This window comes from Mirounga angustirostris, unplaced genomic scaffold, assembly GCF_029215605.1.
Source record: "Mirounga angustirostris isolate CCGP_5_RB_7025 unplaced genomic scaffold, mMirAng1.0.hap1 SCAF_11, whole genome shotgun sequence".
Taxonomy (NCBI): domain Eukaryota; kingdom Metazoa; phylum Chordata; class Mammalia; order Carnivora; family Phocidae; genus Mirounga; species Mirounga angustirostris.
Genome location: NW_026991719.1, coordinates 64,565,205 through 64,637,293, shown reverse-complemented (window position 1 = coordinate 64,637,293; position 72,089 = coordinate 64,565,205).

Below are 72,089 nucleotides of genomic sequence, written 5' to 3'. Positions count from 1 at the left end.
ACACATCCCCCTCCCCCCTCCCCTCTAGAACCCTCAGTTTGTTTCTCAGAGTCCATAGTCTCTCATGGTTCGTCTCCCCCTCCAACCCCCCCCTTCATTTTTCCCTTCCTGCTATCTTCTTCTTCTTCTTCTTCTTTTTTTAACATATAATGTATTATTTGTCTCAGAGGTACAGGTCTGAGATTCAACAGTCTTACACAATTCACAGCGCTCACCATAGCACATACCCTCCCCAATGTCTATCACCCAGCCACCCCAACCCTCTCACCCCCCACCACTCCAGCAACCCTCAATTTCTTTCCTGAGATTAAGAATTCCTCATATCAGTGAGATCATATGATACATGTCCTTCTCTGATTGACTTATTTTGCTCAGCATAATACCCTCCAGTTCCATCCACGTCATTGCAAATGGTAAGATTTCATTTCTTTTGATGGCTGCATAATATTCCATTGTATATATATATACTACATCTTCTTTATCCATTCATCTGTCGTTGGACATCTTGGCTCTTTCCAAAGTTTCGCTATTGTGGACATTGCTGCCATAAACATTGGGGTGCACGCACCCCTTCAGATCCCTATATTTGTATCTTTGCATTTTTAAAAGATTTTTTTAGAGAGAGAGAGAAAGAAGCAGACACCCTGCTCAGCATGAAGCCTGATGCAGGGCTTGATCTTACGACCCATGAGATCATGACCTGCACCGAAAACAAGAGTTGGAGGCTCAACTGACTAAGCCACCTAGGTGCCCCAACTTTTTATTCTTTAATAATTATAGACTCACAGAAAACTTCTAAAATAGTTCCTAAAGAGAAGTGTGACTGTCCAAATGGCAGAATGATAATCTACAAAAATCCACTTCATTAAAGCAACAAGAATATAGGAAAAATATGTCAAAATCAAATCTAGAAAGTAGCCAGTCTTGCAGCAATCCTAAGTATTTATTTATTTTAAAAAATTGTTAAATCTTACTCAAACCATCGAGGTTTGTGTTTTATTTATTTATTTATTTATTTATTTGTTTGTTTGTTTGTTTTGTTTTAATTTGCCCTCTTTCCAACTTCTTCTCTCAATCTTTGTACTATCCATTAAAACCAGTAGCCTCACAATTATTCCTTGAAGACCAACAGCCTAGCACTCATGTGAGGAACAGAATTGGTTTAAATCTCCCTGAAAACCCTAATCATAAATAATCATTATTATTTGTCTTATCTTTAAGTTTCTTTGAAACTCCCACTTAAGATATTGTTTTTATTTGATCTGACTCAGGCCTTACTTACTGAAAATGGTATTTTCTCCAAAGTGTCAGAAACAACCAATAGCAATTTTTTAGTAACACAGCAGCCTATGGTGATGATAAGAATTGAAGATGCAGGGGGTGTGTGGGGGGGTGGTGGGAAGCTGACCAAAAAACTTGAAAATGAAAATCAAGAACAATATATCTATATGGGGCTTTAAAATCTCTCAGTCCTGGAAATCCATAAGGTCATGAATATATGCAGAATTGTGTACATGCCAGGAGGGACTGGGAGGCCCCTATCTTTTACCTACATTGACCCTAAAGCTCTGTGCAAGCAGTAAGTAAAAGCCAAGGCAGAAAAAGTAAACTACCTGCCAGAACATTGAACACACCCAACAGACACACAGAAATTCTCAGCATAAGGTGAGATACTTAAAGGACAAGAACACTCAAGAATATCATTGTGATTAATTGACAACTAAACTATCCATGTACATAATTCATTGGCCAAAAAAGACAAATAATACAGACATTACAGAATTCAGAAAAGTCATTAAACACATAAAACAATAGTAGCAACAACAAAAACAACACCAAAAGACAGCAACAAAAACAAAAACTTCAGGTTAGGGATCTGATTTTCAAAACTGCCACACTATACTATTTGAAATGCTAGTTTTCAACAACAGAAAAAATATGAAACATCCAAAAAACAAGAAAGTTTGTCCTGTATACAGGAAAAAAAAGAAGTCAATAAAACTTGTATTTGGGGGAGCCTAGAAGTTGGGCTTACTAAACAAGGATTTACATCAGATAAGAATGCATCCAAAGGTCTAAAATAAACCATGTTTAGAGAATAAAAAGAAAGTCAGCTTTTAGGGTTGAAGATGGCTGTGTAGGAAGATCCTGAACTCACCTTCTCCCATGAACACACTAAACCTGCAGCTAGTTATGGAAAAACTCCCTCTGAAAAAGACCTGAAAATTATCTGAATAGCTCCTCTACAACAAATGGTAAGAGAGCCCCATCAAGATGGGTAAGAGAGTCAGGGATGCAGTCTTGCCAAAAACTCAACTCTGAGCACAGTGACACACAATTGATAGGGAACTCACACAACCAAATGTAGCTTCTCCCTTAGGAGTGAGGGGGTTTGTTCCACATTAAGCAACCTCTGACACCTGCAATAGAGAGATAAGCCCCTAAAATACATGGCTTTGAAAGTCAAGGGGACTCACAGCCAGGATACACAAATGGCTGTAGGGAATTGAGATACTTCTTTTTTTTAATTTTTACTAACATATAATGTAGTATTTGTTTCAGGGGTACAGGTCTGTGATTCATCAGTCTTACACAATAGAAATCACACACAGACTCACTCACCCTAGAGGTCAATACAAAAGCAACAATTTGAAAAGAACCTAGAGTACATGTGAAGGAGACTCATTAGTTAAAGTGTCTGCTGGAAGGGCAGGGTTCTGTTGGTACTCTGGGTACAGAGGCACTGGTGGATGCCATTTTTGCAGTCTCCTACCTTGATAGCTTTGGCAGTCATATTCAATCCTTGTGCCCTCCCATGGCTCTGTGAAAGCCAGCAATCATGCCCTGGACCTGAGCTATCCTGCTGCCATTATTAAGCCAGTCAGTGTGTGCAGCCTGCACAGGGGACACTCTGTATTCACATGGTTCTGGTATCCAGAAAGGCTTGAATTCCTGGGTCCCATGGGACTGTAACAATTGGAGAGATAGTTCTTGGAGAATTACCACACCCAGGCACTACACAAACAACAGACTGAAACACACTGCACTCTTTCTTTGAAAAAGGACAATTTACGTGCTCTCAGACTGCAGCCTGAGGGTCAGACTCCAGTTTTGCCACATGTTGAGACTACAGAGGTGCTCCCAGGGAATGTAGGCCAGGGGACTCCATCTTTGCACTCTCCCTCACCTCACTACTGTTTGCTAGTACCTCCTCATAAGGAGGTTATATATTTATCCCCAATTTTTGCAACAATCACATAGGGATCACCTGGTCCGAGGACCAGCATCGATTACAATTGTGACCCCACAGGACTGTATATATTTGAATACTTTAAAAGCTTATGACTGCAAAAAAAAAAAAAAACAAAAAACAAAAAAACAAAAACAAAAACAAAAACAATAAAAGCTAATGACTGAGAGCCTGTCTTCCAATCAGCCTGAAACTAGGTGCTAGTAGATTACTTCTGTAGGAACATTAACAGATGTTGGCACACTTTCAGAATGGGAACATATCAAAAATAAATCAGACTTATTAGACCAACCCAAAACTTTGAGAGACATCTAAGAACTAAAACAAAGTTAAAAGATAAGTTTCATCCTCTCACAGGGCAACTCATTCATGACAAGGAGAAGGAGTTGTTTTACATAACACATAGAAACAAACACAGACAGCCAAGCAAAATGGAGAAGCAGAAACACAAATATGTTTCAAATAAAAGAACAAGACAAATGATCAGAAAAAATCCTTAGTGAAACAATAAGTAATTTACTTGATAAAGAGTTCAATGTAAGGGTCATAAAGATGCACACAAAACTTGAGAGATAACTGGATGGACAGAAGGAGAACTCCAACAAAAATAAAGAGAATATTAAAAACTACCAAACAGAAGTCACAGTGCTGAAAAATACAATAACTGAACTAAAAAAAAGATGCTTTAGAGGAGTTCAATAGCAAACTAAATGAAAAAGAAAGGATCAGTAACCCGGAAGACAAAACAGTGGAACTCACCCCCCCCGCAAAAATCAATAATAATAATAATAATAATAATAATAATAATAATAATAATAATGATAAAATAAAATAAAATAAAATAAAATTTTAGTTAAAAATAGTGAAGATAGCTAAAGGGATCTATGAGAAAATGTAAACTGGAATACATTTAATTAATGGAAATCCCAGAAGGAGAAAAAAGAGAGAAAGGGACAGAAAAATTACTTCAAGAAATAATGGCTGAAGACTTCCCTAACATAGGGAAAGCAATAGTCGATACAGAAAGACCAGGGAGTTAACAAGAAAGTGAAACCAAAAAGACACATTATAATTAAAATATCAAAAGTTAAGGTTAAAGAGAGAATCTTAAAATAAGTAGAATGGGGAAGGAGTTAAGATAGCAGAGAAGTAGGGGGACCCTGGGCTTTCCTTCTCCTGGAACACAGCTGTATTGAGATCAGATCACTTAGAACACCCAGGAAATCAATGAGGATTAGGAGGATCTCCACCATGGGAGGGAGACAGCGAGGCAGGCATGAGATGCATGGAAGTGAATTGGGAGACAGAAAACCTGCGGTGCAGTGGATGGGAAGGTGCCCTTTCCACAGGGAGAGAAAGAGAGAGGGGTTGAGAGTGTGTGGTGTTGAGTTCACACAAGAAGAAAACCTCTTGGCCCATAGACTGGGAAAACAAGGGAACCGAGTGTTGCAGGTTTTTTGCAGTGAGTGGAGCTCAAACTTAGGTTTTGGAAGCATGGGATATTCTCTGGAGTAGAGTTAGAGCATGTGCTCCTGAAGAAGGAGGGCTCTGGACTGGTAGTGCGCACAAGGTGATGTAGGGATCTCCTGGGTTGCGCTGGGAGAGGTCATTCCACTTCCTGGAGTACATTTGGAAGAGAGCATATTGCCTTTCCAAAGACAAAAGACCCCTGCAGGTGATAGCAAAAAATGTGAACCATGCCGGTATGGGACTGTTTTGTGGAAACAATGGGCACTAGTCAGAGCACAGAGAGGCTCTAGACTGGAGGAGGAAGCAGATCCAAGGAGTGCCAGCTCCTTTAAGATTTGGAGTTTTGAATGCCAGCCACAAACCAAAGATAAAATGCAGGAAAGCTGTTGCAACTGGTGTGCTATAGGCCCTTGCCTTTCTGTGAGGACTTCCTGAATAATGGGGGGGTACAAGATTCCTTGTCAGTGGATGAGAGTGGGGACTCCATTTTACCCTTGCTACCAAAATGGTCAGATTTCAGAGTCCAACACAGCAGCCCCCAGTAGAAGTGGGATCTACTTACATCAACCACCCCCCACCCCACCTCCTCCCATGCTTGGCAAATGGTTTTATTACTGGGGCAGGATGGACTCTGAGCCAGTGCAGCAGGAGTTTTCCTCAGAGGAGCAACACGGGTAGCATGCTGGATGCACCAAGTATACTGAGCATACAGTGCCTCACAGCATCCCCTTCAGTTTTGGTGGAAAAAAGACCAAGTTGTATTTTTTTCTCTCATTCTTTTTTTTTTTTTCTCTTTCTCTTCTTCCCTTTGGAATTAGGTTTACTGTTTTTGTTTGTTTGTTTGTTAGAATATCTTTTTTTATTTCTTTTTCTCTATTTTTTGAATCAGCTTTCTTTTTTATTTTATTTTTATTTATTTTTCTTTCCTTCTTTGGAATCAGGTGTATAGTTTTTTTGATTGTCTACTTGGTTTTTTTTTTTTTTTTAAATTGTTGTTGTTGTTCCTTTTCTTCTTCTCTCTCTTTTCTTTTTTATATCAGGCTTTTTCCCCCCTTTTTATTTCCTCTCTTTTTTTTTTCTTACTCTCTTTTCTTTTTTAGATTTTTCAACAAACAAATCAAAGAACACCTAGACAAAAGTCCAAACACTCCCCAACTGAAAGCAAGGAGGAAAGGTGCAGAGGATGGACCAGTGGGAAAGAGCAACCAAAACACAACAGCAAAGTGCATGGAGCATACACCAGAAACACTTCCTGAAGTGCCAGGTCCTGGACAGTGTATTACTTCTTTTTAATATAACATTACTCTGAGGTACAAGAAATATAACAATATTTCATAACACAAAAAAGATAGAAACTTAGCTAAAATGACAAGGTGGAGGAATTGTCATCAAAAGAGAAGTCAGGAAGATATCAGAGCCAGGGACTTGCTCAAAGCAGATATGACCAATATATCTGAATGAGAATTTAGATCAAGTCATAAGACTACTAGCTGGACTTGAAAAAAGCATAGAAGACACCAGAGAAACACTCGCTGCAGAGATAAAAGACCTAAACACTAGTCAGGCTGAAATAAAAAGTACTCTAACTGAGATGCGAAACAGACTGGATATAATCATAATAAGTATTGAAGAAGAGGGGAGGATAGGTGAAATAGGAGACAAATTAAGGAAAATAATGAAGCTGAAAAGAAGAGGCAAGGAAAACTATTAGATGACAAAGATAGACTTAGGGAAATCAATGATTCCATAAAGTGCAATAATATCCATATCATAGGAGACCCAGAAGAATAAGAGCAAGAAAAAGGTGCAGAAGGTTTATTTGAATAAATAATAGCTGAGAACTTCCCTAATCTGGGGAAGGAAACAGGTATTCAAATCCAGGAGGCACAGAGAATTCCCCTCAAAATCAACAAAAAAACAGGTCAACAACATGAAACATCATACTGAAACTTGCAAAAAGAAATATACAGAGAGAATTATGAAAGCAGCTAGGGAGAAAATGTCCTTAAACTACAAGGGTAGACAAATAAGACTGACAGCAGACCTGTCCACAGAGACCTGGCAGGCCAGAAAGGACTGGCATGATATATTCAAAGTACTAAATTGGAAAAATCTGCAGCCAAGAATACTTTATCCATCAAGCCCGTCCTTCAGAATAAGAGAGAAAGTTTCCAAGACAAACAAAAACTAAAGGAGTTTGTGAACACTAAATGAGCTCTGCAAGAAATATTAAAGGGGACTCTCTGAGTATGAATGAGAGTCCAAAAGTAACAAAGACTAGAAAGGAACAGAGACAATCTACAGGAACATCAAATTTATAGGTAATACAATGTCTTTAAATTCATATCTTTCAATAATTACTCTGAATGAAAATGGACTAAATGCTCCAATCAAAAGACATAGGATATGAAAATGGATAAAAAAAAAAACAAACAAGATGCATCAATATGCTGCTTAGAGAGACTCACTTTAGACCCAAAGACCTCCAGCATGAAAGTGAGGGGGTGGAGAACAATTTATCATCCTAATGAAAATCCAAAGAAAGCTGGAGTAGCCATACTTATATCAGACAAACTATATTTTAAATCAAAGACTGGAGTAACAGATGAATAAGGGCACCATATTATAATCAAGGCATCTATCAAAAAGAAGATCTAACAACTTAAATATTTATGCCTCTAATTTGGGAACAGAGAAATATATAAATTAATTAATAACATACTTAAAGTAACTTACTGATAATAACAGAACAATAGGAGGAGAATTTAACACCCCCTCACAGCAAAGGACAGATCATCTAAGTAGAAGATCAACAAGGAAACAAGGGCTTTGAATGACACACTGGACCAGATGAATGTAACAGATATATCAGAGCATTTCATCCTAAAGCAGCAGAATACACATTCTTTTCAAGGTCACATGGAGTATTGTCCAGAATAGATCACATAGTGGGTCACAAATCAGGCCTCAGCTGGTACAAAAAGATTGAGGTCATACAATGCATATTTTCAGACCACAGTGCTATAAAACTTGAAGTCAACCACAACAAAAAATTTGGAAAGGCCACAAATACATGAAAGTTGAAGAACATCCTACTAAAAAATGAATGGGTAACCCAGGAAATTAAAGAAGTATTAAAAACTACATAGAAGAAAATTAAAATAAAAAAATAACATTCCAAAACATTTGGGATGCATCAAAGGCAGTCCTAAGAGGGAAGTATATAGCAAGACAGACCTTCCTCAAGAAGCAAAAAAAAAGGTCTCAAATATACAACCTAAACTTACACCCAAAGGAACAGGAAAAGAAGAACAAACAAAACCTAAATCCAGCAGCAGAAAGAAAATAATAAAGATTAGAGCAGAAATCAATTATATATATGTGATAGCTCTCTGGGCGGGGACCCTCTGCCTTCCCCCAGGAGGGTCATCAAGGGGACGTGTACAACCAGGAGACCGCTTGCCATGCAGGGGCCCTGCAAAGGACAGAAATGCAGTGACACTCCTATTTCCCCTGGGAGGATCTATGTGGGCATGCACTTCAGGAAACTGCAGAGTTTGGCACACACAAAAGTGAAGACAACTTATCCCTGAAGGATTACTGAGGAGAGGGGACCACAATCTTTCAGCTCCAGGAATGGAGATTGGGGTGCAGCCTTTTTTATTTTCATCCTCTAAAGAGGCACGGAAAGCCTTAAGGGAAAAAAGTCACATAGAACAACCAGAAGCAGTTTACACTGAGTCTGGCCCCCTGGCAAAGGGTGGTGAAACTCTGCTCAGGCAAAGACACCCGAGAATAAGCACAGCAGGCCCATCCCCTGGAAGGCCAGATGGAAGAACAGGTGAACATCAAGTTTACAGAGCACACAGGACTGCAAAACTCCAGTGGTAGGGGGAAAGAGTATAAAAATTCCAGGGTTTTTTTTGTTTTGTTTTTTGTTTTTTTCTCATGATTCTTTTATCATTCAGTTTAAAATTTTCCTTTCCACTTTTTTCTTTTTCAAATACTTTCTCATTTTATCAAGTCTTCATTTTTAAGTCTTTTTTTTTAATTGTCTACATTTACAATTTATAAATATATTCTTCATTTTTGGCTTCCTTTCATTATATTCAATTTTATTTTTGCATATATATAACTTTTGTGTTTTTTAAATTTGGGGATTTAGTGTCTACTAACAAAAAGACCAAAATACACCCAGGACCAAGTGGATCACCCTGTTTTGAGCACATGGGAGATTATATTCTACACCCCCCTCTTTTTGTTGTTGTTGTTGTTTTTCTTTCTTCTTTGGTTTCTGACTTCTTTGGATTTGTCTAGTGTGTATTTTGTTTTGGTCATGGTTGATATTTTTGATTTTCTCTCTCTCTCATCCATTCTTCTTTGGGCAAAAAACTATAAGGAAGAATTCACAACAAAAGGAATAACCAGGGGCACCTGGTTGGCTCATTCGGTTAAGTGTCTGCCTTCGGTTCAGGTCATGATCCCAGGGTCCTGAGATCGAGCCCTGCATCAGGCTCCCTGCTCAGCAGGAGGCCTGCTTCTCCCTCTCCCTCTGCCCCTGCTTGTGTCCCTTCTCTTGCTGTCTCTCTCTCTCTGTCAAATAAATAAATAAATAAAAATCTTAAAAAAAAAAGAAATAACCAGAGGCAATACTCTCTGCCACAGATTTAATCGATATGGATATAAGTAAAATGTCAGAGATGGAATTCAGGATAACAATTATAAAGTTACTAGTTGGGCTTGAAGAAAGAAAAAAGACACTAAAGAATCTCTTAGTGCAGAAATAAAACCTAATCAGACTGAAATTAAAAATGCTTTAACTGAGATGAGTCTAATTTGCATGCTCTAACAGCTAGGGTAAATGAGGCAGAAGAGAGTAAGTGACAAGGAAGACAAGTTGATGGAAAGGAAAGAAGCTGAGGAAAAGAAAGAAAATCAACTAATGGACCATGAGGGGAGGCTTCACGAAATCAGTGATACCATAAAGCAAAACAGTATTAGAATTGTTTAGGTGCCAGAGGAAGAAGGAAGAGAGAGAGAGGAATAGAAGGTATATTTGAGCAGATCATACCTGAGAACTTCCCTAATCTGGGGAAGAAACAGGCATACAAGTCCAAGAAGTAGAGAGGACCTGTCTCAAAAATAAATAAAAATAAATCAACACCCCAACATATATTAATTAGTGAAGCTTGACAATTTCAGAGATAAAGAGAAAATCCTGAAATCAGCTCCAGACAAGAGGTCCATAACCTAAAAGGGTAGAAACATTAGACTGGCAGAAGACCATCCACAGATACCTGGCAGGCCAGAAGGGACTGACATGATACATTCAGGGTACTAAATGAGAAAAACATGCAACCAAGAATACTTTATCCAGCAAAGCTATCATTAAGAATGGAAGGAGAGATAAAAAGCTTCCAAGACAAACAGAAACTAAAAGACTTTGTGATTACTAAACCAGACTTGCAAAGACTATTAAAGGGAATCCTGTAAGCTAAGAGAGAGCCAAAAGTAACATAGACCAGGAAGGAACAAAGACAATATACAGAAACAGTGACATTACAGGTAATACAATGGCACTAAATTCATATCTTTCAATAGTTACTCTAAATGTAAATGGACTAAATGCTCAAATCAAAAGATACAGGGTATCTGGATAAAAAAGCAAGACCCATCCATATGTTTTGAGCACATGGGAGTCTACTCATGGGTCTACTCATTTTAGACCCAAAGACACCTCCAAATTGAAAGTGAGGGGGAGAAGAACTATTTATCATGTGGGACCTCAAAAGAAAGCTAGAGCAGCAATCCTCATATCAGACAAATTAGATTTTAAACCAAAGACTGTAGTAAGAGATGTAGACAGACACTGTGTCATATGTAAAGGGTCTATTCAACAAGAAGATCAAACAATTATAAATATTTAAGCTCCTAACTTGGGAACAGCCCATTATATAAACCAATTAATAACAAAATTAAAGAACACATTGGTATGTAAAGGACTTTAACACCCCACTCACAGCGATGGAACAGTTGTCTAAGCAGAAAAATCAATAGGAAATGAAGGCTTTGAATGACACAGTGGGCCAGATGGACTTCACACATATATACAGAGCATTCTGTCCTAAAGCAACAGAATACACATTCTTCTCTTGTGCACATGGAAAATTCTCTAGAATAGGCCACATACTGGGTCACAAATCAGGTCTGAACTGATACCAAAAGATTGAGATTATTCCCTGCACATTTTCAGACTGTAATTCTTTGAACCTTGAATTCAATCACAAGAGGAAATTTGGAAGGAATTCAAAAACTTGGAGGCTAAAGAGCATCCTACAAAAGAATGAATGGGCCAAAAAGGAAATTAAAGAAGAATTTTAAAAAATCATGGAAACAAAAGAAAATGAAAACACAACTAACTGTCCAAAATCTTTGGGATGCAACAAAGGCAGTCATAACAGGGAGTTACATAGCAATACAAGCCTTTCTCAAAAAATTTAAAAAAGTCTCAAATACAAAAGCTAAATTAACACATAAAGAAGCTGGAGAAAGAACAGTGAATAAAGTCTAAACCAAGCAGGAGAAGAGAAATTATTAAGATAGAGAAGAAATCAATGAAATAGAAACCAGAAGAACATTAGAACAGTTCAATGAAACTAGAAGCTGGTTCTTTGAAACAATTAATAAGATCAATAAACATCTGGCCAGACTTATCCTAAAGAAAAGAAAAAGACTCAAATTAATAAAACCATGAATGAAAGGGGAGAGATCACAATCAATACCAAGGAAATAAAGACAATTGTTAGAACATATTATGAACAACTATATGCCAACAAATTAGGCAATCTGGAAGAAGTGGATTCATTCCTGGAAACTTATAAACTACCAAGCCTGAAACAGAAAGAAATAAAAAACCTAAACAAAGCCATAACCAGCAAGCAAATTGAAGCAGTAATCAAAAATCTCCCAACAAACCAGAGTCCACAGCCAGATGGTTTCCCTGGGGAATTCTACCAAACCTTTAAAGAAGAAATCGTACCTATTCTTCTGAAGCCGTTTCAAGAAATAGAAATGGAAGGAAAACTCCAAAACTCTTCTATGAGCCCAGCATTACCCTGATCCCGAAACAAAAAGACCCCATCAAAAAGGAGAATTACAGACCAATATCCCTGATGAATATGGATGCCTAAGTACTCACCAATATATTAGCCAATAGGATCCAACAGCCCAACAGTACATTAAAAGGATTATTTACCATGACCAAGTGTAATCTATTCCTGGGTTGCAAGGGTGGTTCAACATTTGCAAATAAATCAACATGATACATCACATTACTAAAAGAAAGGACAAGAACCATACAGTCCTCTCAATAGATGGAGAAAAAGCATTTGACAAAATACAGCATCCTTTCTTGATTAAACTTCTCCACTGTGTAAGGATAGAGGGAACATACCTCAGTATCATAAAAGTCATCTAGAAAAAGCCTACAGTGAATATCATTATCAATGGGAAAAAACTGAAAGCTTTTCCCTTAAGGTCACGAACATGACAGGGATGTCCACTCTCACCACTTTTGTTCAAAATAGTACTAGAAGTCCTAGCCTCAGCAATCAGACAACGAAAAGAAATAAAAGGCATTCAACTTAGCAAAGAAGTCAAACTCTCTCTTCACAGATGACATGATACTTTATATAGAAAACCCAAAAGACTCCACCCCAAAAGTGCTATAGCTCATACAGCAATTCAGCAATATGACAGAATATAAAATCAATGCACAGAAATCAGTTGCAGTTCTATACACTAACAATGAGAAAGAAGAAAGAGAAATTAAGGCAACTATTCCAATTACCATTGCATCAAAAGCCATAAGGTACCGGGGCACCTGGGTGGCTCAGCGGTTAAGTGTCTACCTTCAGCTCAGGTCACGATCCCAGGGTCCTGGGATCAAGCCCCGCATTGGGCCCCCTGCTCAGCCAGGACCCTGCTTCTCCCTCTCCTGCTCCCCCTGCTTGTATTCCCTCTCTAGCTGTCTCTCTCTGTGTGTCAAATAAATAAAATCTTTAAAAACAAACAAACAAACAAACAAACATAAGGTACCTAGGAATCACCCTAACCAAAGACAGAAAAGATCTGTACTCCAGACACTACAGAACACTTATGAAAGAAACTGAGGAAGACAAAGAAATGGAAAAACATTCCATGCTCATGGATTGGAAGAATAAATATTGTTAAAATATTTATGTTACCTAGAGCAATCTATGCATTCAGTGAAATCCCTGTTAAAATACCATCCACATTTTTTACAGAGCTGGAACAAATAATCCTAAAACTTTTATGGAAAAGAATGGCCAGAGAAGTGTTGAAAAAGAAAACAAATCTGGGGCATCATGTTGCCTGATTTCAAGCTATATTACAAAGCTGTAATCATCAAGACAATATGGTACTGGCACAAAAACATACACCTAGATCAATGGAACAGAATAGGGAACCCAGATATGGACTCTCAACTCAATGGTCAGCCAATCTTCAACAAAGCAGGAAAGAATATCTATTGGAAAAAGGAGAGTCTCTTCAAAAAAAATGTCCTCAGAAAATTGGACAGCCATATGTAGAAGAATGAAACTGGGCAATTCTCTTACACCATACCCAAAGATAAACTCAAAATGGATAAAGAGATCAATGTAAGACAGGAATCCATCAAAATCCTAGAGGAGAACATAGGCAACCTCTTTAACCTTGGCCACCACAAATTCTTGCTAGACCCACCTGCAAAGGCAAGGGAAACAAAAGCAAAAGTGAACTATTGGGACTTCATTAAGATAAAAAGGTTCTGCACAGCACAGGAAATAGTCAACAAAACTAAAAGGCAACCAAGGAATGGGAGAAGATATTTGCAAATGACATATCAGATAAAGGGCTAGTATCCACTATCTATAAGGGACTTATCAAACTCAACACCCAAAACAGGAGTAAACCAGTCAAGAAATGGGGAGAAGTCATGAACAGACATTTCTCCAAAGAAGACATGCAAATAACCAACAGACACATTAAAAAATGTTCCACATCACTTGACATCAAGGAAATAGAAATCAAAACCACAACAAGATACTCACACCAGTCAGAATGGCTAAAATTAACAAGTCAGGAAACAATAAATGTTGGTGAGGATGCAGAGAAAATGAAACACTTTTACAGTTGGTGGGAATGCAAGCTGGTACAGCCACTATGGAAAATGGTATGAAGGTTCCTCAAGAAGTTAAAAATAGAGTTACCCTATGACCCAGAAATTGCACTACTAGGTATTTACACCAAAGATACAAATGTATTGATCTGAATGGGCACCCTCACCCCAATATTTATATCATCAATGTCTACAATAGCCAAATTGGAAAGAGCCGAGATGTCCATGGACAATTAATGGATAAAGAAGATGTGGCATTTATATACAATGAAATATTACTGAGCCCATCAGAAAGGATGAATACTTACCATTTACATTGACATGGATGGAACTGGAGGGCATTACGCTGAGCGAAAGAAGTCAATCAATGAAAGACAATTATCATATGGTTTCCCTCATATGTGGTATATAAGACACAGAGTTGAGAACCATAAGGGACGGGAGGGAAAATAGAATGGGAAGTCATCAGAGAGGGAGAAAAACCATGAAAGACTCTTAAATATAGGAAGCATACTGAGGGTTGGTAGAGGGGAAGTGGGTAGGGGGATGGGGTAATTGGGTGATGGGTTTTAAGGAGGACATATGACATAATGAACACTGGGTGTTATTCACAACTGATAAATTATTGAGCACTATATATGAAAATCCCCCAATAAACAAGGGTCCAGGGCAGGATAGCTCCCCAAGGGGAATTGATATAATTGGTATAATCCCAAACACTTAAAGAACTTCCAAACTCATTCTATTAGATCAGCATTACATTGATTCAAAAACCAGACAGAGACCCCACTAAAAAGGAGAATTACAAAGCAATTTCTCTGATGAATATGGCTGCAAAAATTCTCAACCAGATACTAGCTAACCAGATCCAACAGTACATTAAAAGGATTATTCACTGTGACAAAGTGGGATTTATTTCTGGTCTACAAGGGTGGCTCAACATCCACAAATCAATAAACTTGATACACCACATTAATAAAAGAAAGGATAAGAACAGAAAAAAAATTTTGAGAAAATACAGCATCCTTTCTTGATAGAAAGCCTCAGGAGAGTAGAGATAGAAGGAACGTTCCTCAACATCATAAAGGTCACATACAAGAGACTCCCAGCAAATATCACCCTCAATGGTGAAAAACTGAGAGCTTTTCCCATAAGGTCAGGAACACAACAAGCATGTCCACTCTCACCACTGTTGTTCAACATAGTACTGGAAGTCCTAGCCTCAGCAATCAGACAACAAAAGGAATGAAAGGCATCCAGATTGGCAAAGAAGAAATCAAACTTTCACTCTTTGCAGATGACATGATCCCTATGTAGGAAACCTGAAAGAATTCACAAAAGAAAAAAAAAAACTGCTAGAGCTGATACAGGAATTCAGCAAAGTTGCAGGATATAAATCAACACACAGAAGTCTGCTGCATTTCTACACAGCAATAATGCAACAGAGAAAGAAATCAAGGAATTGATCCCACTTACAATTGCACCAAAACCTACAACATACCTAGGAAAAAACCTAACCAAAGAGGTAAAATATCTCTACTCTCAAAAATGTAGAACAATTACAAGAGATTGAGGAAGACACAAAGAAATGAAAAAAAAAATGTTCATGGATTGGAACAAGAAATACAGTTAAATTTTCTATACTACCCAAAGCAATCTGCACATTCAATGAAATCCCTATCAAGATAACATCAGCATTTTCACACAGCTGGAACAAATAAATCTGAATTTTTTATGGAACCAGAAAAGACCCTGAATAGCCAAGGTCATGTTGAAAAAAAAATCTGGTGGCTTGACATACCAGACCTCAAGCTGTATTACAAACCTATAATCATCAGGACAGCATGGTACTGGCACAAAAACAGACACATAGATCAATGGAACGGAATAGAAAACCCAGAAATGAACCCACAACTATATGGGCAATTACTATTTGACAAAGCCTGAAAGAATATCCAATGGGAAAAAGACAGTCTCTTCAACAAATGGTGTTGGGAAAACAGGAGAGCAACATGCAGAAGAATGAAACTGGACCAATTTCTTACACAATACACAAAAATAAATTCAAAAGGCATGAAAGACCTAAATGTGAAACTGGAATCCATCAACATCCTAGGGGAGGTCAAAGGCAGCAACCTATTTGACCTCAGCCACTTCTTGCTAGACACGTCTCCAGAAGCAAGGGAAACAAAAGCAAAAATGAACTATTGGGACTTCATCAAGATAAAAAGCTTCTGCACAGCTAAGGAAACAATCAATAAAACTAAAAGCGAACCTACTGAATTGGAGAAGATATTTGCAAATGACATATCAGATAAATTGCTAATATCCAATATATAGAGAAAACTTATCAAAATCAACACCTAAAAAACAAAAAAACTAAAAAATTCAGTCAAGAAATGGGCAGAAGACATGAACAGATATTTGTCCATAGAAGATATGGAAATGGCTAAAAGATGCATGAAAAATTGCTGAACTTCATTCATTATCAGGGAAATACAAATCAAAGGCACAATGAAATACCACCTCACACTGGTCAGAATGGTTAAAATTAACAACACAGGAAACAACAGATGTTGGCAAAGATACTGTTGGTGAGAATGCAAACTGGTGCAGTCACTGTGGAAAACGGTATGGAGGTTCCTCAAAAATTTAAAAATAGGGCGCCTGGGTGGCTCAGTCGTTAAGCATCTGCCTTCGGCTCAGGTCATGATCTCAGGATCCTGGGATCAAGTCCCGCATCAGGCTCCCTGCTCAGCGGGGAATCTGCTTCTCCCTCTCCCACTCCCCCTGCTTGTGTTCCCTCTCTTGCTGTGTCTCTCTCTGTCAAATAAATAAATAAAATCTTAAAAAAATTAAAAATAGAATGACTTAATGACCCAGTAATTGCACTATTAGGTATTTATCCAAAGGATGCACAAAATAGTGCTTCAATGGGGCACATGCACCCCATTGTTTATAGCAGCAATGTCCACAATATCAAAAATATGGGCTGAACCCAGAAGTCCATCAACAGATGAATGGATAAAGAAGATATGGTATACATAGATAATGGAATATTACTCAGACATCAAAAGGAATGAAATCTTGACATTTGCATTGAGGTCGATGGAACTAGAGGGTTTTATGCTAAGGGAAAATGTAAGTCAGAAAAAGACAAATACCATGATTTCACTCATTTTCTCTCATGAAAAATAAAATAAGATTAAAACAAAGAGGGAGGGGCGGAGCAAGATGGCGGAGGAGTAGGAGACCTGGATTTCGTCTCCTCTCAGGAATTCAGCTGGATAGGGATCAAACCATTCTGAACACCTACAAACCCAACAGGAGATCAAAGAAAAGAAGAGCAACAACTTTCTGAACAGAAAAGCGACCACTTTCTGGAAGGTAGGACGTGCGGAGAAGTGAATCCGAGGCGATATTCGGGAGGATAGACGGCGGGGGAGGGGCCTCCGTCGGCCGCTTCTGGCAAGTGATAGAGCCGCGGAGCACAAAATCGGAACTTTTAAAAGTCTGCTCCGCCGAGGGACGTCACTCTGGTGGCTAACCGGGGGGTGGGACCCTCCGGGACAGTGTGGTCTCAGGACCCTCGGGGTCACAGAAGGACCGGGGGTGCCTGAGGGTGGCAGAGCTCCCAGGTAAGGAGCAGGGAAGCCGGCTGCAGAGGCGGAGCCCAGGCGCGGGCTCTCAGCTCGGGGTGGCCATAAACCGTGATCTGCGGCACAGCCGGGCCCCTGCTCCTCCAGCAGGGACCCAACAAGCGGCAGATCCGGGGAGACTCACCTTCCTCCCCCGGGAGGAGCCGCGCGGGAGGGCACCGCAGGGATCTGCTGGGTTTGGAGACTCCAGACCGGGTCGGGTGCCAGAGATAGAAACGCGCGGTCACAGGCCGGTTGAGCATGGAGTGCAGCCGGAGACCGGGGAGACGGGAGTGACTGACGGCTTTTCTCTGGGGGCTCACTGAGGAGCAGGCCCGAGTTCTCGGCTCCTCCGGGGCGGAGATTGGGAGGCCGCCATTTTCACGCTCCGCCTCCAAAGCTGTACGGAAAGCTCGCAGGGAACAAAAGCCCCGGAGAGCAAACCTGAGCAGATGACTTAGCCGGGAGGGGGCAAGGGCGGGGCACTTCCGCCTCCGGCAGAGACATTTGGAAACCACGGCAACAGGCCCCTCCCCAGAAGATCAGCGAGAACAGCCAGCCAAGACCAAGTTTACCGATCAATGAGAACGGCAGAGCTCCAGCGCTAGGGGACTACTGCACATAGAATTCATGGCTTTTTTACCATGATTCCTTAGTCTTTTAAAGTTAATTTTTTTTTAACTGTCTTTTTGTCTTTTTATTTCTTTTTGAATTTTTCTTTTTCCCTTTTTTTCAAACAACATCTTATCAATCCCTTTTTTTAAAAAAAAACATTTTTATTTTTCATTTTTAGAGTCATATTCTATCCCTTCATAGTAGTTACCCATATTTTTGGCTTATATATATAAGTTGTTCTCTCTTTAAAATTTTGAGATAGTTTCTTCTAACAGATTAAAATATACCCTAAATCTCTAGTATATGGTGTTTTCTATTCCCCTGCCTGATCACATCCTCTCCCTTTTTTTTTCTTTTTCTTTTTTCTTTTTTTAAATCTTCTTCTTTCTTTTTCAAACAACTTCTTATCAATTCCTTTTATAAAATTTTTTATAATTTCCATTTTTACAGTCATTTTCTATCCCTTCATCATATCAACCCTTATTTTTGTACATATATCTTTTTCTTTCTTTAAAATTTTGGGAGACACTTTCTTCTAAAAGACCAAAACACAACCCAAATCTAGTGTGTGGCACTGATCTATATACCATATAGATCATATTTGATCACATTCTGGTTTTTCTTTTGTTGTTGTTGTTTTGTTTTGTTTGTTTTTGTTTTTATCTTTATCTTTTTCTTTTTTTTTCTTTTTCTTTTTTCTCTCTTTCCCCTTCTTATCCCACTGCTTCAGGTCTTTTCTGATTTGTTTAGAGTATATTTTCTGGGGACGTGGTTACTCTGCTAGCATTTTGTTCTCTCATTAATCTATTCTCCTCTGCACAAAATGACGAGACGGAAAAAATCACCTCAACAAAAAGAACAAGAGGCAGTACCGACTGCCAGGGACCTACTCAATACGGACATTAGTACGATGTCAGATCTAGAGTTCAGAATCATCACTTTAAAGATACTAGCTGGGCTTGAAAAAAATATGGAAGTTATTAGAGAAACTCTTTCTGGAGAAGTAAAAGAGCTAAAATCCAACCAAGTAGAAATCAAAAAGGCTATTAATGAGGTGCAATCAAAATTGGGGGCGCTAACTGCTAGAATAAATGAGGCAGAAGAGAGAATCAGTAATATAGAAGATGAAATGCTGGAAAATAAAGAAGCTGAGAAAAAGAGAGATAAACAACTACTGGATCATGAGGGCAGAATTCGAGAGATAAGCGATACCATAAGACGAAACAACATTAGAATAATTGGGATCCCAGAAGAAGAAGAAAGAGAGAGAGGGGCAGAAGGTATAATGGAGCCAATTATAGCAGAGAACTTCCCTAATTTGGGGAAAGAAACAGGCATGAAAATCCAGGAAGCACAGAGAACCCCTCTCAAAATCAATAAAAATAGGTCAACTCCCCGACATCTAATAGTAAAACTTACGAGTCTCAGAGACAAAGAGAAAATCCTGAAAGCAGCTCGGGAGAAGAGATATGTAACCTACAATGGTAGAAACATTAGATTGGCAACAGACCTATCCACAGAGACCTGGCAGGCCAGAAAGGACTGGCAGGATATATTCAGAGCACTAAATGAGAAAAATATGCAGCCAAGAATACTCTATCCAGCTAGGCTGTCATTGAAAATTGAAGGAGAGATAAAAAGCTTCCAGGACAAACAAAAACTAAAGGAATTTGCAAACACAAAACCAGCCCTACAGGAAATCTTGAAAGGGGTCCTCTAAGCAAAGAGAGAGCCTAAAAGCAACATAGACCAGAAAGGAACACAGACAATATACGGTAACAGTCACCTTACAGGCAATACAATGGCACTAAATTCCTATCTTTCAATAGTTACCTTGAATGTAAATGGGCTAAATGCCCCAATCAAAAGACACAGGCTAACAGACTGGATTAAAAAACAAGATCCATCGATATGCTGTCTGCAAGAGACTCATTTTAGAGCCAAAGACACCCCCAGATTGAAAGTGAGGGGGTGGAAAACCATTTACCATGCTAATGGACACCAAAAGAAAGCTGGGGTGGCAATCCTTATATCAGACAAATTAGATTTTAAACCAAAAACTGTAATAAGAGATGAGGAAGGACACTATATCATACTTAAAGGATCTATCCAACAAGAAGATCTAACAATTGTAAATATCTATGCCCCTAACATGGGAGCAGCCAATTATATAAGGCAATTAATAACAAAAGCAAAGAAACACATCGACAACAATACAATAATAGTGGGGGACTTTAACATCCCCCTCACTGAAATGGACAGATCATCTAAGCAAAAGATCAACAAGGAAATAAAGACTTTAAATGACACACTGGACCAAATGGACTTCACAGACATATTCAGAACATTCCACCCCAAAGCAACGGAATACACATTCTTCTCTAGTGCCCATGGAACATTCTCCAGAATCGATCACATCCTAGGTCATAAATCAGGTCTCAACCGGTACCAAAAGATTGGGATCATTCCCTGCCTATTTTCAGACCACAATGCTTTGAAACTAGAACTCAATCCCAAGAGGAAAGTCGGAAAGAACTCAAATACATGGAGGCTAAAGAGCATCCTATTGAAGAATGAATGGGTCAACCAGGAAATTAAAGAAGAATTAAAAAAATACATGGAAACCAATGAAAATGAAAACACAACTGTTCAAAATCTTTGGGATGCAGCAAAGGCAGTCCTAAGAGGAAAGTATATAGCAATACAAGCCTTTCTCAAGAAACAAGAAAGGTCTCAAGTACACAACCTAACCCTACACCTAAAGGAGCTGGAGAAAGAACAGCAAATAAAGCCTAAACCCAGCAGGAGAAGAGAAATCATAAAGATCAGAGCAGAAATCAATGAAATAGAAACTAAAAGAACAGTAGAACAGATCAACGAAACTAGGAGCTGGTTCTTTGAAAGAATTAACAAGATTGATAAACCCCTGGCCAGACTGATCAAAAAGAGAAGAGAAATGACCCAAATCAACAAAATCATGAATGAAAGAGGAGAGATCACAACCAACACCAAAGAAATACAAACAATTATAAGAACATATTATGAGCAACTCTATGCCAGCAAATTAGATAACCTGGAAGAGATGGATGCATTCCTAGAGATGTATCAACTACCAAAACTGAACCAGGATGAAATAGAAAACCTGAACAGACCTATAACCACTAAGGAAATTGAAGCAGTCATCAAAAATCTCCCAAAAAACAAAAGCCCAGGGCCAGATGGCTTCCCAGGGGAATTCTACCAAACATTTCAAGAAGAATTAATACCTATTCTTCTGAAACTGTTCCAAAAAATCGAAACGGAAGGAAAACTTCCAAACTCATTTTATGAGGCCAGCATTACCTTGATCCCCAAACCAGACAAAGACCCCATCAAAAAGGAGAATTACAGACCAATATCCCTGATGAACATGGATGCAAAAATTCTCACCAAAATACTAGCCAATAGGATCCAACAGTACATTAAAAGGATTATTCACCATGACCAAGTGGGATTTATCCCTGGGCTGCAAGGTTGGTTCAACATCCGCAAATCAATCAATGTGATACAGTACATTAACAAAGGAAAGAACAAGAATCATATGATCCTCTCAATAGATGCAGAAAAAGCTTTTGACAAAGTACAGCATCCTTTCTTGATCAAAACTCTTCAGAGTATAGGGATAGAGGGTACATACCTCAATATCATAAAAGCCATCTATGAAAAACCTACAGCAAATATTATTCTCAATGGGGAAAAACTGAGAGCTTTCCCCCTAAGGTCAGGAACGCGGCAGGGATGTCCACTATCACCACTGCTATTCAACATAGTATTGGAAGTCCTAGCCACAGCAATCAGACAACAAAAAGAAATCAAAGGCATCCAAATTGGCAAAGAAGAAGTCAAACTCTCACTCTTTGCAGATGATATGATACTTTATGTGGAAAACCCAAAAGACTCCACCCCAAAGCTGCTAGAACTCATACAGGAATTCAGTAAAGTGGCAGGATATAAAATCAATGCACAGAAGTCAGTGGCATTCCTATACACCAACAACAAGACAGAAGAAAGAGAAATTAAGGAGTCGATCCCATTTACAATTGCACCCAAAACCATAAGATACCTAGGAATAAATCTAACCAAAGAGACAAAGGATCTTTACTCAGAAAACTATAAAATACTCATGAAAGAAATTGAGGAAGACACAAAGAAATGGAAAAACGTTCCATGCTCATGGATTGGAAGAACAAATATTGTGAAGATGTCAATGCTACCTAGAGCAATCTACACATTCAATGCAATCCCCATCAAAATACCATCCACTTTTTTCAAAGAAATGGAACAAATAATCCTAAAATTTGTATGGAACCAGAAAAGACCCCGCATAGCCAGAGGAATATTGAAAAAGAAAAGCAAAGCCGGTGGCATCACAATTCCGGACTTCAAGCTCTATTACAAAGCTGTCATCATCAAGACAGCATGGTACTGGCACAAAAACAGACACATAGATCAATGGAACAGAATAGAGAGCCCAGAAATGGACCCTCAACTCTATGGTCAACTAATCTTCGACAAAGCAGGAAAGAATGTCCAATGGAACAAAGACAGTCTCTTCAACAAATGGTGTTGGGAAAATTGGATAGACACATGCAGAAGAATGAAACTGGACCACTTCCTTACACCACACACAAAAATAGACTCCAAATGGCTGAAAGACCTCAATGTGAGACAGGAGTCCATCAAAATCCTAAAGGAGAACACAGGCAACAACCTCTTTGACCTCAGCCGAAGCAACTTCTTCCTAGAAACATCGCCAAAGGCAAGGGAAGCAAGGGCAAAAATGAACTATTGGGACTTCATCAAGATAAAAAGCTTTTGCAAAGCAAAGGAAACAGTTAAGAAAACCAAAAGACAACCGACAGAATGGGAGAAGATATTTGCAAATGACATATCAGATAAAGGGCTAGTATCCAAAATCTATAAAGAACTCATCAAACTCAACACCCAAAGAACAAAGAATCCAATTAAGAAATGGGCAGAAGACATGAACAGACATTTTTCCAATGAAGACATCCAAATGGCCAACAGACACATGAAAAAGTGCTCAATATCGCTCGGCATCAGGGAAATCCAAATCAAAACCTCAATGAGGTATCACCTCACACCAGTCAGAATGGCTAAAATTAACAAGTCAGGAAACGACAGATGTTGGCGGGGATGCGGAGAAAGGGGAACCCTCCTACACTGTTGGTGGGAATGCAAACTGGTGCAGCCACTCTGGAAAACTGTATGGAGGTTCCTCAAAAAGTTGAAAATAGAGCTACCATATGATCCAGCAATTGCACTACTGGGTATTTACCCCAAAGATACAAAGTAGGGATCCGAAGGGGTACGTGCACCCCGATGTTTATAGCAGCAATGTCCACTATAGCCAAACTGTGGAAAGAGCCAAGATGTCCATCGACAGATGAATGGATAAAGAAGATGTGGTATATATATACAATGGAATATTATGCAGCCATCAAAAGGAATGAGATATTGCCATTTGCAACAACGTGGATGGAACTGGAGGGTATTATGTTGAGTGAAATAAGTCAAACAGAGAAAGACATGTATCATATGATCTCACTGATATGAGGAATTCTTAATCGCAGGAAACAAACTGAGTGTTGTTGGAGTGGGGGGTGGGGTGGGAGGGATGGGGTGACTGGGTGATAGACACTGGGGAGTGTATGTGCTCTGGTAAGCGCTGGGAATTGTGCAAGACTGTTGAATCTCAGATCTGTACCTCTGAAACAAATAATGCAATATATGTTAAGAAAAAAAAAAAGAAGAAGAAGAAGAAGAATGTAGCAGGAGGGGAAGAATGAAGCGGGGGAAATCGGAGGGGTAGACGAACCATGAGAGACGATGGACTCTGAAAAACAAACAGGGTTCTAGAGGGGAGGGGGGTGGGAGGATGGGTTAGCCTGGTGGTGGGTATTTAGGAGGGCACATTCTGCATGGAGCACTGGGTGTTGTGCACAAACAATGAATCATGGAACACTTCATCTAAAACTAATGTTGTAATGTAAGGGGATTAACATAAGAATAAAAAAATTAAAAAAAAAAAAAAAAAAAAAAAAAAAACAAAGAGGGAGGCAAAAGTCTCTTAACTCTATGAAACCAACTGAGTGTTGCTTGAGGGGAGATCAGTGAGGGATGGGGTAAATAGGTGATGGGCATTAAGGAGGCACTTGATGTAATGAGCACTTGGTGTTATATGCAACTGATGATTACTAAATTCTACCCCTGAAGTTAATAATACACTATATGTTATCTTACTTGAATTTAAATAATATTTAAAAATAAGTATATATAAAAGTTGTTATATACAAGAAAACACCCTAAGGTTATCAGCTGATTTTTCAGTGGAAACCATGTAGGCCAGAAACTGTATATTCAAAGTGCTGAAAGAAAAAAAAAATCCATTTAGGAATACTATATCCAACAATGTTATCATTTAGAATTAAAGAAGAGATATAGACGTTTCCCAACAAGCAAAAGCTAAAGGAGTTCATCAGTACTAAACTAACCTTACACAAAATGTTGAAGGGATGTCTTTAATCAAAATACAAAGGATATTAATTAGGAACAAGAAAACATATGAAAGTATAAATCTCACTGATAATGGAAAATATATAGTAAACATAATGGATTAAAAACATAAAGCTAGTATAAAGGTTAACAGAAAAGCAATAAAACTTTGTAAAACTACAATAATGAGTTAATAGACAAAATAAAAATGTAAAATTTAACATAAAAAAACAAAACACATGAGGGAGTAAAAATGGAAATTTTATAATGTGTTCAAAATTAAGTTGCTATCAACTTAAAATATATTGTTATATACATAGGCAGTTATACATGAGCCTCATGGTAACCATGAAAATACTGAAGCTGAACAAAAGAGAGAAAGAAGAATTATACAACATGATAAAAGACATGGGGAACTCAGTGACTCCATTAAACCTAGTAACATTCCTATTACAGGAGTCCCAGAAGAAGACAGCAAACAGGGCACAGAAAATTTATTTGAATAATGCTGAAAACTTCCCTAATCTGGGGAAGGAAAGAGACATCCAGATCCAGGAGGCACAGAGAATTCCCATTAAAATCAACAAAGCAGGCCAACACCAATACATATTGCAGTTAAATTTGCAAAATACAGTGATAAAAAATCCTAAAAGCAGCAAGTCAAAAGAAATCCTTAAATTACAAGGGAAAACCCATAAGACTAGCTAGAGATTTATCAACAGAAAGGTGTCAAGCCAGAAGGAGGTGGCATGATATATTCAAAGTGCTAAATGGGAAAAATCTGCAGCCAAGAATACATTATCCAGCAAGCCTATCATTCAGAAGAGAAGGAGAGATAAAGAGTTTCAAACAAAAAAACAAAACAAACAAAAAAACAAAACAAACAAAATTAAAGGAATTCATGACTACTAAGCCAGCACTGCAAAAAAATATTAAAGGGAATTCTTTGAGTACAAAGGAGAGACCACAAATGACAAGGACAAAGACAAAGGATCAGAGAACTCTCCAGAAATGACAAATAAAATGGCATTAAATACATTTTTATCAATAAGTACATTGAATGTAAATGGACTAAACAATCTAATCAAAACACACAGGGTGTCAGAATGCATAAAAAAGCAAGACCCATGTATATGTTGCCTACAAGAGACTCATTTCAGATTGAAGACACCTGCAGATTGAAAGTGAGGGTATGGAGAAACTTTAATCATACAAACAGATGTGAAACCAAAGCCAAGTAGCAATACTTATATCAGACAAAATAGACTTTAAAACAAAGACGGTAACAAGAGACAAAGGGCACTCCATCATAATAAAGGGGACAATACAATAAGAATATCTAACAATTGTAAATATTTATGCATCCAACATGGGAGCCCCCAAATTTATAAAACAATAACAAAAGTAAAGGGGGTCACCTGGGTGCCTCAGTCGTTTATGTGTTCAACTCTTGATTTCAACTCAGGTCATGATCTCAGGGTTGTGGAATTGAGCCCTGTGTCAGGCTCCTCCATGTTGGGTGTGGAGCCTGCTTAAGATTTCTCTCTCCCTCTCCCTTTGCCCCTCTCGCTCTCTCTTCCCCTCTCTAAAAATAATTAAAAAAACAAACAAACATAAAGGAACTAATCAATAATAATACAATAACTGTAGGGGACTTTAACAGTCCATTTACATCAATGGACAGATCATCTAAACAAAAAATCAACAAGAAAATAATGGCTTTGAATGACACACTGGACCAGATGGACTGAACAGATATATTCAGATAATTTCATCCTGAAACAGGACAATACATATTCTTTTCAAGTGCATATGGGACATTTTCCAGAATAGATCACACATTAGGTCACAAGTCAGGCCTCAATAAATACAGAAAGATTGAAGTCATACCATGCACCTTTTCTGAACAAAATACTATGAAACTAGAAGTCAATCACAATAAAAAATTTGAAAAGATGACAAATATTTGAAAGTTAAACAACATGATAATAAAGAATGAATGGGTCAATTAGGAAATCAAGGAAGAAATTAAAAAAAAAATACCATGAAACAAATGAAAATGAAAACAGTGTTCCAAAACCTTTGGGAGGCAGCAAAAGCAGTCCTGAGAGGAAAGTATATAGAACAAATGGCCTACCTCAAGAAGCAAGAAAAATCTCAAATAAAGAACCTAACCTACACCTTAAGGAGCTAGGGAAAAAAAAAAAAAAAAAAGAACAAATGAGGCCTAAAGCCAGAGGAATAGCAAAGAAATAGAATCAGTAGTCAAATACCCCCCACAAACAAAAGACCAAGACCAGTGGCTTCACAGGAGAATTCTACAAAACACTTAAAGAAGAGTTAATACCTGTTCTCAAACTATTCCAAAGAAATAGAAAAGGAAGGAAAACTTCCAAATTCCCTCTATTAAGCAGCATTACCCTGTTACCAAAGACACCACTACAAAAGAGAACTACAGGCCACTATCCCTGATTAACATAGATGCAAAAATACTCGATACTAATACTTTCCTAATATATTACTAGGAAATCAAATTCAACAATATATTTAAAAAATCATTCACCACAATCAAGTGGGATTAATTCACATGTTGCAAGGGTGACTCAATATTCATAAATTAATCAACATGACATACCACATTAATAAAAGAAAGGATAAGAACCATATGATCCTCTCAATAGATGAAAAAAAAAAAACATTTGACAAAGTACAACATCCATTCATGATAAAAACCCTCAGCAAAATGTTTAGAGGGAAGATACCACAGCATAATAAAAGCCATATACAAAAAATCCACAGCTAATATCATCCTTAATGAGGAACAACTGAGAGCTTTTCTTGTATGGTCAGGAATAAAATAGGGATGTCCACCCTGACTATTTCTATTCAACATAGTATTAGAAGTCCTAGCCACAGTAATCAGAGAACAAAAAGAAAAATAAAAGTCATCCAAATAAACAAGAAGTAAAACTTTCACTATTTGCAGATGACATGATTCTCTGCATAGAAAACCCAAGATACTCCATCACAAAACTTCTAGATCTGACAAATGAACTCAGTAAAGTTTCAGGATACAAAATAAACATACAGAAATCTGTTGTATTTCTCTACACCAATAATGAAGCTGCAGAAAGACAAATCAAGGAATCAATCCCATTTACAACTGTACCAAGAAACATAAGATATCTGGGAATAAACTTAATGAAATAGGTAAAAGATCTGTACTCTAAAAACTGTAAAACGCTGATGAAAAAAATTGAAGATGACACAAAGAAATGGAAAGGCATTCTATGCCCAATGAGCAGAAGAAAAAATATTGTTAAAATGTCCATACCAGGGGCGCCTGGGTGGCTCAGTCAGTTGAGAGTCTGCCTTCAGCTCGGGTCATGATCTCAGGGTCCTGGAATCCAGCCCCGCATCGGGCTCCCTACTCAGTGGGGAGACTGCTTCTCCCTCTCCCTCTGTCCCCTCCCCCTCCACTCCTGCTCTGTCTCTCACTCTCTCTCAGATAATAAATAAAATCTTTGAAAAAAAATAAAATAAAATGTCCATACCTCCCAAAGCAATCTACACTTTTAACACAATCCCTATCAAAATACCAATAGCATTTTTCACATAGCTAGAAGAAACAATCCTAAAACGTGTATGGAATGAGAAAAGTCCCTGAATAGCTAAAGAAATCTTGAAAAAACAAAGCAAAGCCAAAGGCATTACCATTCTGGAGTCAAAGTTATATTACAAAACTGTAGTGATCAATATAGTATGTAACTGGCACAAAAATACACACATAGGTCAATGGAACAGATAAGAAAACCAGAAATGAACCCACAACTATATGGTCAGTTAATAAAGTGGAAAAGACCAAATGGGAAAAGATAATCTCTCAACAAATGCTGTTGGGAGAAGTGGACAGCAACATGCAAAAAAAGAAAAAAAAAGTGAGCCACTTTCTTACACAACACACAAAAATTACACAAGATGAATTAAAGACCTAAATGTGAGACCTGCTACCTTAAAAATCCTAGAGGAGAACACAGGTAGTAATCTCTTGACATTGGCCTTAGCCACTTCATTCAAGATATGTCTCTTGAGGCAAAGGAAACAAAAGCAAAATTAAATTATTGGGACTATTCCAAAATAAAAAGCTTCTGCACAGCTGAGGAAACAATCAAGAAAACTAAAAGGCAACCTTCGCAATGGGAGAATATATCTTAAATGACATATATGATATAGGGCTAGTATCCAAAATATATAAAGAACTTATCGGGCGCCTGGGTGGCTCAGTCGTTAAGTGTCTACCTTCGGCTCAGGTCATGATCTCAGGGTCCTGGTATCGAGTCCCACATCAGGTTCCCTCCTCGGCGGGAAGCCTGCTCTCCCTCTCCCACTCCCGGGGCTTGTGTTCCTGCTCTCGCTATCTCTGTCTCTATCAAATAAATAAATAAAATCTTTTTTAAAAAAAAAGAACTTATCAAACTCAACACCCAAAAAACAAATAATCGAATTTAAAAAATGGGCAGAAGACATGAACATCTATTTCTTCAAAGAAGCATACAGATGGCCAACAGACACGTGAAAAGATGCTCAACATCACTCATCATCAGGGAAATACAAATCAAAACTACAAAGAGATATCACCTCACATCTGGTCAGAATGACAAAAATCAGTAACACAAGAAGCAACAGTTGTTGGCAAAGATGTGGAAAAATGGGAACCCTCTTGCACTTTTGGTGGGATTGCAAACTGGTGCAGCCACTAGTATGGAGGTTTTTCAAAAAGTAAAAAAAAAAAAAAAAAAAAGAACTACCATATGATCCAGCAGTTGCACTACTAGGTATTTATCCAAAGAATCCTAAAATACCAAATCAAAGGGATATATGCTCCCCAATGTTTATAGCAGGATTATCAACAATAGCCAGATTATAGAAACAGCCTTTGTCCATTGACTGATGAATGGATGATGAAGATGTTGTATACATCTACAATGAAATATGACTCAGCTATAAGAAAGAATGAAATCTTCCCATTTGCAATGAGATGGATGAAGATAGAGAATATAATGGTAAGTGAAATAAGGCAGTCAGAGAAAGACAAATACTATATGATTTCACTCATATGTGGAATGTAAGAATCAAAACAAATGAGCAAAGGGAAAAAAAGATATAAAAATAAAGAAACAGGCGCCTGGGTGGCTCAGTTGGTTAAGCGACTGCCTTCGGCTCAGGTCATGATCCTGGAGTCCCTGGATCGAGTCCCGCATCGGGCTCCCTGCTGGGCAGGGAGCCTGCTCTTGCCTCTGACCCTCCCCCCTCTCATGTGCTCTCTCTCTCTCATTCTCTCTGTCTCAAATAAATAAATAAAATCTTAAAAAAAAAAAAAAAGAAAAAAGAAACAGACTCTTAATTACAGAGAACAAATTGATGATTCCCAGAGAGGTGGTTGGGAAGGGTAGTTAAATAGGTGGTGGGTATTAAGGAGTGTACTTGTCCTGATGAGCATCAGGTGATATAGGGAAGTTTTGAATTAATATGTTGTACACCTGAAACTAATATAAGGCGGTATGGTAACTAACTGGAATTAAAATAAAAACTTTTTAAAAAGCCAAAAAAAGCCCCCTCAAAAATTAAAAAGCATGTGGATTAACTCTGAAAAAAAATAATTATTGTCAGGTATGTACTTTTTCTCATTTTGCAATTTTCATAATTGTTTATAGTTGTCTTGGTTGTTCTCTGTTCTCTTCTTTTTCTCTTGCCCTCTTTCCTTGTGATTGATGACTTTCTGTAGTGTATACTTGGCTATTTCTCTATTTTTTTGTGCATCTACTAATGTTTTTGTTTGTTTATGGTTAATATGTAGTTCATAAATAACATCTTAAGAATATAGCAGTCTATATTAAGCTGATGGTCACTTAAATTTGAACACATTATATTAGCACTACATTTTTACTCCCCCTTCCTTCTTTTATATATATATCATATTTTACATTTTTTAAAATATCTGTGTATTCCTTGGCTAATTTTCTTAGATATGATTAATTTTACTACTTTTGTGTTTTAACCTCCATACTGGCTTTATAAATGATTAATCTACTACCTTTATGTTTGGTTTTACTTGTGAACTTTTTTCATTCATAATTTTGTTAATTCTAGTAATGACCTTTTCTTTCTTTTCCAATTTTCTGTAACATTTCTTGCAAGACTCGGTTAGTGGTGATAAACTGCTTTTATTGGCCTGGGAAACATTTTATCCCTGCTTCTATTCTAAATGATAATCTTGATGAATAGAGTACTCTTGGTTTTAGGGTTTTTACTTTCAACACTTAGAATAGATCATGCCACTTTCTTCTGGCCTTCAACATTTCTGCTTAAAAATTGGCTTATAGCTTTATGGGATTTCCCTTGTATGTAAATCTTTTCAAGTGTTGCTTTTAAAATTCTCTCTTTATTGCTACTTTTTGCCATTTTAATTATTATGTGTCTTGGTGTGGGCATCATTCACCTCATCTTGTTTGGGGTTCTCTGTGATTTCCAGACCGAGATGTTTCTTTTTTTCCCCCTCAGATTTCAACTATTATTTCTCCAAATAATTTTTCTGCCTCATGTCTTTTCTTGCTAGGTTCCTATAATGCAAATATTATATTTGAAGATGTCACAGAGTTCCCTTAACCTGTTCTCATTTTTTTTCTTTGCACTTCAGCTTCTTTTCTTTCCATTACCCTGTCTTCCAAATTGATAATCTGTTCTTTTGAATCTTTTAATCTGCTGTTGATACCCTCTAGTGTATTTTTCATTTCACTTACTGAATTCTTTAGCTCTGACTAGTACTTTTTAAAATTTTCTCTCTCTCAGTTTAAGTTCTTATGTACCCATCTGTAATTTTCTCAATTCCAGTGAATATCTCCTGGTTATTAGTTTGAACTCTTTATCAGGAGTATTGATTATGTCCATTCACTTTAGCTTTATTGCTGTGATTTTGTCTTTTTTTTTTTAATTTGGGACATATTCCTCTGTCTACTCACTTTGTCTAAATCTGTTTGTTTCTATATATTAGGTAAGTAAGTTTTTGTTCCTGGTTTTGAAAGTAGTGGCTTTGTGTAGAAGAGACCCTGTGGTGCCCAATTTGATTCCCTCCCCTCCCCCCCGGGGACACCAGAACCAGGTACTCCAGTGGAGTCCCCTGTGTGAGTTGCATGAGCCCTCCTGTTGTGGCTGAACTGTGATTGCCTTCCATTCAGTCAGCTGCAATGATTCACTCCCTGCTATGAGCACTATGACCAGGGTTTGTTTCCCCATACTTCTGAAAGGCCCAGGTGGGCTTGTCATTTGGAGCTGTATTTCAATCTAGCTGCCTGAAATTAGGTTATCTGCCAAAGCTACATGCCCAGTGAAGGGCAGGGATTTTTTTTCTGTGCAGCCAGCTAAGAGGCCAGCAGCAGAAAATCTGGGTGTACTGTTATTTTCCCTCTTCTCCAGAGCAAGCATCATTTTGGTGTGGAACTGGTCCTGGTTGGGGCAGCTGGTCAGTTGTGGCAGGGCAGGAATCACTTTGGAGAGATACCATCCAAGGTGAGTGGGGTGTGTGGAATGGGTCCCCAGGAAAATGACAGTGTGGGGCATGTGGTGCTGGCAAAATAAATAGAGAGTTAGAACTCTCACATGTGCCTAGCTGTCTAGGCTGGGGGTAGGGAAGAAAAATGGTGCCTGCCAACACTTTTATTCCTGGAGAAATCTGTCAATAACTGCCCCTCTGGCATAAATTATATTAGCCAATAAATGCCCTTCATGGACACCTCAGGTGTCTTTCAAACTGCTGCTTCTGTGCTTTGTCTCAGGAAAAGTTATTTAGAATACTAGGTCTTCAAGGGTAAAGATTCAGTTTCCTACCTCCCTCAGGATCTTTTTAAGTCAGATGAATTTTAAAGCTCCCAGAGTTGAGTCCCATTGATACTTAAAACTCCTGGAATTAAGTCCTGTTGGTTTTCAAAGCCAGACATTGTGGAGAGTCTCTTTCCCAGTGCATGTTTTCAGTGCCAACGACATTTAGTGTGGGATCTGATTCTCTCTCTTCTCCATGCTTGTGATGTCTCCTATTTGTGATTAGTCACATGTGGGGGTTTGGCTCCCAACTGTGTCTCTGCCCTTCCTACTCTTTTCTATGTGGCCTTCTCTCTGACTAGCCATGGAAGATCTATACTTCCAGTCTTTAGGTCATTTTTAGAGTTATTTTCATAGACGTAGCTATTGCCTCAGTGTATTCTTGGGACAGGTGAGTTCAGGATACTTCTATTTTGTCATCTTTCAAGTCTCTCTACACATAACTTTTATATGTCCCTGGAAACTTAAAAACTCATTGGACTCACTTTATTGTGATACTTTTTTGGGGGTGGTCTGGAACCAAACCTGCAATATTTCCAAGGTATGCCTGTATATGACAACCACATAGGATTTATCTAGGTATGCAAACCTGGTTCAACATTCAAAAATCAATTAATATAATCCATTACATAAATAGGATAAAAAACAAAATGTACATGATTATATCAATAAATTCAGAAAAGCATTTGATAAAATCCAAACCCATTCATGATAAAAATTCAGTAAACTAGGAATAGAGAGGAACTACCTTGCCATAATAAAAATAACAACATCAATAATAAACTTTCAGATAACTTCATACTTAATGGTAACAAAATTGTAGCTTTCCCACAAAGATCAGGAATAAGGCAAGCGTGTCCCCTTTCACCATTTATTTTCAATATCAAACTGTAAGTTCTAGCTAATGCAATATAAGAAGAAAAAAAAATAAAGGCACACAAATTGGGAAGGAAGAAAAAAATTGTTGCTGAGTTCAAATGACATGATCATCTATATAGAATATCTGAAAGAATTGACAAATTCCTGGAACTAATAAACAAATATCACAAAATTGCAGGATAAAGTTTAATGTACAAATTAAATCACATTTCCATATACCATTGAGGAACAAGTGAAATTTGAGATTAAAAACATAATACCATTATTTTATTGTTTTCAGAGTATCGGACTTTCACCTACTTTGTTAACTGAATAGGAATAACTATGTATTTAAACCTATAAAACATTGATGAAAAAATTGAATTATACAAGCAAATGGAAATATATTCCATGATCAAGTTTGGAAGAATTAATATTGTTAAAATGTTTATACTACCCAAAGCAATCTATAGATTGGATGCCATTTCTATGAAAATCCCAACATCATTTCTCACAGAACTAGGACAAATGAATTAAAATTTGTATAGAACCACAAAAGACCTCAAATATCCAAAACAATCTTGAGAAAGATGAACAAAGCTGGAGATATCCCAATCCTAGATTTGAAGATATACTACATGCTGTAGTAATCAAAACAGTATGGTCCTGGCATAAAAATGAACCCACAGTTATATAGTTGATTAATCTATGACAAAGGGGGCAAGCATACACAATGAGAAAAAGACAGTCTCTTCAAAAAATGCTACTGGAAAACCTGGACAACTACATACAAAAAAATGAAATTGAAACACTTTGTTATACCACACACATACAAATAAACTCAAAATGGATTAAAGTCCTAAATATGAGACCTGAAAACATAAAAGTCCTAGAATAGAATATAAGCAGTAATTTCTTTGACATTGACCTGAGCAACACCTTTCTAGATATATTTCCTTAAGCAAAGAAAACAAAAGCAAATATAAGCTACTAGGGTTATACCAAAATAAACTTTTGTATAGCAAAAGAAACCATCTACAAAATGAAAAGTCAAACTAGTGAAAGGGATAAGGTATTTGTAAATGATATATCTGATAAGGAGTTAGTATCCAAAATACATAAAGATCTTATACAACTCAGCACAAAAAACAATTAATTTGATTAAAATGGGCAGAAGACATTAATAAACATTTTTCCAAAGAAGACATACAGATGGCCAACAGACACATGAGAAAATGCTCAACATTACTAATTATCAGGGAAATGCAAATCAAAACCAAAGCGAGTTATCACCTTCTGCCTGTCATTATGGCTAGAATCAAGAACACAAGAAATAACAAGTATTGGCAAGCATATGGAGAAAAGGACACCCTCATGCACTGTTGGTGGGGGATGTAAATTGGTGCAGCTACTGTAAAAAACAGTATGGAGGTTCCTCAAAAAATCAGAAATTGAAATATCATATGAAATAGTAATTCCACTCCTGGACATTTACCCCTAAAAACCCCCAAAACACTAATTTGAAAAGATTTATGCACCTCTATGTTTATTGCAGCATTATTTATTATAGCTAAAATATGGAAGCAACTAAGTATACATTGAAAAATGAAAGGATAAAGAAGATGCAGAAGACACACACACACACACACACACACACACACACACACACACATGAACATTACTCAGCCATAAGAAAGAATAAGATCTTGAGATTTGTGCCAGCATGGATGGACATAAGGAGTATTATGCTAAGGGAAATAGTCAGATACAGAAAGACAAATATCATATGATTTTACATATATGTGAAACATAAAAAACAAAACAAATGAACAAACAGATTCTTAAATGCAGAGAAAAAATTGGTGGTTTCTAGAGGGGAGTGGATGGGGCATTATGAAGTAGAAAAAGGAGGTTAAGAGGTACATACTTTCAAATATCAAATAAATCAGAGATGAAAAGTACAGCATAGGGATTATAGTCAGTAATATCATAATAACATGTTTTAGTGACAAATGGTGACTTCCCTTACCGTGGTGAGCACTGAGTAATGTATAGAACTTTTGAATCAATATGTTGTACACATAAAACTAATATAACATTTTGTGTTATTATATTTCAATAAAAATAAGTGATTTATATTTCAATAAAAACAATATCATTTACATTAGTACTGAAAAATAATGAAATACTTGGGTAAAAATTCTAACAATATCTGTACCAGTTATATATAAAGAGCACTACAAAACTCTGATAAAATTAATCAAAGAAGAAATAAATAAATGGAAATATACTTCATGTTCATGAATAGGAAGATTCAATATTGTCAAGATGTCAGTTCTTCCCAAGTCAATCTATAGATTCAATACAATCCCAATCAAAATTCTGATAAGTTATTATGTAGATATGGACAAACTGATGCTTTTTTTTAAAGACTTTATTTATTTGACAGAGAGAGACACAGTGAGAGAGGGAACACAAGCAGGGGCGTGGGAGAGGAAGAAGCAGCCTTCCCCGCTGATCAGGGAGTCCGGTGCAGGGCTTGATCCCAGGACCCTGAGATCATGACCCAAGCCGAAGGCAGACGCTTAAAGACTGAGCCACCCAGGAGTTCCAAACAGATTCTTTTTTAAAAATTAAATTAAAATAAATTTATTTTTATTTATTATTATTATGTTCAATTAGCCAGCATATAGTACATCATTAGTTTTTGATGGAGTGTTCAGTGATTCATTAGTTGCATATAACACCCAGTGCTCATCACAATACATTCCTTCCTTAATAACCATCACTTAGTTACCCTATCCCCCCACCCCCCTCCCTTCTGTAAACCTCAGTTTGGTTCACAGAGTCCAGAGTCTCTTATGGTTTGTCTCCCTCTCTGATTTCTTCCCATTCAGTTTTCCCTCCCTTCCCCTGTGGTCCTCCATGCTATTCCTTCTGTTCCACATATGAGTGAAATTATGATAATTATCTTTCTCTGCTTGACTTATTTCACTTAGCATAATCCCCTCCAGTAAAATGCATGTCTATGCAAATGGTGGATATTCATCCTTTCCGATTGCTGAGTAATATTCCACTCTATATATGAACCACATCTTTACCCATTCATCTGTTAAAGGGCAACTTGTATCCTTCCACAGTTTCACTATTGTGGACATTGCTGCTATGAACATTGTGGTGCATGAGCCCCTTCTTTTCACTATGTCTGTATCTTTGGGGTAAATACCCAGTAGTGCAATTGCTGGGTCCTAGGGTAGCTCTATCTTTAACTTTTTGAAGAAGTTCCATACTGTTTTCCAGAGTGGCTGTAGCAGCTTGCATTCCCACCAACAGTGTAAGAGAGTTCTCTTTCTCCACATCCTCTCCAAAATTTGTTGTTCCCTGTATTAATTTTTGCCATTCTAACTGGTGTAAGGTGATATATCATTGTGGTTTTGATTTGTATTTCCCTGATGGCTGGTAATGTTGAGCATTTTTTCATGTGTCTATTAGACATTTGTAGGTCTTCTTCAGAGAAGTGTCTGTCCATGTCTTCTGCCCATTTTTTGACTGGATTATTTGGGTTTTTTTGGGTGTTGAGTTTGAGAAGGTTTTTTTTTTATTTAAAGAATATTTAATATGAGCAATAATATCATTTTTTACAGTGAATCATTGCAATATATACCTCTAAGGAAAAGTATAAAAACCTGATTATGGCCCTCTGGTTGCAAGAGAAGTTTTTAACAGATTGTGGATACAAGCCCTTTATCTGATATGTCATTTGCAAATATCTTCTCCCATTCTGTGGGTTGCCTCTTGTTTTTCTGACTGTTTCCTTTGCTGTGCAGAAGCTTTTTATCTTAATGAAGTCCCAGAGGTTCATTTTGTGCTTTTGTTTCCCTTGCCTTTAAGACATGTCTTGAAAGAAGTCGCTGTGACTAATGTGGAAGAGGTTACTGCCTATGTTCTCCTGTAGGATTTTGACGGATTCCTGTCTCACATTGAGGTTTTTCATCCATTATGAATTTATCTTTGTGTATGGTATAAGAACGGTCAAGTTTCATTCTTCTGCATGTGACTGTCCAATTTTCCCAGCACCATTTATTGAAAAGAGTGCCTTATCCCCATTGGATATTCATTCCTGATTTGTTGAAGATTGGTTGACCATAGAGTTGAGAGTCCATTTCTGGGGTCTCTCTTCTCTTCCACTGATGTACGTGTCTGTTTTTGTGCCAATACCATGCTGTTTTGAAGATCACAGTAATATAGCTTGAAGTCAGGCACTGTGATGGCCCCAGCTTTCTTTATTCAACAATTCCCTGGCAATTCGGTTTTCTTTTTTTTCCTGGTTCCATACAAATTTTAGGATTGTTTGTTCCAGCTCTGTGAAAAATGTTGATGGCATTTTGATAGGGATTGCTTTGAATGTGTAGATTGCTCTGGGCAGCATAGACATTTTCACAATATTTATTCTTCCAAACCATGAGTATGGAATGTTTTTTTTCCATCTCTTTATGTGTTCCTCAATTTCTTTCATAAGTGTTCTGTATTTTGTAGAGTATACATCCTTTACCTCTTTGGTTAGGTTTATTCCTAGGTATCTTATGGTTTTTGGTACTGTTGTAAATGCAATCGATACCTTAATTTCTCTTTCTTCAGTAACATTGTTAGTGTATAGGAATACAAATGATTTCTGTGCATTGATTTTGTATCCTGACAGGTTGCTGAATTGCTGTATGAGTTATAGCAATTTGGGGGTGGAGTCCTTGGATTTTCCACATAAAGTATCATGTCATCAGTGAAGAGAGAGAGTTTGACTTCTTTGCTAAGTTGAATGCCTTTATTTCTTTTTGTTGTCTGATTGCTAATGCTAGGACTTCTAGTACTATTTTGAACAAAAGTGGTGAGAGTGGGCATCCCTGTCATGTTTGTGACCTTAAGGGAAAAGCTCTCAGTTTTTCCCCATTGAGAATGATATTCATTGTGGGATTTTTCTAGATGGCTTTTAGGTATGTTCCTTCTATTCCTACACTCTGAAGAATTTTAATCAGGAAAGAATGCTGTATTGTGTCAAATGTTTTTTCTGCATCAATTGAGAGGATCATATGGTTCTTGTCTTTTATTTTATTAATGTGCTCTATCACACTGATTGATTTGTGAATGTTGAACCACCCTTGCATCCCAGGAATAAATCCCACCTGGTCGTGATGGATAATCCTTTTAATATACTATTGGATCCTATTGGCTAGGATATTGTTGAGTATTTTGGCATCCAAGTTCCTCAGGGATATTGGTCTGATATTCTCCTTTTTAATGTGGTCTTTGTCTGGTTTTGGAATCAGGGTAATGCTGACCTCATAGAATGAGTTTGGAAGTTTTCCTTCTGTTTCTATTTTTTGAAACAGCTTCTGAAAAATAGGTATCATTTCTTCTTTAAATGTTTGGTAGAAATCCCCTGGGAAGCCATCAGGTCTTGGACTCTTGTTTTTTGGGAGGTTTTTGACTATTGCTTCAATTTCGTTACTGGTTATTGGTCTATTCAGACTGTCTATTTCTTTCTGTTTCAGGCTTGGTAGTTTATAAGTTTCCCAGAAAGCACCCATTTTTTCCAGGTTGCTTAATTTGTTGGCATATAGTTGCTGGTAATAATTTCTAATAATTGTTTCTATTTCCTTGGTGTTAGTCGTGATCTCTTCCCTTTCCTTCATGAATTTATTGATTTGGATCCTTTCCCTTTTCTTTTGGATATGTCTGGCCAGATGTTTGTTTATCTTATTAATTCTTTCACAGAAACAGCTTCTAGTTTCGTTGATCTGTTCTACTGTTTTTCTGGTTACTATTTAATTGATCTCTGCTCTAATCTTTATTATTTCTCTTCTGCGTGGTTTAGGATTTATTTGCTGTTCTTTCTCCAGCTCCTTTAGATGTACAGTTAGCTTGTGCATTTGGGATTTTTCCGTTTTTTTTGTTTTTTTTTTTTTTTGAGAGGCTTGGATGGCAATGTACTTCCCCTTAGGACCACCTTTGCAGTATCTGATAGGTTTTGGACCGATATGTTTTCATTCTCATTAGTTTCCATGCACTGCTTAAGTTCTTCCTTAATTTCCTGGTTGATCCAATCATTCTTTAGCAGGATGCCCTTTAACTTCCAAGGGTTTGAATTCCTTCCAAATTTTTTCTTGTGATTGAGTTCAAGTTTCAAGGCATTGTGGTCTGAAAACATGCAGGGAATAATCTCAATCTTTTGGTATCAGTTGAGAACTGATTTGTGACCTAGTATGTGGTTTATTCTGGAGAAAGTTCCATGTGCGTTCGAGAAGAATGTGTATTCTGTTGTTTTAGGGTGGAATGTTCTGTATATATCTAGGAAGTCCATCTGGTCCAATGTGTCCTTCAAAGTTTTTGTTTCTGTGTTGGATCTTCTGCTTAGATTATCTGTCCATTGCTGAGAGTGGAGTGTTGAGGTCTCCTACTATTAATGTATTATCGATATGATTATTTTGGTTAACAGTGGGCTTAGGTAGTTGGCTGCTCCCATATTGGGGCCATAGATATTTATAATTGTTAGATTTTCTTGTTGATAGACCTTTTAAGTATGATATAGTGTCCCTCTACATCTCTTACTACCATCTTTGGTTTAAAATCTAATTTGTCTGATATGAGAATTGCTACCCTCGCTTTCTTTTGAGGTCCGTGGGCATGATAACTGTTTCTCCTTCCCTGCAATTTCAATCTGGAGGTGACTTTAGATTCAAAATGAGTCTCTTGTAGAAAGCATATGGATGGGTCCTGTTTTTTTATCCTTACACCTAAAGGAGCTTGGGAAGGAACAACAACAAAACCTAAACCAAGCAGCAGAAGAAAAACAGTAAAGATTAGAGCAGCGATCAATGAAATAGTAAACAGAAAAACAGTAGAACAGATCAATGAAACTAGAAGCTGGTTCTTGGAAAGAATTAATAAGATTGATAAACCACTGGCCAGATTTATCCAAAAGAAAACAGAAAGGACCCAAATTAATAAAATCCTGACTGAAAGGGGAGAGATTATGACTAACACCAAGGAGATAGAAACAATTATTAGAAATTATTACCAGCAACTATATGCCAACAAGTTAAGCAACCTGGAAGAAATGTATGCCTTCCTGGAAACTTCTAAACTACCGAGCCTGAAACAGGAAGAAATGGACAATCTGGTAGACCAATAACCAGTAACGACATTGAAGCAGTAATCAAAAACCTCCCAAAAAACAAGAGTCCAGGGCCAGATGGCTTCCCAGGGGATTTCTACCAAACATTTAAAGAAGAAATAATACCAATTCTATTGAAGCAGTTTCCAAAAATCGAAACAGAGGGAAAACTTCCAAACTTGATAAGGCCAGCATTACCCTGTTCCCAAATCCAGGCAAAGACCCCATCAAAAAGAATATCAGACCAATATCCCTGATGAACATGGATGCCAAAATACTCAGCAAGATCCTAACTAATAGGATCCAACACTACATTAAAAGATTATTCACCATGAACAAGACTGTTCTTCCAGTGTCTTCTGGGCGAGGGGCCTGCTGCTCCTCTTCTCAGGTTTTTGCCTGGGTGGAGTTGTCACACCCCTTGTCAGGGGGATGGGCTTAATGTGAGCTGGTTGGCTGGGTGGCTTTTGTTCCCTGGCATCTTTCTGCTTCTCTTTAGAGGGTCAGAGCAAATGTGGCCATGTGGGAATCTCCAGCCCAGAGCCTCAATGTCACAGCAACAGATCCTCCAGGTCAATCTGTCTCCATCTCTGCACATACCAAACTCCACAGACTCGTGCATCTTCTGGGGGAGGGGCCTGTTGCATTGAGTCTCAAATGTCTTTTCCCCATTTGTAATTGCTCTGCCCTTGCCTGGAGCCAGGAAAAGTAATCTGCTCCAGTTTGTTCTCTGTGGTTTTTGTTCCCTGAAGTCTTTCTGTGCAGCTTTAGAGTATGAGAATGAAAAATATGGCCTCCCAATCTCTGGCACCACAGCCGAAAGCTCAGGGCCCCACTCCTCTGGGAGCCCTCAGAGAAAAGCAGTCAATCACTCCTCTCTCCCTGCTCTCTGGCCATACTGTGTGCTCACCCAGCCTGTGAACAAGCATTTCTATCTCAGGCACACACCATTTGGAGTCTTCAAACTCAGCAGGCTCCTGCAGCATGCTCCCCTACTGCTCATCCCAGGGCAGAGAGGGGGCTTTCCCTGGTTCTGTCATTTTGTTGGGCCCCTGCTGGAAGAGCAAGGGCCCTACTGTGCCATAGATCACAGTTTATGGCAACCTTGGGATGAAAGCCCACTCTTGGGCTCACTCTTTGGGGCTGGCTTCCCTGATCTGATACCTGGGAGCTCTGCTGCACTCAGGCATCCCCGGTCTTCTTGTGACTCTGAGGATCCTGAGATCACACCTGTCCCAGTGTTTCACCTCACACTAAGCTGCCTGAGTGAGGTGCTTCAGCGGAGCAGACTTCGAAAAGTTCCAATTTTGTGCTCCTCTGCTCTATCACTTGCCTAAAGCCAGCTGCCGGAGGCTCCCTCCCACTCACCCCTGGGGGGGTCTATCTTCCCATATATTGCCTTGGGTTCACTTCTCCACACCTCCTACCTTGCAGAAAATGGCCGCTTGTCTATTTGTAGAGTTGCAGCTATTCTTTTCTTTGATCTTCATTTGGCTCACAGGTGTTTAGAATGGTTTGATAGCTCTCTAGCTGAATCCTTGGGCCAGACAAAATTAAGGTCTCCTATTCCTCCACCATCTTGGACTCCTCCCAACAAACTGATTCTAATGTGTGTATGGTGAGGCACAGGACTCATGATAGACCACATAACATTGAGGGAGAATAATAAAGTTGAAAGGATTGACACCACTCCAAGAGTTACTATAAAGCTAAAGCAATTAAGACATTTTGGTATTACTTAAAGAAGAGACAAATAGATCAATGGAACAGCATAGCGAGCCAAGATAATAGACCCATATAGATCTAGTCAACTGATCTTTGACAAAGAAGCATAAGCTATACAAATATGTAAATATATTATTTTCAACAAATTTTTCTAGAACAACTAGATATTTATATGACAAAAAATGAATTTAGACAAAGACCTTACAGTATTCACACAAAGTTAAATCAACATGGATCGCAGACCTAAATATAAAACACAAAATTATAAAACTGCTATATCATAATATAGGAGAAGATCCAGATGACCTTGGGTTTGACAATAGCATTTAAGATGCAACTCCAAAAGCATAATTCATGAAAGAATTGAGAAGTCAGACCTCATTAAAATATATATATTTTTTTGCTCTGCAAAAAGTTATGTCAAGAAAATGGAAAAACATACCACATACTCGGAAATATTTGTAAAAGATGTACCTAATAAAGAACTGTCATCCAAAATGTACACAAACCTCTTAAAACTCAACCATAAACAAACAATTCAATTTTAAAATTGCTTAAAGACCTTAACAGACACTTCACAAAACAAGTTATATAAGTGGCAAATAAACATTATAGAAAGATATTCCACATTGTGTGACATCAGGGAAATGAAAATTAAAACAACAATGAGCTACCAATACTTATTTTTTAGAATAATCAAAACCCAGAACTTTGACAACACCAAATGTTGGGAAGGATATTGATCAGCAGTAACTTGCATTTATTGCTGGTGGGAATGCAAATTATACAGCCACTTTGGAAAACAGCTTGACAGTTTCTTAGAAAAGTAAACACACTCTTAAAATATGATCCCGAAATCATACTCCTTGATATTTACCCAAAGGAGGTGAAAATTTATGCTCACATGAAGAGCTGCACATGGATGTTTATTGCAGCTTTATTCATAATTGTCAAAACTTGGAAGCAAACAGAATGTGCTTCAGTAGGTGAATGGATGTATAAACTGTTATTTAATAGTAAAAGGAAATGAGCTATTGAGCCAATGAGAAAGCATTAAGGAACCTTAGGTGCATATTACTAAGTGAAAGAAGCCAATCCAAAAAGGTTGCATTCTCTATGTTTCCAACTATATGGCATTCTGGAAAAGGCAAAACTATAAAAATAATAAAAAGATCAGTGATTACTAAGGATTAGTGAGGAGAAAGGGATGAGTAGGCATAGTCCAAGAAGATTTTTATAGCAGTGAAACTACTCTGTATGCTACTATGTTATTGGATACATGTAATTATACATTTGCCCAATCCCATAGAATGTAGAACACCAAGAGTAAATCCTAAGGTAAACTATGAACTCTTGGTGGTAACAATGTGTCACTGTTGGTTCATCAATTATAACAAATATACTACTCTCACAGGGGATGATGATGATGATGGAGGCTGTTCATGTGTGGGGGCAGGGAATAAATAGGAAATCCCTGTACTTTCTGCTCAGTTTTGCTTTGAAGTTAAAACTGTTTTAGGACATAAAGTCTATTAAAAATGCAATGTATATTTGAAAGAAATTAATAAATATATACATCAAAGAATGACATCCATGTTCATGGATTGGAATATTTAATGTTTTTAAGATGGTTATGTATGCTTTCCAAATTCATCTACAGTTTCAATGCAATCCCTATAAAAAATACCATTTTTTAAGGCACCAATTGAAGAGCTAATGTTAAAAAATTCATATGGATATACAAAAGACCCAGAATATCCAACAACCTTACAAAATTGGAGTATTCACATTTTCTGATTTCAAATTTTACTGTAAAGCTACAGTAATATAGTTTTGTACTGTGGTCCTAGCATACGCATAGACATATACATCAATGGAAATGAATTGAAAGTCTCCAAAGAAAGCATATTACATTTGTGATCTATTGAAATTCACCAAGGATGTCAAGACTATCCAATGAGGAAAGAACAGCTTTTTCAACAAATGGCACTCAAGCTACTGGATATCCACATGTAAAAGAGTAAATTTGGACCTTTACTTGAGATGATGCACAAATATCAACTCAAAATGGATCACAGAGCTTAATGTAAGGGATAAAAAGTATAAAACCCTAAAAAGAAAACATAGGAGTTAATCTTCATCATTATGGATTAGGCAATGTTTCCCTACATATGACACTAAAAGCACAAGTAAAAAAAGAAGAGAATAAAACAAATTGGGTTACATCAAAATTAAAACTTTTCAATTCAAAGTATAACATCAAGAAAGTGAAAATACAACCCACAAAATATGAAAAAATATATTTAAATTACATATATGACAAGGAATTTGTATCCAGAATATTTAAAACTCTTGCACCTCAACCATAAAAAGACAAATAATCTATTTAAAAATGAGAAAACATTGAATAGACATTTCTCCAAAGAAGATATGCAAATGACCAATAAGTACATGGAAAAAGTGGTCAACATAAGCAGTCATTAAAAATTTACATCAAAATCACAATGAAATACAACTTTGCATCATTTAGAATGACTATAATAAAATAGATATGTAATAAAATTCTGGCAAAAACTTGGAAGAATGGGGAACTCATGCATTGCTATTGGTCTGTAAAATTGTGCAGTCATTTTGGAAGCAGTTTGGCAGTTCCTTAAAATCATCATATGGTTACCATATGAAATATCAATTTCACTTCTAGGTCTATAACAAAGAGAATTGTAAGCATATGTGCACACAGAAACTTGCACATGAGTGTCCATGGCAGCATTGTTTTTATATTTTTACTTGTTTTAAGTATAGTTGACATACAATATTATATTGGTTTCAGGTGTACAACATAGTGATTCAGCAAACATACACATTACAAAATGCTCACTACATTAAGTGTAGTTAGTATCTGTCACCATATGAAGTTATTACAATATTATTGATTATATTCCCTAGGCTCTACTTTTCATCCCTGTGACTAATTTATTTTATAACTGGAAGTTTGTACCTCTTAATCTCTTTCATCTATGCAATCCCTTTCACCTATCCCCCCATTCCCCACCCCTTTGACAAATACCAGTTTGTTTTCTGTATTTTTGAATCTTTTCCTGTTTCTTTTTGTTTGTTCATTTGTTTTATTTCTTTGGATTCCACATATAAATGTAACCCTGTGGTGTTTGTCTTTCTCTGTCTGACTTATTTCACCTAGCATAATACCCTCTATATCCAACCATGTCATCATGAGTGACAAGATCTCATTCTTTTTTATGATGGAGTAATATTCTTTGTAAATATTATATATGTCGTATGTTCTTTATCCTTCTATTGATGGACACTTATGTTGTTTCCATATCGTGGCTATTGTAAATAATGCTTCCATAAACACAGGGGTACAAATGTCTTTTCAAATTAGTGTTTTCTTTTTCTTCAGGTAAATATCCAGCAGTGGAATTACTGGATTGTATGCTATTTCTATGTTTTAACTTTTTTGAGGAAACCTCATACTGTTTTCCATAGTGGCTGTGCCAATTTACATTTCCACCAACAGTGCATGAGGGTTCCCTTTTCTCCACATCCTCCCTAACACTTATTTCTTGTCTTTTTTGTAATCACCATTCTAACAAGTGTGAGGTGATATCTTATTGTAGTTTTCATTTGCATTTCCCTGATGATTAGAGATTTTAAAAATATTTGCATGTATATATTTTCCATGTGGATTTCTTCTTCAGAAAAAAATGTCTATGTAAATCTTCTGTCCATTTTTAAATGAGATTATTTGCTTTTTTTGGTATTGAGTTCTATGATTCCCTTATATATTTTAGATGATAACCCCTTATCTAATTCACAGTTTATAAATATTTTCTCTTATTCCAGAGATTGCCTTTTGGTTTTGATTGATTTCTGGCTGTATATAAGTTTTTAGTTGAATTTGTCCCAATTGTTGATTTTTGCTTTTGTTGATATCCTTTTAGTGTCACGTCTAAAAATGGTTGCAAAGGGGCACCTGGGTGGCTCAGTGGGTTAAGTGTCTGTCTTCAGCTCAGGTCATGATCCCAGGGTCCTGAGATCGAGCCCCACATCAGGTTCTCTGATCAATGGAGAGCCTGCTTCTCCCTCTCCTCCCCACCTGTGCACTCTCTGTCTGTGTCTCTCTCTCTCTCAAATAAATAAAATCTTTTAAACAAACAAACAAACAAACAAAACAAACAAACAAATAAATAAAGTTGCAAAGACCAATGTGAAGGAGTTTTTCCCCTGTTTTCTTCTAAATGTTTTACAATTTAAGGTCATACATTTAAGTATTTAATCTATTTTATTAATTTTCATGTTTGGTGCAATAGAGAAACCCAGTTTCATTATTTTGCAAGTGACTATCTTGTTATCCCAGAATCATTTATTGAATAGACTATCATTTTTCTGTTGAGAATTCTCAATTTCTTTCTTAAATATTAGTTGATCTTATATGTGAGTTTATTTTTGTGCTTTTTATTCTGTTTCATTGGTGTATGTGTCTATTTTTATACCAGTGCAATACTCTTGATTACTGTATCTTTGTAGTACAGTTTGCAATAAGGAAGTATTGTTCTTCTTTCTCAGGATTGCTTTGCTGTGGGAGGCTTTTGTAGTTCCGTACAAATTTTAGAATTTTTTTTCTATTTATGTGAAAAATTCTGTTGAAATTTTCATAAATAGTGCACTGAATAAATTCAGAATAGAATACATGGCTTTGGGTAGCATAGGCATTTGAACAATATTTTATTTTTCAATTCATGAACATAGGAAATGTTTTCATTTGTTTGTGTCTTATTCAATTTCTTTTATCTACATCTTATATTTTCAGTATACAGATTATTCACCACCTTGTTTAAATTTATTCTTACATATTTCATTATTTTGATGCTATTGTAAATGGGATAGTTTTATTTATTTCTTTTTCAGATATTTTGTTGTTAGGGTATACAAATGTAACTGATTTCTGTATGTTGATTTTGGGTCCTGCAACTTCACTGAATTTGTTGATTAGTTGTTTGTGTGCATATGTATGTGTGTGGTCTTCAACATTATCTACATATAGTATTATATTATTTATAAACAGAAACAATTTTTACTTCTTCCTCTCTACTTTGGATGCCATTTATTTATTTTATTGCCTAATTGCTCTAGCTAGGACTTCCAGTACTATGTGGGATAGGAGTAATAAGAACAGTCATCCTTATTTTGTTAATGATCTTTGAGGAAAAGTTTCCAGCATTTCAACATTAGGTATGATGTTATCTGTGGACATGTCATATATAGTCCTGAGTATATTGAGGTATGTTCCTTCTAAACCCTTTTGTTGAGAGTTATTATCATTAAAAGACATTAAATTATGTCAAATGTTTTTTCTGCATCTGTTGAAGTGATCTTATGATTTTTATCTTTTATTCTGTTGATGTTATCTATATATCACATTTGTTGATTTGTGTTTATTGAGTAATCTTTGCAACCCAGTGATAAACCTCATCTTTTAAATGTGCTATTGAATTTAGTTTGCTAGTATTTTATTGAAAATATTTGCATCTATATTCATCAGGGTTTTTGGCCTATAGTTTTCTTTTATTGTCTTTATCTGGCTTTGGTAACAAGAGTAATCTTTATGATATTGAGTCTTCCAATGCATGAAACAGTTTATCTATTCATTTATTCAGATCTTTAATTTCTTTACAATTTTTAATTTTCAGCATAGAGATCTTGTATGGTTTTATTACATTTATACCTAGATATTTCAATTTTTGGAGAGATTGTTAAAAGTATTATAATTTTAACGTTAAGGTCCACATGCTCATTGCTAATATACAGAAATACATTTGATATTTGGCCTTGGATCCTGAAACCGATGAATTCATTTATTCCAGATTTTATGTAAATTCTTTAAGATTACCTACATAGATAAGCATGTTATTTGCAAATAAAGCATTTATATTTCTTCCTTTCCAGTTTGTCTTTTATTATTTTCTTGCATTTTTGTACAGGCTAGGACTTCCAATATTATGTTGAATAAGAGTGGTTAGAGCAGACATCCTTTGCTTTGTTTCTGATTTTAAAGAGACTGGATTTTGTCCCTTATCATTAAGTATGATATTAGCTGTAGGCATTTTACAGATCTTTTTTCAAGTTGAGGAATTTCTTCTCTATTATTTACTTGCTGAGATGATTTTTTTAAATAACAAATACATATTAAATTTTGATGATTATTTTTCTGCATGAAGTTATATAATCATATAAGTTTTTGTCTTTAACCTGTTGATATATGGTTGATTACACTGATCATAGTTCAAATATTTAACCAGCCTTACAGTCCTGGAATAAATCCCACTTTGTTGTGGTATATAATTCTCCTTATTTTTTGCTGGACTCAATTTGCTGGTATTTTGTTGAGGATTTTTGTGTCTAAGGACATGAGAAATATTGATTTTTTACTTTTTGTATGTTCTCCTCATTTGGTTTTGGCATTGGGGTAATACTATTATCATAAAATGAGTTGGAGTGCACACCCTCCTCTTAATTTTTGGAAGTGACTGTAAAATTGGAACTCGTTTTTTTTAAATGTTTGGTAGATTTCTCCAGTGAAACCATTTGGACCTGGAAATTCTTTTTTCAAAAGCTTTTTAATTCCAACTTCAATTTTTTTACATCTTTATAAAACTATTCAGGTTCTCTATTTCTTATTTTGTGAGTGTTGTTAGTTTTGATGTTTGAGAAATTGGTACATTTATTCTAAGTTTGGGAATTTATAAGGAAAATGTTGGTCATAATATGCCCTAATTATATTTTTAATGTCTGCGGTATCTGTAATTATATCACCAGCATCATTCCTGATATTGGTAATTGTGGCTTTCTTTTCATCATGTATTTCTTGTCATAACTTTATCAATTTTATTGGTCTTTTCAAAGAACCACCTGATAAAAATTTATTTTCCCTATTGTTTTTCTGATTTCAATTTCATTTATTTTTGCTCTTGTCTTTATTATATCCTTCCTTCTGCTTGTTTTGAGCTTGTTTTGTTCTATTTTTTCTAATTTCTTGAGGTAGAAACATGGATTATTGATATAAAACTTTTTCTCTTTTCTAATGTAAATATTTATTGCAGTAAATCTCCCTCACAACACTGATTTAGCTACATCCCACAAATTTTGACATGTATTTTTATTTTCATTCAGGTCCAAGTATATTTTCATGCACTTTGAGATAGTATTTTGACTCATCTATTATTTTAGATTATGTTATTTATTTTTCAAATGTTCGGGAATTTTTTCTTTTTTTATTTATTTGACTTATCCAAGTCAAAGTTGGATTTCATTGTCAGAGAACATACTCTGTATCTTTCATTATTTTACATCTGTTGAGTTTTTTTTATGGGCTTGGATACAATCTGTCATAATGAACACTCTCATTTGAAAATATCTTTATTTTCCCTTCCTTTCTGAGGGATAGCTTCACTAGTTATAGAACTGAGTGCTGGAAATTTTTTTCTTTCAGAATTTGAGAAATGTTGTGACAGTTCCTTCTGGTCTTCATGGCTTTTTATGAGAAATCTGGTGTTATTTGAATTATTGTTTTCATATAAATAATGCATCATTTCTCTCTGTTTTTTTTTCAATATTTTTTGTCTTTAGTTTTCAGAAGTTTGTATATGCTGTGTCTTGACATGGATTTTCTTTGGATTTATCATCTTAAATCTGTAGATTTATAGCACTTGTCAAATTTTGGAAGTTTTCAGCCATTATTAATTGAAATACTCTTACCTTAAATTCTTTCTTCTCTGCTCTCTGACATGAATGTTAGATCTTTTATTTCATTATAGTCCCACCATCCCTGAGACTCAATTTATTTGTTTTGATCTATTTTCTCTCTGTTGTTCAGATTTGGTAATTTTTATTGTTCTGTTTTTGAGTTCACAGATTCTTTCTTTTATGGTCTTCAATCTACTACTTGGCCACACAGAAAGATTATTTATTTCAATTGTTATATTTACTGATTGTATAATTTCCCTTTGATTTCATTTTATATTTTCTATTTTTTGTTGTGATTTTCTGTTTTTCTATTTGTTTCTAGAGTGTTCACAATTGATCACTGACACATATTTATGATTGCTTCTTTAAAATACCTGTCAGATAATTCCAACATCTGTGATTGCAATGTTGAGGGGGTGGATGTTCAATTCCCACTGGGACACCATCCTGGCCAAAACAGGGCCCTAACTTGCACTGCCATCATGCCAATGGATAATAATACAAGGCTAACATAATTTCTGTTCTATTGACACCTTCCCAGTTAAAAAAAAAATGTTGCACTGAATTGTACTGTCTCATTGCCACTGCGTTTGGGTGGCAGTTCAGCTCCCTACTGTTCACTGCTAAAATAAGGGCAAACATGATAGATAACTAACACCACCTTTCACTTGTTCTATCTCTTTTATTTCAGTTATTTGTGGAAGTTGAGTTCCCACTGACGTCAGATTGGGGTAAATAGAGTAACATCAAGCACTACATTGCATAACCTTGTTCTGACTTGTTGCTGTTGGATTATGATGGAAGTTCAGCTCCGTCTAAACCTCATTTACAGCAAGGGAGGAAAAAGAAGAGTACCAACTGGCACTTCCTTACACTATCTTATTCTATTTTAATTATGCTAGATGAGAATGAAGGCTCAACTTTTCTGTGGTCCAACTGAAACTAGAGGAGTTGAAAGTAGAAAGTCTTGAACTAACTCATTCTACCTTGTTGCTTCTGGGTGGAGTTAGAACTTCAGCTCTCCACAGGGCCCTTCTGACACTGGAGAAAGGTAGGTGGGAAGAGGAGGGACAACTAACAATGCCTCACACTACTCTTTCTACTTAATTTCTGTTGGATGGCAGTGAAAGCCCATCTTCCTACTTGGTCTTATTGACACTACCCAGGTAGTGGAATCAAAATGCTGCCTACTATTTCTAGGCAGGGGATAGAAGCCCCACAAATACCACCTTGATAGAAGAATTGGGGAGCCATTTCTCCATTGATGTTTGACTAGTGTGGGCACTGTCAAAAATGCTCTCTGTTCTAATATACCACCTTTCCCAGGTGTTTTGGCTAGAGAGTCAGCTTTCTTTGGGGCTCTTTATATCTGTGCTTATTGATAATTTTGTGTTGCAAGTTTCTCCAGCACACTGTTCAGGATATATGAGAGGAAAACAATAACCAACAGAATGCTGCTCTATGTTGCTCAAGTCCCAAGCTTTCCAGGCTCTTACTCTTCTCTTTTTCATTTTTCAGAGTCTCCCTATGCTATTTTTTTTTTAGTTGTATGAGAAAGGAATTGAGAATTTTGGCCAAAAATAGAATTATCCCATTACATTTTTAGAGTAAAATATAGATGTATCTTAAATATTTTATAATACAGAAATAGATTAAGTTTCTTTTATATTCTTAGTGGAATTCTTAGTGGAATTCTGTGCAGTCATTCAAATCATATTATCAACTAATACTTATTGACATGAGAAAAACATCATGGTAGAGTATCAGAGGGCAAAATTATATGTAAAATTATGATACCAAATACGTAAGAGATTTGTGTGTGCGCATATATTCCCATGCTTGTGTATGTAAATTGATGAAAGAAAGAAGGCCAAAAATTTTACAAAAATTATAGTAGTGGATATATTTTGTGTATTGGGATTATGGGTGATTTTTATTTTCTGCCTTATACCTTTCTCTATTTCCAAATGTTCTACAATGAACATGTCTTACTTTCATAATCAGAAAAAAAGTTATTAAATTAGACACTCAATTCTTGACAGAAACATTTTGGTTCTATCAAAGAAAACCTGTTGCCAGTGACAGAACTAAGAAGTGAATTTACCCCAATTCACTGTTTAAATATGTAGAATTCCAGAAGAGTAAGGAGGTTGTGGGGGGAAAAGGTAAGCTACAGAGAGAACATAATGATAGGTTCCTAAATCTTGAATTGGAATTATAGAAGTGTTTTTGAGATGTAAAGATGTTTTGAGCAGCTACCATCAAGAAATTTTGAGAAAATTATTTGAATTTTCCTAGGCCAATTTCTCAGATATTTTGGTTATATTTTCTTATGAATTTACTGATTCAGTATCATTACATGGAAACTCTGGAACCCATCATAGGAAAACCTCAGACTCTGAGATACCTGTTTGTTTTATTCTCTTCTGCTTCATTTCACCAGATCTGTCAAAAACCTCAAGGCCAACCAGATATAATTGGTTTTACTGAACAGTACCTACACACAGTTATATGCAAACCTGAAGTTCATTTTATTCTCATAGATAAATTCTTTAATAAGCCCAAATTTCAAGTCAGCAGTGGAAAAGTCAGGTTTAGATAAACATCTTTTCAGTTCAGTCCCACCCACCCCAGTTACATTGGGTTTATAGATAGTTCCTTATATACTATAGATAGTATATAACTCTATAAAATTTTGTTTTTATTATTAGCTAGTTTCTTGTTGCAATTATGTTTCAAGAGTAGACAAAATTTTACCACTCAAGTTAGATGTATGTGAGGCTGCTAGTTCCTGACTGTGGTAAAGAGGGACATGTGATGCTCATTATTTCTCCCCACTCCTTTCTTTTCTCCTCTACACCTTCACTTAATAAAATGGCTGGTATTTGAGAAGGGACAACTATAAAATTGAGGATCCACATGATAATGGTAGTAAATTTGCTTCTTCATTTATGTTAGTTCTTGTTGCCTCTCTTTAAGATACTATACAAACAGACAGACAGAATTATAGACTGTGTGTTTTCTTTGTCATGTTTACATGTGGAATGATGGTGGCTTTTTTTAGGATGTTCTGGGAATAAGTAATATGTGTACTTGAGACTGTCTTCTGCTTTAATTCTAAGGCACAAGATTCTCTGTGGCATTTTATTTTTCCTTGCTGCCACTATCAGTGATATTGAAAATATTTCTTGTGTGCTGTCTGCCCCTATATTCAAATTGGTAGCTCTCTGATCCACATCTCCCTTTTAATGCCCCAGATTCCCTTTTTATTCTCTTGGAACCATGTGATTTGGGGTTGAGTGTTTATATGCAGATGTGGCAGGGAGTTGTGAGGGCTGACTCCCATTTTCTCTTTACCCAGGTACCCTGTACCATAAGTCTTTATACCAGCCTCATATGATACAGTTTTGTGACTGTCTGGATGAGAAGAAAATTTTTGCTCTTTTCCTCAAAAATCATAGAAAATTCTCTTTGGACCAATACTAATTTGGGGAGGAAGCAAGCCAAACATTTCCCACTCACCTTGAGGACAGTGATGGAAAGTATAGCAACTTCTCATTAGCTCTGTTCTCTCCAAGTAGGTGACTTCAGAAAGGAGAGGCATGATATATTTAAAGAGCTGAAAGGGAGGGGTGCCAGGGTGCCTCAGTCATTGAGAGTCTGCCTTCGGCTCTGGTCATGATCCCGGAATCCTGGGATCGAGCCCCGCATCACGCTCCCTGCTCGGCGGGAAGCCTGCTTCTCCCTCTCCCACTCCCCCTGCTTGTGTTCCCTCTCTCACTGTGTCTCTCTCTGTCAAATAAATAAATAAAATCTTTAAAAAAAAATAAAGAGCTGAAAGGGAAAAAAAAAAAAAAACTACAACCAAGAATACTCTACCCAACAAGATTATCATTCAGAATTGAAGGAGAGATAGTGTTTCCTAGACCAAAAATAAATAATTAATTAATTAAAGGAGTTTATCACCATTAAACCAGGCATACAATAAATGTTAAAGGGATTTCTTTAAGTAGGAAAAAGACTATAATTAGAAGAAAATTATGAATAAATATATGTAAAATATGACAACATATACACAAAACATGGAGGAGGGAGTAAAAAAGTTCTTTTAGAATGCGTTTGAACTTAAATGACTTCCAACTTAATTCAGACTGCTATATATTCAGGATCCTATGTGTGAACCTCATGGAAATAACAAACTTAAAACCTATACTGGATAAACAAAAAAATAAAGGGAAACAAAGCCAAGCATAACACTACAGTTATCAATCACAAGGAGAGAGGAAAAGAATAAAAAGTAAACAAAGAAAAACTTCAAAAACAACCAGAAAATAATGAACAAAATATGAACAAGTACATACTTATCAATAATTACTCTCCATATAAATAGTCCAAATGTTTCAATCAAAAGACATAAGGTTACAAAATGGGTTAAAAAAGAAACAGGACTTATCTATATACTCACTTCAGACCTAAAGTCACAGAGAGACTGAAAGTGAAGTGATGGAAAAAGATATTCTATGAAAATAGGAATGAAAAGAAAGCCAGGGTAGCAATATGTATACCAGACAAAAGAGCTTTTAAACAAATATTGTAACAAGAGATAACGAGGGCATTACATAATGTTAAAGGGGACAATACAAAAAGAGTATATAATAATTGTAAATATATATGCACCAAACATCAGAGCACCAAAATACATAAAGCAAATAATAACATAAAAAGAGAAATTGATAGTAATTCAATAGTAAGAGGGGACATTAATATTCCACTTACAGCAATGGATAGATCATCCAGGCAAAAAATCAATAGGAAATATTGCCTTTAAATGATACATTAGACTAGATGGATTTAACAGATATATAAAGAACATTTCATCCCAAAACAACAGAATACACATTCTTTTCAAGTTCATGTGAAAAAGGGTAGATCACATGTAAAGCAATAAAAAAAGTTTCATTAAACTTAAGAAGATTAAGATGATATCTGCATCTTTTCTTACCAAAACAGTATGAAACAGAAATCAATAACAATTTTAAAAAGTGGAAAAAACACGAACACATGGAGACTAAACAATAATCAAAACAGAAATAAAAAAGGAAATAAAAATTCTGTGGAGACAAATGAAAATGAAAACATAATGATCCAAAATCTTTGAGATGCTACAAAAACATTTCTAAGAAGGAAAATTATAGCAATGCAGGCCTACCTTGAGAAACAAACAAACAAAAACATTTCAAATAAACAATCTAAATTTATATCTAAAGGAACTATAAAAAGAACAAACATATCACAAGTTTAATAGAAGGAAGAAAACAATAAAGAACAGTGAAAAAATAACAAAGTAGAAACTGAAACAAAATAGAAAAAAATAATGAAACTAAGATCTAGTTCTTTGAAAAGATCAAGAAATTTGATAAAGCTTAAGCTAAATTCATCAAGAAAAATGGAGAAAAGACACAAATAAGTAAAAGCAGAAATGAAAAGGGAGAAGTAAAAACTGACACCACAGAAACACACAAGATTATAACAGAATACTATGAAAATTTATATGCTATAAAATTGGACAGCATAGAAGACTTGGGTGAATTCCTATTACATACAGTCTTCCAAACTTAATCAGAAAGGAATGGAAAATGTGATCAGACATAATTTCTTTACAAGTAAATACATTTAATTGGTAATCAAAAACAAATAAAAACAAGCACAGAAGTCCAGGACCTCATGGATTCACAAGTGAATCCTACCAAACATTTAAGGAAGAATTAATACCTGTTTTCCTAAAACTATAGTTAATACATATTCTCCTAAAAATAGGAGAAGAAAGAAAGCATCCGAATACATTCTTTGTGGTTAACATTATCTTGATATCACAACCAGACAAAGACACTAAAACAAAAGAAAACAAAACACTACAGAGATAAACATAGTTGCAAAAATCCTCAAAAAAATATTAGCAAACCACATTCAACAATACATTAAGAGGATCCTTCACCAAAACCAAGTGGGATTTAATCTGGGGATGCAAAGATGGTTTAATATTCACGAATCAATTAACGTGATATACCACATCAACAAAACAAAGGATAAAAACATATAATCATCTGAATAGATACAGAAAAAGCATTTGAAAAAATTTAGCATCTGCTCACAATAAACTCTCAACAAAGTGAGTTTAGAGGAAACATACCTTAACATAATAAAGGCTATATATGAAAAGCCCACAGCTAGCACCATATTCAATTGTGCAAAACTGAGAGCTTCCCCTCTAAGATCAGGAACAAGACAAGGATGTCCGTTCTCACCACTTTTATTCAACATAGTACTGGAAGTTACCACCTCAGCAATCAAACCAGTAAAAGGAATATAAGGCATCCAAATTGGTAAGGAAGAAGTTAAACTGTCACTATTTGTAGATGACGTGATATTATTCATAAAAAAACCTAAAGACTCCACTAAAAAATTATTAGAAGTAATAAGTCAATTCAATAAAGTTGCAAGATACAAAATTAATGCACAGAAATTAGTTGCATTTCTATACACTGATACTGACATAGGAGAAAGATAATTTAAGATGATGATTCCATTTACACTTGAGCTAAAAAAAAAAAAAAAAACCCTAAGAATAAACTCAATCAAGGAGGTGAAAGATCTATCTTCTGCAAACTCCAAAATACTGATGAAAGAAATTGAAGACAATACAAACAGATGGAAAGATATATTGTGCTCATGGATTGGAGGAATAAATATTGTTAAAATGTCCATACCACCCAAAGCAATCTACTGATTCAATGCAATCCCTAATAAAATACCAAGGACATTTTTCACAGAACAAGAACAGATAATACTAAAATCTGTATGGAACAACAAAATATACTAAATAGGGCGCCTGGGTGGCTCAGTTGGTTAAGCGACTGCCTTCGGCTCAGGTCATGATCCTGGAGTCCCGGATCGAGTCCCGCATCAGGCTCCCTGCTCAGCAGGGGGTCTGCTTCTCCCTCTGCCCTCTTCCCTCTCGTGCTCTCTGTCTCTCATTCTCTCTCTCTCAAATAAATAAATAAAATCTTTAAAAAAAAATATATATATACTAAATAGGCAAAACAATCTTGAAAAAAAAAAAAAAACAAGTTATCTCAAACCCAGATTTCAAGATACAATACAAAGCTGCAGTAATTAAAACAGTACAATCCTGGCACAAAAATAGACACATAGAACAGAATAGAGAGCCCAGAAATAAACCCATATGTATATGGTCAATTATTTTAGAACAAATAAGGCAAGAATATATAATGGAGAAAAAAGAGTCTCTTCAATAAATAGTGCTGGAAAAACTGGACAGCTACAGGCAAAAGAATGAAACAGGATCACTTTCTTACACTATAGTAAAAAATAAACTCAATATGGAATTAAGACCTAAACATGAAACTGGAGACCAAAAACCTCCCAGAATAAAGCATAGGCAGTTATCTCTTGGGCACTGGCCTTAGCAACAACATATTTATGGAAAGGTCTCCTCAGGCAAGGGAAACAAAAGGAAAAATAAATTATTAGGACTACACCAAAATAAAAAGATTTTTCACAACAAAGAAAACCATTAACAAAACAAAAAGGCAACCTACTGAATGCGAGAAAACATTTGTAAATAATATATCCAATGAAGGGTTAATATCCAAAATATATAAAGAACTTATACAACTCAGCAAAGAAGAAAGAAAGAAAGAAAGAAAGAAAGAAAGAAAGAAAGAAAGAAAGAAAGAAAGAAGAAAGAAAAGAAAGAAAGAAGAAGAAAGAAAGAAAGAAAAAAGAAAGAAAGAAAGAAAGAAAGAAGAAAAGAAAAGAAAAGAAAAGAAAAGAAAAGAAAAGACCCAAACCCAAATAACCCAATTAAAATATGGGCAGATGACCTGAATATTTTTCTAAAGAAGACATATAGATGGCCATCAGAAACATGAAAAGATGCTCAACATCATAATCATCAGAGAAATGTAAGTCAAAATCATCATGAGATGTCAACTCACAACTGTCTAAATGGTTAAAATAAAGCAAAGAAAAACAAATGTTGGTGAGGATGTGGAGAAAAAGCAACCCTGCACAGGTGGTAGGATTGTAAACTGGTGCATCTACTGTGAAAAACAGTATGGAGTTTCCTCCAAATATTAAAAATAAAAATACCATGAGATCCAATAGTTCCACTACTGGGTATTTACCCAAAGAAAACAAAAACACTAATTTGAAAAGATATATGCAACTCAATGTTTATTGTAGCATTATTTACAATAGCCAAGATAGGGAAGCAACCCTAATGTCCATTCATAGATGAATATGTGAGACATATAATATATAAATGTTATATAAAATATATATCTCACATATTCACACAATAGACTATTACTCAGCTATAAAAATTATATTCTGCCATTTGCAATAACATTGATGGACCTAGGAGGTATTATGCTAAGTGAAATAAGTCAGGCAGACGAAGACAGATAACCATATAATTTCACTTATATTGGAATTCTAAAGCCAAAACTAATGAATTACAAGCAAAAAGGAGAAACAGACCCATAAATTCAGAAAACAAAGTGATGGTTTCCAAAGGAGTAGGGTGGGAGTGATGGGCAAAATGGGTGAAGGGAAGTAGGAGATATAGGCGTCTAGTAATGGAATTAATAAGTCATGGCAATAAAAGGTACAGCATAGGGAATATAGTCAATGGCATTGTAATAGTGTTGTATAGTTACTGATGGAGGCTACATTTGTGGTGGATGTAGCATAATGTATAGACATGTCAAATTATTATGATGTACATTTGAAAGTAAGGTAATATTGTGTTTCAACTATAATTCGATAGAAAATTAATTAATTAATTAATTTAAAAAATTTTAAAAAGCCAGCTGAGGAAAGAAGTCAAGCATTCCAGGAAGAAAGAGAGCAGCTTATGTAATGATATTTTACTTAAAGAGACCATGAGACTTTCTGAGGCATCAATTTTGTTTAAATTTGTTGATAACCCAGCAAATTATATACCACTATTCCTCTTTTATAGGTGAAAGTTGAGTTGTTTCACAGCATAGATTTTCAAACAATTTGGATGCAGCATACTGACGTGCAAAGAAAAATCAATCCCTTCAACCTCTGGGGTGATCAGGAGAGATGTGGAAAACAGGATTCTCCAAATCTCTGGCCATGTGCAGCCATTTTGGCACAAATTTCCCTATACTTTAACCCAATATGCTGCACAAACATCATTATCTTTTATGTGTCCCTAATGCAAAAGGAAAAAAAAAAAAAGTTTGGGAATCTTTGGCTTAAAAAATTAAGTGTCTTAAGTAATAGGTATAGCCATAATTATAATGCAGGATCTGGCTTGGTATCAGGTCCTTCTCCCTACCTCACAACATACTATACATTTGGGAAGATTTTTGCTCAGGACTCTAGAACTTCACATTGCTGCTTAGTGAGCATATTTCCTTCTCACTATTTGACAGGACGTAAGACATGAGCACTATAAGAAACCTTAGAGGTCCCATAGTCTCACCCTTTCTGGAGTATACCATAAAAGAGGTCCAGAAGTTGCCTTTTAATAATTATTTCATGAAGTTGATTGATTCCTTAAAAACATTAAGAATAGTTCATCAACAAAACCTGATCATAAAGATTACTGAGGGAGGAGTTAAGATAGTGGAAGAATTGGGAGACCCTGGGCTTGCCTCATCCCTGGAAAACAGCTAGATAAATATCAAATCATTTTGAACACCCAAGAAACTGATCCAAGGATGAAGAAAATAAAAATGAACAACTAGAGCTGAAAAAAGAAGCCCCATCACATTGTGAAACGTAGGAAAAGGCGGAAAGTTGATTTGGGGGAAAGAAGAGCTGCAGGTGCTGTGATGGGGAAGAAGCCTTAATCACGGAGAGAGAAGCAAGAGAGAAGGCGAGAGAGAAAGAGTGGAAGTGCATGCAGGCATTTGCACAAGAAAAACTCTTCGCCAATAGCATTAACTGGGAAAAAGAGAGTTGTGGAATATTGCAATCTTTTATAAACAGTGGAAAGCAGAGTCTGAAGTTTTGGAGGTCCACCACATCAGTGGTGCTCTGGTGGGGAAGGAGGGCAGAGACCCTGGAGTGGACAGTGCGGTCTGAGGATCCCCTGGATCACACAGGGAAAGGTAGTTTCCCAGCTTGGAGTGCATCTGGGAGAAATGGTGTGACCTCTCTAGGGCCAAGGGATCAGTGAGCCCCATTGAATAGCCACTTTCATTAGCATAGAAATGGGGTGCTAGTGGAGGGCAGCCAGCCCTGATACAAACTTGCAGCTGAGCTCTGCCAGAAACTCTGAGGGGCTGTGTGAGTACATGTCTAATTTCTGGTACAAAGCAAGCAGGAAGCTGCAGTTTGGAAAGACCTTCCCCCAGGGGATTGACGTGGGTGTGCACCTTAGAAGATCTCTAAAATATGGAGTTTTAGGACACAGCTGCATGCTTGAGATAAAATACAAGAGGGCAGTGGCATGGGAAGAAACATTTCCCCTGCTTGGTTTGCATTTGGGAGAGGCAACGGGGCCTCTCCAGGGGAACAACGTGGGTCTATGATTCAGGAGTCCCTAATATTTGGAATTTTGAAACCCAGCCATAGGCCTGAGATAAAACAAAGGAAGGCTGTGCCTCCTTATAGGTGGACAGTTTGGATGCAGACAGTGTGAAGGCAGGGATCTGACAGAAACCAGGGACATAAGAGGGGTGGGTGTTTGCTCTTCTGTGATGGCTTCCTGAAGACAGGCAGGCATGAACTCTCGGCTCTAGGATGAAGACAGCAGTGCAGTGCCATTTTCCCCACTGCACAGCAGTTAAACAGCTCCTCCCAGTGCAGAATGGAGCCAATTACACCAAGCCCTGGCAGGTGCATCTCCACTAGGGCAAGTCTGCCTAAGACTTAATCAGTGCAGCAGGCCCCTCCACCAGAAGACCAACACACACCCCTTGCATGCACCAAATCTGATCATAGAGTCCTACACACATCAGCTCTAGGGGAAATAGGATCTCGCTTTCTTTTCATTCTTTTTATTTTTTATTATTTTTAATTTTTTAAATATATTTTTATTTTTTTCCTTTTCTTTTCTTTTATCAGGACAAAATGACAAGATAGAAGGAATTCTCCCCAAAAGAAAGATCAAGAAGAAACCACAGTCAGGGATTTGCTCAAAACAGATATAATAATATCTGAACAAGAATTCAGATAAACAGTCATAAGAACACTAGCTGGGCTTGGAAAAAAAAAAAAAACATAGAAGACTCCAGAGAAACCCTTGCTTCAGAGATACAACAACTAAAATCTAGTCTAGCCAAAATTAAAAATTCTATAATGGAGATGCAATCCCAACTGGATGTAATCACAGTGAAGTTACAAACAGCAGAGGAACAAATAAGCGATATAGAAGATGAAATTATGGAAAATAATGAAGTTGAAAAGGATAGAGGAAGAAAGCTATTATATCATGAAAATAGACTGAGGAAACTGTAATTCTATAAAGAGGAAATAATATCCATATCTTAGGAGTCCCAGAAGACAAGTGAGGAAAAGGAACAGAAGATATATTTGAACAAACTATAGCTGAGAACCTCTCTAATCTGGGGAAGGAAACAGGCATTCAAGTCCGAGAGGCACAGAGAACGCCTCAAAATAAACAAAAACAGGTCAACACCAAGACATATCATAGTGAAACATGCAAAATACAAAGATAAAGAGAGAATTCTGAAAGCAGGTAGAGACAAAATGTCCTTAACCTAAAATCCTAGACACATAAGGTTGGCAGCAGACTTGTCCACGGAAACCTGGCAGGCCAGAAGAATGTGGCATAATATATTCAACATGCTAAATGGGAAAAATATGTAGCCAAAAATACTTTATCCAGCAAGGCTGTCATTCAGAATAGAAAGAGAGATAGTTTCCAAGACAAGCAAGAACTGAAAGAGTTTGCAACAATTAAACCACTCCTGCAAGAAATATTAAAGGGAACTCATTGAGTGGGGACAAAAGAAGACAAAAAGCAACAAAGACTAGAAAGGAACAGAAAATATCGCCAGAATCACCAATTTTACAGGTAATGATGGCAGTAAATTCATATATTTCAATAATCAGTCTGAATGAAAATGGACTAAATGCTCTAATCAAAAGACATAGGGTATCAGAATGAATAAAAAGACAAGGTCCATCTATATGCTGCCTATAAGACACTCATTTTATATCTAAAGAGACCTGCACATTGCAAGTGACAGGATGGAGAACCATTTATCATGCTAATGGACATCAAAAGAAAGCCAGAGTAGCCATACTTATTTCAGACAAACTAGATTTTAAACCTGTCTGTAACAAGAGATGAAGGGCACTATATCATAATTAAGAAATTTTCCATCAAGAAATCTAACAATTGTAAATATTTATGCCCCCAACCTGGGAGCACCCAAATGTATGAATCAATTAATAATAAACATAAAGAAACTCATTGATAATAATACAATAATAGTAGAGGACTTTAAAACCCAACTTGCAAAAATGGACAGATAATTTAAGCAGAAAATCAGTAAGGCAACAATGACAATGAATGACACACTGAACCAGACGGACTTAACAGATATATTCAGAACATTTCATCCTAAAGCAGCAGAATACACCTTCTTTTTGAATGCACATGGAACATTGTCCAGAATAGATCACATACTGGGTCACAAATCAACCCTCAACAAGTAGAAAAAGATTGAGATCATACCATGCATATTTTCAGTCCACAATAATGTGAAACTTGAAGTCAACCACAAGAAAAAAATTGGAAAGACCACTATACATGGAGGCTAAAAAACGTCCTACTAAATAATAAAAGGGTTAACTAGGAAATTAAAGAAGAAATTAAAAAGTACATGGAAACAAATGAAAATGAAAGCATGACAGTCCAAAACCTTTGAGATGCAACAAAGGCAGTCCTAAAAGGGAAGTATATTACAATACAGGCCTAGCTCAAGAAGCAAGAAAATCTCAAATACATAACCTAACCTTACACCTAATGGAGCTAGAAAAAGAATGGTAAATTATGCTAAGTGAAATAAGTCAAGAAGAGAAGATAATTATCATATGGTTTCACTTATATGTGGAGCATAAGGAATAGCATGGAGGACATTAGGAGAAGGAAAGGAAAAGTGAAGGTGGGAAGTCAGAGGTGGAGATGAACCATGAGAGACTATGGACTTTGGGAAACAAACTGAGGGTTTCAGAGGGGAGGCGGGTAGGGGGATGGATTAGTCTGGTGATGGGTATTAAGGAAGGCATGTATTGCAATGAGCACTGGGTGTTATACACAAAAAATGAATCATGGAACACTACATCAAAAACTAATGAAGTACTGTATGATGACTAACATAACATAATTAAAAAATAAATAAATAAAGCCTAAAGCCAGCAGAAGGGAAATAATAAGACTTAGAGCTCAAAAAATGATATTGAAATGAAGAAAATCTGTAGAACAGATCAAAGAAACTAAGAAAGACCTGGTTCTTTGAAAGAATTAATAAAATTGATAAGCTGCTAGCCAGACTCATCAAATAGAAAAGAGAAGGGACTCAAGTAATTAAAATCACAAATGAAAGAGGAGAAATCATAACCAACACCACAGAAATACGAACAATTATAAGAGGATATTATGAAAACGTATATGCCAATAAACTGGGCAATCTGGAAGAAATGGACAAATTCCTAGAAGCATACAAATTACCAAAGCTGAAACAAGAAGAAAGAGAGAATTTGAACAGACCCATAACTAATAAAGAAATTGAATTAGTAATCAAAAGTCTCCCAACAAACAAAAGTCCAGGGCCAGATGGCTTCCCAGGGGAATTCTACCAGACATTTAAAGAATAGTTAATACCTATTCTCAAATTGTTCCAAAAAATAGAAATGGAAGGAAAACTTCCAAACTCATTTTATGAGGCCAGCATTACCATGATTCCAAAACCAGACAAAAACCCCACTAAAAAGGTGAATTACAGACCAATATCCCTGATGAATATGGATGCAAAAATTCTAAAGAAGGTGCTTGCGAATCAAATCCAATGGTACATTAAAAAAATTATTCAGGGGTGCCTGTGTGGCTCAGTCAGTGAAGTGTTTGCCTTTGGCTTGGGTCAGGATCCCAGGGTCCTGGGATCGAGTCCCACATTGGGCTCCCTGCTCAGCGGGGAGTCTGCTTCTCCCTCTACCCCTCCCCCCTGCTAGTGATCTCGCTCTCTCTCACACACACACTCTCTCTGCCTCTCTAAAATAAATAAATGAAATCTTTAAAAAAAAATTCAATATGATCAAGTGGTACTTATTCCTGGGCATCAGGGATAGTTCAATATTTGCAAATCAATCAACTTGAAACACCACATTAATAAAAGAAAGGACAAGAACCATATAATCCTCTCAATAGATAGAGGAAAATGATTTGACAAAATACAGCATCCATTCTTGATAAAGACCTTCAACAAAGTAGGAATATAGCTTAACATCATAAAAGCTATATATGAAATACCCACAGCTAATATCCTCAAAGGGGAAAAACAGAGCTTTTCCTCTAAGGTCAGGAACAAGACAGGGATGTCCACTCTCACCATTACTATTTAACATAGTACTGGAACTTTTGGTCTCAGCATTCAGACGACAAAAGGAAATAAAAGGCATCCAAATCAACAAGGAAGAAGTCAAACTTTCACTATTTACATATGACATACTCTATGTATAAAACTCAAAAGAATCTACTAAAAACTTGCTAGAACTAACACATGAATTCAGCAAAACCATAGGATATAAAATCAATGAACAAAAATCTGTTGCATTCCTATCACTAATAATGAAGCAACAAAAAGCAAAATCATGAAATTGAACCCATTTATAATTTCACCAAAAACCATAAGATACCTAGGAATAAACCTAAACAAAGAGGTAAAAGATCTATGCACTGAAAACTACAGACAGTTATGAAAGAAATTGAAGAGGACATAACAAATGGAAAAACATCTCATGCTCTTGAATTAGAACAAACATTTTAAAAATGTCTGTACTACCCAAAGCAATATACACATTTGATGCAATCCCTATCAAAATACCAGCAGCATTTTTCACATAACTAGAACAAATAATTTTACAATGTGTATGGAACCACAAAAGACCCTGAATGCCCAAAGCAATCCTGAAAAAGAAAAGTAAAACAGAAGGCATCATGATTCCAGATTTCAAGCTATATTACAAAGCTGTAGTAATCAAGACAGTAGGGTACTGGCACAAAAACGGAAACATAGATCAATGGAACAGAATAGAGAATCCAGAAATAGACCCACAACTATATGGTAATCTTTGACAAAGCTGAAACAAATATCCAATGTGTAAAAGACTGTCTCTTCAACATATAGTTTTGGAGAAACTGGACAGCAACATGCAAAAGAATGCAACTGGATCACTTTCTTACACCATACACAAAAATAAATTCAAAATGGATGAGAGATCTAAGTGTGAGACAGAAAACCATCAAAATTTTAGAAGAGAACACAAGCAGTAACCTCTTTGACCTTGGCGGTAACAATTTCTTAGTAGACAAGTTGCCAGGAGCAATGGAAAAAAAGCAAAAATGAACCATTGGGACTTCAGCAAGATAAAAAGCTTCTGAAGAGCAAAGGAAACAATCAATCAAACTAAAAGGAAGCTTGCTGAATGGGAGAAGATATTTACAAATGAAGTATCAGATAAACGGTTAGTATCTAAAATCTATAAAGAACTTACCAAATTCAATATCCCCCAAAACAAATAATCCAGTTAAGAAATGGGCAGAAAACATTAATAGAGTTTTTTTCCAAAGAAGATATCCAGATGGTTAACAGACTCATGAAAAGATGCTCAATGTCATCCATTATCATGGAAATACAGATCAAAACCATGATGAGATACCATTTCACCCCTGTCAGAATGGCTAAAATTAACAACACAGGAGCCAACAGGATTTGGGGAGGATGTGGAGAAAGGGGAACCCTCTTGCACAGTTGGTGGGAATGCAAATTGGTGCAGCCATTCTAGAGAACACTATGACAGTTCCTCAAAAAGCTAAAAATAGAACTACCTTATCATCCAGCAATTGCACTACTAGATATTTACCCAAAGGATATAAACCACACATTTGAAGGAATACATGCACCCCAATGTTTATGGCAGTATCATCAACAATAGCCAATCTGTGGAAAATATCCTAATGTCCATTGACTAATGAATGGATTAAGAAGAAGTGGTATATAGGCATCCAAATTGGCAAAGAAGAAGTCAAACTCTCGCTCTTTGCAGATGATATGATACTTTATGTGGAAAACACAAAAGACCCCACCCCAAAATGCTAGAACTCATATAGAAATTCAGTAAAGTGGCAGGATATAAAATCAATACACAGAAATCAGTGGCATTCCTATACACCAACCAACAACAAGACAGAAGAAAGAGAAATTAAGGAGTCAATCCCATTTACAATTGCACCCAAAACCATAAGATACCTAGGAATCTAACCAAAGAGGCAAAGAATTGAGGAAGACCCAAAGAAATGGAAAAACATTCCATGCTCATGGATTGGAAAAAAAAAAATATTGTGAAGATGTTAATGCTACCTAGAGCAATCTACACATTCAATGCAATCCTTATCAAAATACCATCCACTTTTTTCAAATAAATGGAACAAATATTCCTAAAATTTGTATGAAACCAGAAAAGATCCCAAATAGCCAGAGGAATGTTGAAAAAGAAAAGCAAAGCTGGTGGCATCACAATTCCGGACGTCAAGCTCTATTACAAAGCTGTAATCATCAAGACAGTATGGTACTGGCACAAAAACAGGCACATAGATCAATGGAACAGAATAGAGAGCCCAGAAATGGATCCTCAACTCTATGGTCAACTCATCTTCGACAAAGCAGGAAAGAATGTCCACTGGAAAAAAGACAGTCTCTTCAACAAATGGTGTTGGCAAAATTGGATAGCCACATGCAGAAGAATGAAACTGGACCATTTCTTTCACCACACACAAAAATAGACTCAAAATGCATGAAAGACCTCAATGTGAGACAGGAGTCCATCAAAATCCTAAAGGAGAACAAAGGCAGCAACGTCTTCAACCTCAGCTGCAGCAACTTCTTCCTAGAAACATCACCAAAGGCAAAGGAAACAAGGGCAAAAATGAACTATTGGGACCTCATCAAGATAAAAAGCTTTCGCACAGCAAAAGAAACAGTCAACAAAACCAAAAGACAATGGACAGAATGGGAGAAGATATTTGCAAATGACATATCAGATAAAGGGCTAGTATCCAAATTCTATAAAGAACTTCTTAAACTCAACACGCAAAGAACAAAGAATCCAATCAAGAAATGGGCAGAAGACATGAACAGACATTTTTCCAAATAAGATATCCAAATGACCAACAGATACTTGGAAAAGTGCTTAACATCGCTCGGCATCAGGGAAATCCAAATCAAAACCTCAATGAGATACCACCTCACACCAGTCAGAATGGCTAAAATTAACAAGTCAGGAAATGACAGATGTTGGCGGGGATGTGGAGAAAGGGGAACCCTCCTACACTGTTGGTGGGAATGCAAGCTGGTGCAGCCACTCTGGAAAACAGTATGGAGATTCCTCAAAAAGTTGAAAATAGAGCTACCATAAAACCCAGTAATTGTACTACTGGGTATTTACCCCAAAGATACAAACGTAGGGATCCAAAGGGGTATGTGCACCCTGATGTTTATAGCAGCAATGTCCACAATAACCAAACTATGGAAAGAGCCAAGATGCCCACTGACAGATGAATGGATAAAGAAGAAGTGGTATATTTATAAAATGGAATATTATGCAGCCACCAAAAGGAATGAAATCTTGCCATTTGCAACGACGTGGATGGAACTGGAGGGTATTATGCTGAGCGAAATAAGTCAATCAGAGAAAGACATGTATCATATGACCTCACTGATATGAGGAATTCTTAATCTCAGAGGGTTGCTGGAGTGGTGGGGGGGGTGGGAAGGATGGGGTTCCTGGGTGATAGACATTGGGGAGGGTATGTGCTATGGTGAGTGCTGTGAATTGTGTAGGACTGTTGAATCACAGACCTATACCTCTGAAACAAATAATACATTATATGTTAAAAAAGAAGAAGAAGAAGATAGCAGGAAGGGAAAATGAAGGGGGGGAAATTGGAAGGGGAGATGAACCATGAGAGACTATGAACTCTGAGAAACAAACTGAGGGTTCTGGAGGGGGTTGGGGTGATGGGTTAGCCAGGTGATGGGTATTAAAGAGGGCACATACTGAATGGAGCACTGGGTGTTATACACAAACAATGAATCATGGAAGACTACATCAAAAACTAATGATATATGGTGATTAACATAACATAATAAAAAAAGAAAAAAGTGGTATATATATTATACAATGGAATACTACTAAGCCTTCAAAAAGAATGAAATCTTGCCATTTGCAACAACATGGATGGAGCTAAAGTGTATTATGCTAAGTGAAATAAGTCAACCAGAGAAAGATGAATACCATAGGATTTCACTCATCTATGGAGTTTATGAAACAAAATGGAAGAACATATGGGAAGGAGTAAAAGGAGAGAGAGAGAGGGAAACAAATCACGAGAGACTCAAGTATAGATAACAAACTGAGGGTTGATGGAGGGAGGTGGGTTCGGGATGGGATAGATGGGTGATGGGTATTAAGGAGGCTACTTGTTATAATGAGATTTAGTGATAAACCACTGAACTCTACTCCTGAAACCAATATTGAACTGCATGTCAACTAATGATAATTTAAATAAACATAAATAAATAAAACAAAGCAAAACAAAACAAAAACCGAGAAAATAACAAGTATTGTTGAGGATGTGGAAAAATCAGAACCTGTTTACTGTTGATGGCAATGTTTTCACATTTTTTTTATTCTTATGTTAATCCCCATACATTACATCATTAGTTTTAGATGTAGTGTCCCATGATTCATTGTTTGTGCATAACACCCAGTGCTCCATGCAGAATGTGCCCTCCTCAATACCCACCACCAGGCTAACCCATCCTCCCACCCCCCTGCCCTCTAGAACCCTCAGTTTGTTTTTCAGAGTACATCGTGTCTCATGGTTCATCTACCCCTCCGATTTCCCCCACTTCATTCTTCTCCTCCTGCTACCTTCTTCTTCTTCTTTTTTTTTTCTTAACATATATTGCATTATTTGTTTCAGAGGTACAGATCTGAGACTCAACAGTCTTGCACAATTCACAGCGCTTACCAGAGCACATACCCTCCGCAGTGTCTATCACCCAGTCACCCCATCCCTCCCACCACACCCCCCACTCCAGCAACCCTCAGTTTGTTTCCTGCAATTAAGAATTCCTCATATCAGTGAGATCATATGATACATGTTTGACTTATTTCGCTCAACATAATACCCGCAAGTTCCATCCACGTCGTTGCAAATGGCAAGATCGCATTCCTTTTGATGGCTACATAATATTCCATGGTATATATATACCACTTCTTCTTTATCCATTCATCTGTCGATGGACATCTTGGCTCTTTCCACAGTTTAGCTATTGTGGACATTGCTGCTATAAACATCGGGGTGCACGTACCCCTTCGGATCCCTACTTTTGTATCTTTGGGGTAAATACCCAGTAGTACAATTGCTGGATCATATGGTAGCTCTATTTTCAACTTTTTGAGGAACCTCCATACTGTTTTCCAGAGTGGCTGCACCAGCTTGCATTCCCACCAACAGTGTAGGAGGGTTCCCCTTTCTCTGCATCCCCGCCAACATCTGTCGTTTCCTGACTTGTTAATTTTAGCCATTCTGATTGGTGTGAGGTGGTATCTCATTGAGGTTTTGATTTGGATTTCCCTGATGCTGAGCGATATTGAGCACTTTTTCATGTGTCTGTTGGCCATTTGGATGGCTTCTTTGGAAAAATGTCTGTTCATGTCTTCTGCCCATTTCTTGATTGGATTCTTTGTTCTTTGGGTGTTGAGTTTGATGAGTTCTTTATAGATTTTGGATACTAGCCCTTTATCTGATATGTCATTTGCAAATATCTTCTCCCATTCTGTTGGTTGTCTTTTGGTTTTGTTGACTGTTTCCTTTGTTTTGCAAAAGCTTTTTATCTTGATGAAGTCCCAATAGCTCATTTTTGCCCTTGCTTCCCTTGCCTTTGGCGATGTTTCTAGGAAGAAGTTGCTTCGGCTGAGGTCAAAGAGGTTGCTGCCTGTGTTCTCCTTTAGGATTTTGATGGACTCCTGTCTCACATTGAGGTCTTTCAACCATTTGGAGTCTATTTTTGTGTGTGGTGTAAGGAAATGGTCCAGTTTCATGTTTCTGCATGTGGCTATCCAATTTTGCCAACACCGTTTGTTGAAGAGACAGTCTTTTTTCCAGTGGACATTCTTTCCTGCTTTGTCAAAGATGAGTTGACTATAGAGTTGAGGGTTCATTTGTGGGCTCTCTATTCTGTTCCATTGATCTATGTATCTGTTTTTGTGCCAGTACCATACTGTCTTGATGATGACAGCTTTGTAATAGAGCTGGAAGCCTGGAATTGTGATGCCACCAGCCTTGCTTTTCTTTTTCAACATTCCTCTGGCTATGCGAGGTCTTTTCTGGTTCCATACAAATTTTAGGATTATTTGTTCCATTTCTTTGAAAAAAGTGGATGGTATTTTGATGGGGATTGCATTGATCGTGTAGATTGCTCTAGGTAGCATTGACATCTTCACAATATTTGTTCTTCCAATCCATGAGCATGGAACGTTTTTCCATTTCTCTGGGTCTTCCTCAATTTCTTTCATGAGTATTTTATAGTTTTCTGAGTACAGATCCTTTGTCTCTTTGGTTAGATTTATTCCTAGGTATCTTATGGTTTTGGGTGCAATTGTAAATGGGATCGACTCCTTAATTTCTCTTTCATCTGTCTTGTTGTTGGTGTATAGGAATGCCACTGACTTCTGTGCATTGATTTTATATCCTGCCACTTTACTGAATTCCTGTATGAGTTCTAGCAGTTTTGGGGTGGAGTCTTTGGGGTTTTCCACATAAAGTATCATATCATCTGCAAAGAGTGAGAGTTTGACTTCTTCTTTGCCAGTTTGGATGCCTTTGATTTCTTTTTGTTGTCTGATTGTTGTGGCTAGGACTTCGAATACTATGTTGAACAGCAGTGGTGATAGTGGACATCCCTGCCGCGTTCCTGATCTTAGGGGAAAAACTCTCAGTTTTTCCCCATTGAGAATGATATTCACTATAGGTTTTTCGTAGATGGCTTTTATGATATTGAGGTTGTACCCTCTATTCCTATACTCTGAAGAGTTTTGATCAAGAAAGGATGCTGTGCTTTGTCAAAAGCTTTTTCTGCATCTATTGAGAGGATCATATGATTCTTGTTCTTTCTTTTGTTAATGTATTGTATCGCATTGATTGATTTGCGGATGTTGAACCAACCCTGCAGCCCAAGGATAAATCCCACTTGGTCATGGTGAATAACACTTTTAATGTACTGTTGGATCCTATTGGCTAGTATTTTGGTGAGAATTTTTGCATCCATGTTCAGCAGGGATATTGGTCTGTAATTCTCCTTTTGGATGGGGTCTTTGTCTGGTTTTGGGATCAAGGTAATGCTGGCCTCATAAAATGAGTTTGGAAGTTCTCCTTCCGTTTCTATTTTTTCGAAGAGTTTCAGAAGAATAGGTATTAATTCTTCTGGAAATGTTTGGTAGAATTCCCCTGGGAAGCCATCTGGCCCTGGGCTTTTGTTTTTTCGGAGATTTTTGATGACTGCTTCAATTTCCTTAGTGGTTATAGATCTGTTCAGGTTTTCTATTTCTTCCTGGTTCAGTTTTGGTAGTTGATACATCTCTAGGGATGCATCCATTTCTTCCAGGCTATCGAAT